Source organism: Benincasa hispida, chromosome 3, assembly GCF_009727055.1.
Source record: "Benincasa hispida cultivar B227 chromosome 3, ASM972705v1, whole genome shotgun sequence".
Classification (NCBI taxonomy): domain Eukaryota; kingdom Viridiplantae; phylum Streptophyta; class Magnoliopsida; order Cucurbitales; family Cucurbitaceae; genus Benincasa; species Benincasa hispida.
In genome coordinates this window covers 46294175-46366263 of record NC_052351.1, presented here as the reverse complement: position 1 = coordinate 46366263, position 72089 = coordinate 46294175, and the positions used below count along the sequence as shown (strand labels likewise).

General features: G+C 30.9%; 2 protein-coding genes, 1 long non-coding RNA gene and 1 other non-coding gene across 5 annotated transcripts; 2 read left to right on the top strand and 2 right to left on the bottom strand.

Moving 5' to 3' along the window:
* Nucleotides 1-484: 484 nt before the first annotated feature.
* On the bottom strand, nt 485-557 carry TRNAK-CUU. Its single transcript has one exon. It is a non-coding gene; the product is annotated as a tRNA-Lys (tRNA).
* A 111-nt stretch (nt 558-668) lies between these two features.
* LOC120072595 (protein N-terminal and lysine N-methyltransferase EFM7) lies at nt 669-4865 on the top strand. 2 transcript variants are annotated; one of them, XM_039024992.1, is made up of 7 exons: nt 669-926; nt 1015-1076; nt 1301-1434; nt 2363-2508; nt 3494-3565; nt 4362-4457; nt 4552-4865. In XM_039024992.1, the coding sequence occupies exons 1-7, from the start codon at nt 863-865 to the stop codon at nt 4701-4703; spliced, it is 726 nt and encodes a 241-aa protein (XP_038880920.1). In that variant the 5' UTR covers nt 669-862; the 3' UTR covers nt 4704-4865. The 2 variants fall into 2 exon arrangements, with proteins under 2 accessions (XP_038880920.1, XP_038880919.1); XM_039024991.1 differs by having other exon boundaries at nt 670-926; nt 4543-4865.
* A 37700-nt stretch (nt 4866-42565) lies between these two features.
* Nucleotides 42566-49316, top strand: LOC120073759 (vacuolar cation/proton exchanger 3-like). Its single transcript, XM_039026586.1, has 11 exons — nt 42566-42955; nt 43240-43307; nt 43475-43503; nt 44522-44718; nt 45732-45941; nt 46613-46738; nt 47008-47124; nt 47268-47321; nt 47435-47642; nt 48753-48816; nt 48934-49316. The coding sequence occupies exons 1-10, from the start codon at nt 42683-42685 to the stop codon at nt 48812-48814; spliced, it is 1344 nt and encodes a 447-aa protein (XP_038882514.1). The 5' UTR covers nt 42566-42682; the 3' UTR covers nt 48815-48816; nt 48934-49316.
* A 9265-nt stretch (nt 49317-58581) lies between these two features.
* LOC120074710 lies at nt 58582-70321 on the bottom strand. The gene is made up of 5 exons (XR_005481047.1): nt 70095-70321; nt 69803-69948; nt 66005-66224; nt 64715-65025; nt 58582-58774 (listed from the first exon to the last, which is right to left on the bottom strand). It is a non-coding gene; the product is annotated as an uncharacterized LOC120074710 (long non-coding RNA).
* Between the last annotated feature and the right edge of the window lie 1768 nt (nt 70322-72089).

The following is a 72089-nucleotide window of genomic DNA, read 5'->3' as shown; positions in this document are numbered from 1 at the left end:
TAATCATTTAAACACGAGTTTTGAATAAAATCGTTTTATTTGGTTGTAATTATTTCAAAAAATGGAGCATAGTTTTTTTTTTTTTGTAAGAACTCAATTCCTACGAAGTCTCAATGAAAAATTCGATAAAAATAATCAATGTATTTTATAGAAATGAAGATTAAAATGGAGGAACGGATGAGGACGAAAAAGCCATTCCTTAACTTCACGAACCTCCTTAAATTTATGTATTCTCTATTATTTTTCGAGGCTTATAATTATGGATTTTTAGAGAGTTATTCTAAGGTTATTTTGTGCATTAATTTTGGGTAGAACTTGATTTTATTAAACTCAGTGAATTTAGATAAAAATTGATACAACTCATTCAAACTATTTCTTTTTTCTTTTTTTTTTTTTTCCAAAAATCACTTTATATAAATAATTATACATTCGATTTGGCATGAAACTTTTATCCCTAAAAATAATAATAAAAAAAAACCATTTCCGCCCACCGTGGGGCTCGAACCCACGACCACAAGGTTAAGAGCCTTGCGCTCTACCGACTGAGCTAGACGGGCCCACGTTCAATGAAACCTCAACTATTTTGTACTGTTTTTAATAGTTAGCAAGCGACATGTCGTTTTCAGTTTTCAATACTCATAGTCAAGGATAGTCGTACTCGACTACTCGTAGCTCGTAGCTCGTTAGGCACGAACAACATGTCGTTTGAGAACTGGTGAGCAGTTGATTAGGTTTTCAATTTTCATCCAGGGAGAATCGTCCCGCCTCCCTCGTAAAATGGCAATTCGATTGAATTGACGGTACATTCAGCAGTAAGATTTCTCCGTAGTTCTTCATTTTCTGTGTCAATTGTGAGAAGAAAATGGACATAGCTCTGTTTTCGCCGTCGTCACTTTTCCCCGACGACGATGACGAATCTTCTATTGGTACTCACTTCTACTGCTCGTGCTTCTTGCTTTGATCTTATTTCTTTAGAATGTTTTGTTTCGATCTTCTACCTGTTTGTTTTCTCAGATGCGGGGACTTCAGACACGCTGCAGAGCTATGAGGAAAGGAAGCATCAATTTCCTGGAATGGTATTGTTTCTCTCTTTGAAGTTACTCCTTTCTTTAGAATATTGCAATGGAGGTTGTTCAGGTGTTTTGTTTTTTACTTGTAAACGAAATTTTCTGATATTTAGCTGATGCGTTTACTTAGAATGGTTCAAATTGTAATGCTATCGGCAGTTCTTGATGTTTTGTTTATGTTGAGGAGTTCGCTTTGGATTTTTGTTTTCTTACATGACGTCATTGGAACGCAGGAGTTGGTTATTCGAGAGTTTTCATTTCATCAGCTGAATGCGAATTTGCTCTGGCCGGGGACCTTTGCATTTGCAGAATGGTTGGTTCAAAACTCATCTTGGATCCAAGGACAAAGATGTATTGAATTGGGAAGGTATTATAGTTCACTTGTTTTGAACTTCTTTTATTCAACTGGGATCTTTTTTTGTAACTTTTGGTTGTGTTTCTCCGTTTTGTATGATTCGTATTATCAGTGAAATGGGTTCCAATCCAACATAATTTAGCAAAATTTTAATTGCTCAGCATCGAAATATTATATTTTAGTCTTAAAAATTTGAGGTCCATTTGATAAGGATTTCGTTTTTAGTTTTCTATTTTTGAAGTTTATGCTTATTTCCTCCCAATTTTCTAATTATAGTGTTCACCTTTGTTAAAAAAAAAAATACTTGAATACTTCTTAGTCAAATTCTAAAAATAAAAAAAAACTTTTTTTGGTTTTCAGGCTTTGTTTTCAAAAGCTTGAATAGAAAGTGGATAGGAAAATATAGAAACTTAAGTGTGGAAGTAGTGCTTATAATCTTAATTTTTAGAAAGCCAAAAATCAAATAGTTATCAAACAGGACCTAAATTCTTTGTCTTGGTTTCTAAACTTTGTATGATAAAAATTTCATCAATCATGTAAAAAAAGCACGTTTTCATCTTGAAATCTGGTACTTGACATATTGCATAACAAATTTTGCTTCAAAGCTTGGCCATATGGAGTATAGACAATTTACTTGTCAAGTAAAAAAAAAAAAATCACGTCAACTTCTCATTAAGTTTTAATTCAAACTTAAGAGGACTAAAGTAAAATGTTTGGAATTTTGAGGGACCAAATTTAGTAAGTTTCAAAGTGCAGGAACTATAATTCAAGTGAAACCATTTTCAAATTCCCCACTCTCTCTTTCTCTTCTTATATGTAGTCTCCTCAATCTTCTTTGTTTGCACCTTAATCTTCTTGTATGCATTATTCTCTTTTTATGCACAACCTCCTTATTCTTCTATATATGAACCTTCAGTTACTTCTGCACCTGTTTTTGCAGTGGCACTGGTTCATTGGCAATCTTTCTACGAAAATCATTTGATCTTGATATCACAACATCAGATTATGATGATCAGGAAATTGAAGAGAACATCGCCTATAATTGCAGGGTGAATGGAATCACACCTGCCCTTCCTCACGTTAAGCGTGCGTGAGTTCTCTCTGTCTCAGTTGACTAACTATATTATAGATTAGAAGGAGAAGACTTATGATATTAACTGCTAAGATAATATGGCTGCGGATCAAGTGAATCTTTCATGGGGAACTACCACCACGACTACTGAAACTTTTGAAAGAACAAAATTTTATGATAGGAAAATATCAATTTGTACCCCTAAACTTTGAGTGTTGTATCAATTAAAACTTCAAACTCATAGTTATATTAATTAAAATATTAAGCTTTCACAAATGAATCAATTTAGACTATTTGTTAGTGATTTATAGCTATTTTCAATTGATTCCATTTCAAATTAGCTTAAAAATTACCTAAATCAAATTCGTCTTCTCCAAAAATCCTACCAAAGTGCAAGAAAAATTATCATGTAATTAGTTCTACATAACTAGAGAAAAATAGAGGAAGACGAGTATATGAAAAACTGCTCACATTTATTGGAAGATCTTTGTGATTTATTTCACTCTTGTATTTCTCTCTAATTTACATTAACCCTTGCATTTAAAGAAGTCTTATACATGTAAAGTCTTGTATTAATGGTTTTAAAACACAATTCTAATGGAGAGTCTAAATTGGTTCAATTATAAAAATTTAGGATTTAAATTGATACAATTATTAGTCCGGGATTTTAATAGTTACAACTCCCAAACTTTAAGGGAACAAATTGATTTTCTTTCCCCTTTTATGAAGGGCAGTAAAACTGAATTGAAGTGATATCAGATATGTACCTTTGGACTCATTCTCTGGTAAAGCCTAAAGGGTACATCCCATTTGACTTTTAGAAGCAGTGAAGCACCCTTTGCTGGATTTACTGATTCAGCATTTAAGTCTTTCAGGAGCAGCAAATAAAATTGGTTTTATATAGTTATCATTTCCTGAGATTTTTCTTTAATATCTTTTTTCCGCACTTGTCTTCTTGAAGGGATCTAATATTTTTACATCATCTTTTATCCTTTTCAGATACATGGGGAGAGAACTTTCCAATTAGTGATCCTGACTGGGACCTTGTCATTGCCAGCGATATTTTACTGTGTAAGCTCCTAGCCTTTAGTTGTCTGTTTGACATATTTTTCCAGGATTTAATCAACTCAGTTTTGATGGGGAAAAAAGCGAAGTGTTTTTGTAGTAGTAATCTGATTAGTTCATGGACGACAGGAATTTGTTGTTTCCTGAATGTGAAGTCAATAAAAGTTCTTCCAAATGTTTTGAGGTACCGGGGCAGTTAAATGAATGTTGATATGCTTCTTTTTTCTTGTTTTCCCATCTTTTCTGTTTAGAATTGTTCAATGTTGTTCCATTGAAGTGTTTGAGTATGTTTGGGTCTACATAGAAACATTTTAAGAGACCATCATAGTGTTTCTTAAACATGTGGTCACATTATTTAGGACCATTGTGGAGACTATTACTACGAACACTTATATCAGTAGTCCACTTGTTGAGCTTGATGTTAACGTTTGGATCCACAAGTGAAAGAGAGTGTTTGAGAATATATTACTGTTAACTTTTTCCAAATCTACTGTAACACGTTGAGTTTGCAGTTCCTTTTTTTTCCTCCATTTTGAGCGTTCGTGCTAAATCTTAGAAATCCATGCAAAGTTATGCTAGTTAAACTAGTGAGAGTCATGCTCGACAATAGATGAATGATGTCATTATTAGAAGTATAGAGTAAACATCAAATTTTGTTATTATTGCCAAAGAGAGCATAGCTCAACTAGCACCTGTATGTGTTAGTGAACACAAAATCTATGGTCTCGAACCTCTAGTCCAATTGTGCTATTATCTCCCAACTTGATAATGATAAAGAATCCTTTCATTCCTCTCCTTTCAGATGTGAAACAATATCCAAACTTGATAAAAACGCTATCATATCTTCTCAAGCGAAAATACAACAAAACAGATTCTCTGTCTGCCATTGGAAGTGATGGTAATGCCAATCTTGCTAGTTTTATTATTTTACATGGCAAGGTAACAACTTTTTTACCTTTTGATGGCTCTTACTGTGCTTTCAGAGGCTGCAGGTGCAACCATGGCTCAGCCAATGTTTCTAATGAGCTGGAGGCGCAGAATTGGAAAGGAGGATGAATTGCTCTTCTTCACTGGGTGCGAAAATGCAGGCCTTGAAGTAAAACATTTGGGGTCCCGCGTCTATTGCATCAAATCAATGGAGTAAAATTTTTATACAAGTTAGTAAATTACATATGTTCGAAATACTTAAAAAGTGCTTTTCAGGTGTAAAAAGATGCCTTTTCTGAAAAGTTTAGGTCAGTTGTGTAACTGTTTTTTATTCTTATTTTTGAAAATTAAGTCTATAGACACTATTATTTCCTCTAAATATCTCTCCCATATCCACTTTTTACCAATGGTTTAAAATCCAAACCAAAATTTGAAAAAAAAAGTACTTTTTAAAAAGTTGCTTTTGTTTTTGGAATTTGGTTAAGAAACCATTGTACTTAAGAAAGATGCAACCCATTATAAGAAATGAGAAGAAAATAGCCTTAGTTTTTAAAAATCAAAATGATTACCGAATGGAGTCTTAGAAAATCTTTCCAAATAGGTATTACATTACCTTACATTTTTCTTTTCAGGTAGTTCAACATAGAAATGATGTAGGTACTTTGTTTTTTTTTTTTAAAAAAAAATTATTTATTATTATTTTTGCTTTGCTGTGGGTTTTACTTAATTTATAGCCAAGTTTATAGTCAATTAGAATTTATTGAATGCGACTGTCTTGCATGAAAGGTATGAAATAAATACTGCATTTATTGGTCATAAATATTTAGTTGTACAGAATTTTGAAATTTGTCCATTTAGTCTTTAACCTATTAAACAGTTCAATGGATTCTCTCATTTGTGTTCTTTAATAGGTGTCTGACAAATTCAGAACCTTTAAAAGTAAATTGGCTTCTTTCATATAACATTTGAATTTTATATTTAATATAATCTTAAACTTATAGTTTTATATCTACTCTGAATTAAAAAAAAAAAATTGAAAGTCTATATTTTTTAAAAAAAATTCAAGAATTTTTAATACACGCAAATCTCATAAATTAGAGACTAAATATGTAATTTAACCTAAATGTTAAAATTGCAAAAGTTTTCTACTTAATTTTTTTAAATGAAAATGAATATATACTAGTATCTTAAGTTTTACTGTTGACATCCAAATTAGGAATTAATTAGGAATTGATGAAAATATGGCATGGTTTATTTGATTATTGATTACTAATTAGACATAAAACTCAAATTTATGTTTAATAATTAATAAAGGAGACGCCACCCATCCAGCAATTTGGAGGGTGAACCACGACATGTATATTTTTTCTTATTTACACAATTTAAATTCAAAGGGATAGTGAGACAAATATTAACATTTAAAATACTAAATTTGTTATTTAGTTATTTATTTACTTTTGTTAATATACTATTTTCATTCTTGTACTCCAGATTTGATTTAACTTCACATATTTTTAATAAACCTTAAAAATAATTTGTTGTAAGGTTAATTTGTTTTATTAACATTTCTTTAAAAAAATTTAGAAACATATTTAACAAAATTTGATGATAAGTAATTTTGAAGAAATAAATTTCAAGATATGAATGTATATAAAAATGATTTATTTTACTTTTTTCTTTCCCACTTCAATTCGGTTTGTGATGTTGACAAACGAAATTTCGAAGAAATTGTGTTGGATGCACCTCACATGACGTGGACCCCAAAAGGAAGCCACGTGGCAATTCGTTGTGATGCTAATCTTGTACGGGCTTTCTGATCATTGTGGTAAAAGATCCAGATCTCCACGTAAGCAATTATTATCCAGTAACGACATGTAGTTGGGAGCCCCACATAGACGGTATGACAACCGACAAGTCGGCCAAGTTCATCACGGATTTGATTTTTTGCGGCAGAGAGCGACGCCAAAGATCATGTGTCGTCCTGTAGCCATTTGATGTCACGTACTAACGTGACCCAATTTTGCTTCTACGTTTCTTTTTGGGCAATAATTTTGCTGCTTTTTGAATTTATGTTTTGTGTTAAATCAGTCCATAATTTTAAAAATTAAACAATCAAGGCTCTTATATTAAGAAAATGATCGATTTTTGTCTCTCTACTATTGAAATTCATCCGATGCATTACGAACCATATTTATTTTTGTGTATCTCACTAATTTGTCCAATCATAATTTGTAATATAATAAATTTTTTCTATTTTTTTAAAAATATTTTATTTAATTTATTATGTATGTAATGACAATATTATACATAAAGATAGTGCATCTTGAAATGCACAAAATAATTCGTAATTAAAATATAGTTATATTTTTTTTTTTATCTCACTCGTCCTAATTTAATAATTTCAAACATGTCCTTAGTCTATTAAATATCTTTCCAAAATGTTTATAATAGTTAGTTATCTAATAAAAATGATTTTGGAAACTTTAGAATATTTAGAAAGAAAATCAAAGAATAAAAAGGCTGTCTATTATTGTCAAGAAAAAAAAGGCCTCTCTATGTTATGACAAAAAGAAAAAGAAAAAGAAAAAGAAAAAGCTCATTATGTATAAACAAAAACAACTATTGCACAAAATATTGCTTAATAAAACTTTGAACCAAAATTTTACCAGAAAAGTACAACAACTATTTTCAACTTAATCATTTTATTTGAATCACTTGCCGACTATGAAAATGAAAAAGAAAAGTATTTTGTTTCAACCAAAATTTAGAAGTCATTTTTGTCTCCACAAAGACATTATAAGGATGAGAAAATTCGAAATTTCGGCAACAACTAAACTTTGTCTTATAATTAAACCCAAAGTTTCATATTTTTTTTTTTTCTGTACAATTGTAATTTGTCTTTTCGAATAAAGACATTTTCTCCTGGATCCTTTATAATCTCTCAAATACTAATACTAATAATAATAATAATAATAATAACTACAAAATGGGTCCAACGCTCAAAATATGTCGATATCAATAGAAATTTTGAAATTTCAAATCTTTAAAAAATATTGTCTTGAAAAATATTATAAAAATAAAATGTTCAATAAAAAATATTTAAATGAATAAATAAATATTTTAAAAATATTTATTATTTATATCATACTCATCAACATTTTGTTGCTTATTTTTTAATTTTCCTCAATCTTTTTATGATATAATAGACATATCGATTCACTATTTATGTCCCGAAAAATTAAAATTATGGATGTGTTAGGTTCTTAAATCATTTTAGTAACCTCTTGTATCGTACAACCTAATGAATTAGAAAACTCGAGCAAGATTAATGAGAATTCATACTCTAAATTCTCCTTATTTAAATGTAAGAGATTGAGAGGGATGAAGAGAGGAAAAATGAGGTTTTTTCTTCAATCAAATTTAATGTATTAATATTCTCAGAGGATGGGATTGAAACTTAATGATACGATTGGTGGTTTATTTTGAGGAGAAAATAAGAAAAATGGGTAATGGCAGAAACCAAAACTTTTGGCAGTGTCGTCCTTTTAAAAGTACTTTGCAGTTTGGCCATGCCATTACCAACCAAAACCACTTTATGTTCCCTTTTGTACGGAAGCAAAAATTCATCACTGTTATCATTTTTTCAAATCGCCAAAATTTTCAGGACAATTTATTCTCACTCCTTTCATAGATATTTTCATTCAATTGAGTGGCCCTGAATTTATTCTTCCAATGATTTCAATCTTATCCGTACATTTGAAAAATATTTGATATTTGAAGAGTCGTGTTTTGTGGGGTGTTTGAGGTACTAAATTAAGTTATAAAACGCGAAGTTAATATGTTAAAATTTGAAAGTTTGTGTTTAAAATGCATAATTTTAAGATGAAATTTCTCGATAAATATACAAAATAGAGAAAGGAAGAAAGATGAAGTTTAATACTATTTACTATTGAAATTGAGTTATTTAACACTAATTTATAAAATTGATTGGCCAAACACCTCAAAATTTTGTATTAGTTTGTTGTGTTACGAAATGTGCAATTTTAGATCTATAAATGAAAATATTTTAAGATAAAAAAAGAAGAGGGAAAAAACAATTTCATTGTTGATGGTATTTGCAAGTAAAAAAAACCTATCGGAAGAAGGGAAAAGACGATAGGAGAAAAGGAGAATAAAAAGAGGAAATTATTTCAAATAGTAAAACTATTGAAAATATTTACAAGATATAACAAAATTTTTTAACTATCAATGATAGACATTGATACACCGATAGACTTCTATCAGTGTCTATCAATGTTACTAATAGATACTGATAGAAGTCTATCAATGTCTGTCAGTATCTATCATAGATAGTTATAAAATTTTGCTATATTTTGTATGGTTCATTTTTCTATATTTAGAAACAACCCAATAAAAGAAGGAAGAGAGGATAATTATCTAAGAATAAATTCTAAATTAAAATAAAACCGTTATCACATATAATTAAATTTTTGTCAACATGTCGATATTTTCATGTTTTCATGGGTTCTACATTGTCATGAAACACAAAAAAAATAAACATAAAAATGGCACTAATATAAATAATAGACATATTAACTTAGTTTTTAAATTCATAAAATGTTAATTTACTAATTAAATTAATTTTTTTGGTTTTTTATTTTTATAATTTTTTTAAAAATATCTATCGAAATTGATATTTTATTAATATTTTAATCAAAATTTTTGTAAAATCAAGACTTCAATATTTTCATCGATGTTAACATTTCAAACTTGACACATGAACTAAAATTCAAAATCAAATACACCATAATTTAAGTAAAAAGAACACAGTAAACTTGAGTGTTATTGTTTTGTTTTGTTTTATTTTCGCAATAATGTCAATAAAAAATGTGTAAAATGTTTTTGGGATGACAATGAAAATTTAAAGCATGGATGCGATACCCAAATAGAGAATGATGTGTTAGTGATTGGGAAAGGTAATTTTTTTTTACCATAAATGCTACCGATGATGATTAATAGTTTGAAATAAAACTGAAAAACTAATCTGGATAAAAGTAGGAGTGTTCAAAAAATCCGATCACTCGAAAAAATCGATCAACCCAATCCAATCCGTGCAGTTTGGATTGGGTTCAAATAAATAAAAATTTTATGGGTTAGATTGGTTCAGGGGTTTATCTAATATAACCAAAACAAACCCGAATCAACCCAAATTTATTATTAACTTAAAAATATATATTTTCGGTTACTTATAACACAATTATTTATACATAAATTGATTTTAATTTTATTTAATTTCAATATTTTTTGAATAATTTTTCTTCAACAATTCTTAAAAGTAATTTTTTTGCACTTTAGAAAGAAAATTTTCACTATATAAATTGAAATTAAGTAGTTAATTTTAATTCGATATATGAAAATAATTAAATTAGATTTTTACATATTTACGTTTTGTTTCTTTTTAGAACAAAAATAAATGATCCAATTAACCAGAACCAACCCAATCAAACATTTCATGGTTGGATTGGGTTGGGTTCATTTTTTAATAAAGGTTATTTGAGTTGAAGAAATTTACAATCCGAACCATTGGTTCAGGTCTAAAAAGTCTTTCAACCCAACCCATGAATACCTAGATAAAAGTAGTCACAAAGATAAAATAGAATTGGATAAAGTTTTTAACTGCTTAAAAATACATATTTTGTTCACTTAGATTGTAAGTCTAAACATACTCTTCATCTCATATTAATTTAGAGAACATATATAAGTATAGTAACATCATTATTGTATTAATAGTAACTAATTAACTATCCCACAAACTCAAATAACTATAGTTAAATAAATGCATCCATCAAAATTAAGTTACAACTAATGTAGGGGTCGTTACAACTGTCAACTAATACAATCAATTACAACTTAGAATAATAATCTAATAACTTTAACACCAACTACTAAATTAATTTGAACACCAACAGTTAAAATAGTTATTATCAGTCAAGACATCAAATATTTAAATCTCTCTATTTATTCAATGTTGAAATTAGAAGGAAAAAAGATGAAAATAATCCAACCACAAATTTTATATTAAATAATTATTGCATATGGATGGACATACTTAAAATCCTTAAATATGATTCAAAATTCCATTGTGATTTAATATTTGAACTCAAAACGAATTCAAACTTGGTTTCTCACATTTTCTTAGTCACATTTTTATATTTTTTTAAAGTAAACACTTCGATTGTTAACCAAATTTTAAAACATCCTGTTCAGTAATTATTTGACTTTTAGTTTTTGAAAAGTAAATCTATTTTCTCTCAATTTCGTATAACGGTTTGCATATTTCTTAAGTAAAAGAGTTGAATTCATAGCAAATTTCAAAAACAAGTTAAAAAAAAAAATTAACTTTTTAGTTTTTAAAATTTGGCTAGGAGTTCTATCTCAAATCAATTGACAATGAGAGAAGTAGCTCATATACCATATAAAGAGCTTGAGTTCCCTTGACTTTTTCAATTTATAATCCTCAATCATTTTTAAAAACATCGGTAAAAACTAAAAGTTGTTAACAAAATAATAATAATAATAATAAAGATGAAATAAACTTAATATTCAAAAACTAAAAACCAAACACTAAATCGTTATCAAATGGGGTCTTATTAATATTTTTCAAAAAATTTAACTAGGTTTATAAAAGACACTCTTAAAATGTAGAAAATGAATCAATAGATAGAGATAGTGTCTATAAATTTAATTTTCAGAAATTAAAAAAATTAAATAGTTATCAACAAGATTATATTATATTATATTATTTATTTATTATTATTACTATTTTGTAGTACACATTTGTATTTCAATTAAAAAAATAAAGGATTTGGTCAGAAATCAAATCCCATAAGAATGCCACACCACATAAAAAGGGAAATGTAGAGTTCATGGGACAAGTTTATTTTGTATGGTAGGGAAAACAAAAATGTGGCAAGTAACATGCAACCATTTTGTCTTCTTTCTAAATGCTTTCAACTTCTTCCAACTCTCTCTATGTATCCAAAATTATTGTTAGGAAGCTACCTAGAAGCTCAACTAGTTTTTTTTTTCTCTCTTTAAAAAAATATTACATATTTATTTATTATTTTCAGACAAAGAATATTAATTAATGGTCGTGTAGAATTGATCCAACGTATGTAATCACGATTATTGTGAATATGTGAACTTACTTCGAATAATAGGTTAATAAGATGAATTTAGAACTTTGAAAGTCACTTTGAAATCAATTCGTTTTAATTGCTATGTTACGTTGCGATCTATGTAATATTTGATTAATATATTCATTAACATGTAAGATAAAGTATTAAATTCACGACACTAATGATTGAGAGATTTATTATGAATACAAATTTGATAAATGAGAGACATAATTTAAATTTATATTTAAGTACTAAATAGACATAATCCTAGCAAGAAAATATCAAATTTTGATTTTTATGTTGAAGGTTAATATTTTAATTGGGCCAAAGTTTTTTTTTTTTTTTTTTCTAAAAAAAAAATTGTTGAATTTTACATTTAAAATTTTTATTTCTCCAAATCTTTGTTGATCAACTTTAGAATAAGTTTGTATTATCTCAAATCCTCCATTTTTTTTTCAAATGGTAATAGTAATATTATGTATAGAAAACTATCATGTTTAAAGTTAATATGAAGTTCCATTAAAGTTTAATGACTGGCACTATAAATTTGAAAATTTAAGAAACAACATACAAATCATATTTAAAAGATCGGAACTACGTTCCTTATAATTTTTGTTCTTTCAAGAATTTCATCTATTAATTACTCCGACTTTCTTAGATAATTTTTTTATTTTTAGGCTTTTTTATCTTTTAAAATGAAACTTATTAAAACTATTTTTATCTTAGTTTTTTTTTTTTTAAAAAAAAACTTTTCGTTGATGTTGGCAAAGTGAAGTATGAGAGACCGTTAAAAATAAAGAATAGGGAAGAGAAGAACAACAAGAGTACGTGGAAACCCTAGTACAGGAAGAAAAACCACGATCTAAAAACTTTTCTTATTCTTTTAATTTGATATACTAATACATAGGGACACACTGTATAAATAGACAGTAGAAAACCCTATGGGTCTACACAATTACATAAATGCCCCTAGGTTGATAACCCTATTTTCAACACTCCCCCTCAAGTTAGAGCATTAATATCAACAAGGCCCAACTTGCTTACACAACAATTAAAATTTTGTCTCAGTATCGCTTTTGTAAGTACATCAGCAACTTGTTGGTTTGAAGGAATATAAAGGATGCATATGTTTCCATTGTCCAACCTCTCCTTAATGTAGTATCTGTCTATCTCTATGTGTTTAGTTCTGTCATGTTGAACTGGATTGTTTGCAATACTGATGGCAACGTTATTATCACAAAATAATTTCATTGGAAGCTCATTATCTTGCTGGAGATCTGATAATACTTTCTTCATCCAGATTTCTTCACAAATCCTTAGACTCATTGTCCGATACTCAACCTTAATACTACTTATAGCAACAACTTCTTGTTTCTTACTTCTTCAGGTGACTAGATTTCCCCAGACAAACGTACAATACCCAAACATTGATCTTCTATCAACAACAGACCTTGCCCAGTCAGAATTAATGTAAGCTTCAACAGATCATTTATCGGTTTTCCTAAACATTAGGCCTTTACCAGGAGTTCCTTTCAGATACTGAAGAATACGTTCAATTGCTGTCATATGATCCTCACAAGGAGCTTGCATAAACTGACTCACAGCACTTAGTGCATAAGAATTATCCGATCTTGTGTGAGAAAAGTATATCAACTTCCCAACTAACCGCTGATACCTTTCTTTATTAACAGGAATTCTATCATTCTTATCACCGAGTTTCGCATTGTATTCTACTAGTGTGTCAACAGGTTTACACCCAGTCATACCTGTTTCTTTTAGTAAGTCCAGAGTATATTTTCGTTGAGAAACTGATATACCTTCTTTTGAGCTAGCCACTTCCATTCCCATAAAGTATTTTAGCTTCCCGAGGTCTTTAATTTCAAACTCTCTGACCATCTCTGTTTTTAGCCTCATGACCTCTACATCATCATCCCCGGATAAAACAATATCATCAACATAGACAATAAGAACATCTATCTTCCCTGATGTTGATCTTTTTATAAAACAATCCAGAGCTTGTACCGGTCAATCATCCCATCTGATTTGTACTTTATAGTAAACACCCATTTACATCCAACTTTCTTGTGCCCTTCAGGCAAAATTACCAGTTCCCAGGTTCTATTCTTTTCTAGAGCTCTTATTTCTTCCATAACAGTATACCATCATTCTGGTTTTTTCATTGCAATACTTATGTCATCTGGAACCACCTCAGTGTCCAAACTAGTAGTGAATGCTTTGAACTCGGATGCCAGATTACTATACGTCATGTAACTATGCATAGGACATTTAGTACATGAACGAGTACCTTTCCTCAGAGCTATAGGAAGATCAAGTGAAGCATCACGTTCTTTCACCTCTCCAGGCTCCTCACCATGATCGACTATCTGTGTGTCAGAAACTTCAGTAGTATCTTTCACATCATCATTAGCAAGAATCATTTCATTCTCTGCAGTTTCAATCATTTTATCTTCTGCAGTTTCCCCTTTTGTCACTCTTTTAGTATTACTGCTACCTTCACCCTTATCTTGTCTGCCTTCTTTAGTCTCCATACATATATTAACATCATTAGGAATATACGTACATGAACCTGATGACGGATCTAACTCCTGCACTGGAGTTGGCAGTTTTGGTTCAACAGGTGGCACTGCTTCCTTCCTGAGATTCTTCCTGTAGTAGGTTTTCTAAGGAACTTGATTGGTAGGAAGGACCAGACTATCATACTCAGAACTAAGATTAGACAAGGTTTGAATGGACGCTGACTCTAAAGGAATAGCATAAGATGACCAGTTAGTCTCTTCATTTATGTTCTTCCCCTAAAGATGACTAATAGAAAAAAACGACCGATCCTCGAGAAAGGTGACATCCATGGAGACATAGTATTTCCGAGACGATGGGTGATAACACTTATATTCATGTTGATGGAGTGGATATCCAAAAAAGACACACTTTTGAGCATGAGGAGAAAATTTCGTGTCGTTTGGACCATGGGAGTGAATAAAAGCAATACAACTAAAAACCCGAAGAGAAACATCAGAGATCAATCGAGTAGTTGGAAAGGACTCTTTAAACAATTCTAAAGGAGTATGAAGATTAAGGATATGAGAGGGCATCCAATTAATGAGGTGGGTAGCAGTGAGAACTGAATCTCTCCAGAGGTACGACGGAAGAGTAGCGGATAACATAAGAGATCGAGCTACTTCAACCAGATGCCGATTTTTACGCTCAGCTACTCCATTTTGTTGCGGAGTGTAAGCACATGAGCTCTGGTGGACAATACCTTTAGAAACAAGGAAATCCCTGAAGAAGACATTAAAAAATTCTCGCTCATTATCACTTCTTAAAATCCTAATCTTTGTTTTAAATTGAGTTTCGACAGTTGTATTAAACTATTGGAAAATTGAGGACACTTCAGATTTATTAGTAAGAAGGAAAATCCAGGTAAGGCGGGTGTGATCATCTATAAATGTGACAAACCACCGTTTTTCAGTGGAAGTAGTAACCGGTGAGGGACCCCATACATCATTATGAACAAGAGAAAATGGACTCGAGGGTTTGTAAGGCTGAGAACAGAAAGAAACACGATGTTGCTTGACACGAATACACACATCACAGTTAAAGGATGAAGTACTAACATTACTAAATAAATGAGGAAATAAATACTTCATATATTGAAAATTCGGATGTCCTAAGCGGAAATGTCATAACATAACATCATGTTCAAAAATAGAGAAATTTAAAGATATAAACCCAGTTTGGTGATCATTCCTAGAGGAAGCTTCGTTAGAAAGGAAGTATAGTCCTCTATCGTGCCGGGCAGTGCCAATCGTCATCCCCGATTTTAGATCCTGAAACAAAATGGAATCTGGTGAGAAAATTGCCTTACACTTCAAATCTTTTGTTATTTTACTGACAGATAATAAATTATATGATATTTTAGGTACATGTAAGGTATCACGTAGAATTAAACCATTAAACGGAGAGATATTGCCTTTTCCCGCAACAGGGGCAAAGACCCATCTGCAATTCGAATACGCTCATTACCAGCACTTGGGTTATATGACATAAATAACTCTGAGGAACTTATAAAATGATCGATGGCCCCTGAATCCACAATCCATGGTTTTTTACCATTTATACTAATTAGGCCAAAAGAAGGGAAATTACCTGACTGTACAATTGCACTCACCCCAACCGTACTCAAGTCTGCTTACTGTCATTGAAAGATTGCTTCTGAGTCTGTTCATCTACTGAGTCACTTACCAGGGCACGACTAGTATTAGATTTTCCATGAGACTATTGTCGCCTACTGTTTGGGGGCTTCCCGTGTAATTTCCAACACTGATCCTTTGTATACCAAAGTTTCTTACAATGTTCACAAATAAGTGGGGGTTTTTTTTTTTTTTTTATCACCATCAGCACGGATGGCTTGAGATGAAGGCGGCTGCGTTAGTAGTAGGAATGGGATTATTCATGGCACACGACTGGTCCTCTTCCAGCCGTATTTTAGAGTAGACTTCTCTGAGTGAAGGAGTCGGGCACTAACCCAATATCTGACTACGGACACCATCAAATTTAGGGTTTAATCCAGCCAAAAACATATAAACACAATCTGCCTCCTCATCTTCAAGTATTGGGTCCCATCCTGTAGACAGTTCCAGACAATTCTCTACACGAGTCCATCTCGCTGCCACAACATTAATAGTTTGTTATAAATAAGAAGTACATCCATGGACCCTTGTTTGCATTCATGAACCTGTTTGTGGAGTGTATATAGCCGAAAGGCATTCTGTTTTTTAGAGTATAGATCTTGCATTGCCTCCCAGATATCCTTGGCGTTGCAGCATATAGCAGTGGTCTTCCCATTTGGGGTTCCATACTATTTACAAAAACAGAACATAACAACGAATCTTCTCCTTTCTAAATTCGTTCTTGTGGATCACTTGGGGCCAACTTTGGAATTTTTTCTGTCAAATATTCAAACTTGTGACGCCCTTCCAAGCCATCCGGATTGATTGGGACCAGGAGAAATAGTTCTGGCCATTTAATTTTTCCCATACGATAAATCCTGGCAGATTTACCCATCAAACCAGATAAGTAGGAAACTTAGGCACAATAGGTAACAATTTACCGAATTTTCTGAATAAACCGGTTGAGGATTTGCACCGAACATTGTATCCAAATCAGAAATCTGTTGTTGTAGGTAAGCCAACCGTTGTCTCACATCGTCTGAGTAACGGGTTGAACTATAAGTGGCTGGAAACGGTGTTGGTTCGGCTGGGCTATTCAAGGCTTCGGGCGGTAAACATGGAAGGGTTGCCGACGCAACAACCACTGGATTGAAGGCTGTTCAAAACTCCGAGCGGTGAATGTGAAGGATTGGCGGTGAAAATAGATCTGCCCTTGTTCCTACTATCGGATCGGAGCGGAAACAATGTTCGAAAGATTGTGTCTGCCCATCACTGCTCTGCCCTGGTTCAACCCAGAATGACCCAATCTGCCCTTGTTCAACCCGGAATGGCCCGGTTTTCTCCAGACCGATTCCGATTCTGCTCAAATCGGACCGAGGAGCTTGTTCTTCGCGTCTAACGCTGCCGCTTCTGCTCAGATCGTGGTCGATTCTCCCACTGCAGGTTTTCTGTTCTTCGCGGCTAGCTTCGATCGTGACCGAACACTTTACTCGCTGATCGATTCTTCCCAGAATGTTATTCGTATGCTCTTCTCGGCCACCTTCGATCGCGACCGAATGATCCACCTGTGACTCCCGAGTTCAGCTCGTTTCTGCGTGGAGAAGCCCAATTGGCGCGATATGATGTGGTGGCTCCCACTGACGGCGACTCTCCGATGATTACAACTGGATAGCAGAAAGTAACTCCGGTAGGGCAGCCTGAAAACACTCTTTTACAGCTACTCAGATAGCCGTTTTCATGTCAAAACTCGAAGACCCATCAGCAGAAGAAGATTTGGGTTGATTTTCTTCCATAACAGCTAGGGTTTTGTAACCTGGCTCTGATACCATGTTAAAAATAAAGAATAGGGAAGAGAAGAACAATAAGATTACGTGGAAAACCTAGTACAAGGAGAAAAACCACGATCTAAAGATTTTTCTTATTCTTTTAATTTGATACACTGAATACACATGGACACACTGAATAAATAGACAGTAGAAAATCCTAGGGGTTTACACAATTACATAAATGTCCCTAGGTTAATAACCCTATTTTCAACAGAGACAAAAAATAATAATAATAATAATTCGAACATAAATTAGTGGATAAGATATTAAATCTTCCTTTGAAATTGTTGTAGTTTTAAAAATAATTGTTTGTGGTTTTAGAAAAATCAACTATAAATGAAGTAAAATAGTATCGGATAAATTTTAATTTTAAATTATAAGTTATGGTGTTTGATAAATTAATATTAAATTAGTGTAATTTATATGAACAAAAATAGATTTATTATTTCAATTACTTTCCTTTGATATTTAATTTATACTTTATTATAATATAATTATTTAAAATTTTATATGATTTAAATTGCAAATAATTTTGTTTAATATAATTCATTTGATAAAAGTTTTAAGGAAACTCCTTGATGTAAAGAAAAAGTTAATCAATTAAAATTTGAGCATAGTTATGACAAATTCTCAATTTAATATATTATTATGAAATGATAAATCTGAGATTAGGAAACGATTAGGGAAGGTAGCAATTTTTTTTTTTTTAAAAAAAACCTAAATTTAAAAGTCGGTATCTATCAACTTCACGTTAGAATAAATTAGAAAATAATTAAGAGTTAAATTAATATATAATTTGTTGGTTTAAATACTATTTTGGTATTTGTACTCCTTGGTTTTGGTTCTTTTTGGTCTATATGCTTTCAAATTTGGTTCATTTTGGGCCTTATATTGTAAAAATGTTCGTTTTTGTTTTTATACTTTTAACTTTAGTTCATTTTGGTTCCTATAATTTAAAAATGTTCAGTTTTATTCTTATATTTTCAGTTATAGTTCATTTTGGTTCCTATACTTTATAAATATTTTTTTTTGTCCTTATACTTTCAACTTTAGTTTATTTTGGTTCTTGAACTTTCAAAGAGTGACCATTTTTATTGAACCAAAATAGTCATTTTTTAAAGCATAAAAATAAAAACGAACTATTTGAAAGTATATGAATAAAAATGAACCAAAATAAAAAAATATATGGATTAAAATAGTATTTAAACCTAATTTGTCTTTATCAAACAACTTAGGTGGTTAAATTTTTTTCATGATCTCTACTTATACTTATAAATATAATTTAAAATAATGTTGAATTATCATTTCAAAAATAGATAGTTTGATTTGGATATTTGAAATGGTTGAAGTACATAAAAAGTATGAGAGAGAGAGAGAGAAAAGGGAACAAAAGCAAATGGGTGAAACGTGAAATTATGAGAGAAAGATGAACAAATGAATAAGAGAAGGATGGGGCCGTTTTTGTAGCCAAAGACAAACAACTTTTTGAACATTCCAATATACTCAAACCCATGTGATTCCCTATCTTTTATTTTATTATAAGCCAACAAACATTCTGCAAATCCCAATTATTGCTAACATATATATATATGAAAAATTACGTTTTCGGTACTTAAAAGAGATGTTTGTCTAGTTTTCATTTTGGTCCTACATTTTAAAATATTACGGTCTCATTTGATAATATTTTTTCAATTTTTTTTATTATCTATTTTTTATTAATGGTTTAAAAAATCAAGTCAAATTTTAAAAAACTAAAAAAAAAAGGTCTCATTTAGTAATTATTTTATTTTTTGTTTTTGAAAATTAAGCCTATATCATCCATATTTCTTATCATGCTCTGGATACTTCTTAAGTACAATGGTTCAATTCTCAGTCAAATTCCAAATTCTAAAAACAACTCTTTGAAAGCTATTTCTTTTTAGTTTTCAAAATTTGGTTTTGTTTCTTAGACCATTGGTGAAAGGTAGATAACAAAAAAAGAAATTTGGAGGTGAAAGTAGTGTTCATAGACTTAATTTTTAAAAACAAACAAAAAATAAAATGGTTACTGAACGGAGCCGTAACTTTTCGAAAGTTGTTTTTGTTTTTTGGAATTTGACTGACAATTCAACTATTGTACTTAAAAAAGATGCAAATCAATGTAACATTAAGAGAAAATCGACTTAATTTTCAAAAATAAAAAACGAAATGTTTACCAAACTTGGCCTACATTTTTAATTTTAAGTTTTGAATTGATTTCAATTTGGTCCATGAGATTTGTGTTTTGTTTCAATTTGTTTCCTAGATTTTAAGACTTACACTTTTAACTTTTTATCTTTTACTAAAAAAAATAAGTTTAGTCTTGGACATTAATGTCTACCACAATATAAAATAATTATGAAGTAAAATTCTAAAATTAATTTCAATAGCAAAATTTAAATGATTATAATTCTTTTAAATTGATCCTTATAGACATTAATATTAAAGATCAAGAGTAAGTATTTAGTGAGAAAAAAAAAAAGCAATAATTAGGTGCAACTTATGCTACTCCCATCAGTGTGTTCCCCACTTCTCTACCACACAAAAACATAGTTTTTTTTTTTAAACAAAATGAAAATGTCACGTGGCAGCATTTTATTGGACAATATTTGGGATGCATCCAAGGGAGCACCCAAGTTTTTCTCCCGAAAAAATGAAGGTAAAGGTATAAATCTTAAAACTTAGGGACTAAATTAAAACAAAACTCAAATTTTAAAAACAAATTTGTAATATTTTAAAATCTAACGACAAAATTAAAATCAAATCTAATATTTAGCATTAAAAATTATAACATTTCGAAATCTATTCAATAATTAAAAATTAGATATAAAATTTAGGAACAAAAAGTGAAAAAAGAGAATTTTCCCTCATGTCTAACATTTTAAGGTTTTTTATTGAAAAAAAAAGTATCAAATAATATTTTTATGATAAATCAAATATTGTTGTGAACTTGAGGAGCACAACAGAAACACGAATACTGATATAATATAATATAATAATAAAATAAATAAATATTAAAATCAATTAAACATAATATATAATTAAACAAAATAAAATAAATTAGCAAAACATAAAATAAGAAATTTCTAAATTCTCCACATTCTCCAATTTTCATGGAATTTTTCCAATGTGTGTGTTCCAAAACCCATGAAATGTCACTATTTATAAGCAATTTGGCAAGTAGAAGGTGATTACATAGACAATAATAAGGTGTAATGTTGAGACACATGGACAATACTTTGGGAAATGAGGGCATGACACATGGTTAATGGACACTATGGTATCTATTATCATAATATTTATACTACTCCCATTTAGATGCTTATTATATATATATGAAATATGTCTCGTTAAAACATTACTAGGAAAAAACCCATTGAGGAAAAAAAAATCATAGTAAAGGAAAAATGGTACATATTTCATATAATCTAGTACTCTTAAAAAGAATACAGTATATTCACTCCCTCTCATGGAAACATCACTTGAGATCTCTGAATCGCTGCATTCCAATATTGTGCACCAATTTCTCAAAGGTTGCGGTTAGCAATGATTTTGTAAATAAGTTTGCTAGGTTATCATTCGAACAGATTTATTGTATAGTGATGTCACAATTTTCTTGAAGATCATGAGTGTAGAAAAACTTTAGTGAAATATGTTTTGTTATATCTCCTTCAATATATCCTCGTTTGACTTGGTATATGCATGTTTGTTATCTTAGTATAATATCGTTGGAATATTTTTACTAGAACATAAACCACATGTTCCACGAATGTGCTTAGGGTTGGCAAAAATATCCGTGGGTCGGGTGCGCTCGGGTTGGGGAATCCTCGATTTGACCGGGGATAGGGTCAAATCGGAGAAAAATTTTGGATCCCCATTTGGGGACGAGGCAGAACGGGAACGGTATTCCCACCCCGATCCCGACCCCGATTTATTATATATATATATATATATATGGATATAATTTTCTTTTCTACCTAAACCCAAAAGCTAAAAATACAACTCCCAATTAATAATTCTACCCAAAAGCCCATAATCTAAACTCTAAGCCCAAACCTAATCCCAATCTTTAATTTTTAAACCTAAAAAGAAAAACCCTAACCTGAAATTTCAATCTTCTTCTTCCTTCCTCTCTCACCCTCATTGTCGTGCCTCACCTATCCCTAGTCACCCTCACTGTCACTCACTGCCTCACGGCTCATAGTCGCTGTGCCTCACCCTCACCTCATGGCCACGCTCTTACTCACAGCCACGCTCACGCGGGAAAACGAGGAATCGGTCCCTTCGGAGACCCCGTTTCCCCGACGGGGATGAGGTGAATGTCCTCCATGGGGTCGAGGACGGAGTACCCTCCCCCCCAGTCCCGAACCTATTTCTACCCTAAATGTGCCGAGACATTGATCTTAGCTATACACATTCTTGACTAGTCTCGTGAATTGCAAGAATTTCAGCATGATTTAAGGAAGTAGCCATTGTGGTCTGTTTCACTGATCGTCATGATATAAAATTTTTTCTCCACGTACTAAGTAACTTGTTTAAGATCTAGCTTATATGGATTAGATAACTAACCTGCATTTTCACAACCAACTGGATTATAATTAGATCTATTAGAATAAAATAAATCAATGTAAACTAATTCTAAAAAAAAACGTATCATCCATATTATTCTTTCTACCAGTCTTAATATGATAACTATTGCAACATATATCTTTAAAACTAAGTAGATTTCTCTTTGATTGACTAGAGAGCAATACGTCGTCAATAGTAAATTTTGGTCCTCTAAGCAAAATAATATTTGCTTTTCCAAAGCCTTCAATCAGATTTGCAGAACTTGATTTCGTAATGACTTTTGCTTCCGACATTGTCAGTTTGGAAAAATATTTTTTACTTGTAAGTATTATATGTGTAGATGCACTGTCTACCAGACAAAATATTCTTTACTCATTTTTTAGTCACACTACAAGAAATTTGTCATTTAGTGATGAAAAGCTAGCGACTAAAAATACATCATTACAATTCTAAGGACGAAATGCATTTTTCGTCGCAAAGGTTGCAACAAATACATAAAAATTTGCAAACTTGCGACTATAAATCATGTTTTTTGCATAGCTCATGCGACTAAAAAGTAACAGTTGCATAGTAAGGTGCGACTATTGCCATTTACGTTGCACTATGCGACGTAACGTGGGAAAAGTTGCTGGGCTAGATTATGATTAAACCTCAATTAGTCGCAAATTGCGACTCTTTCTGCCTTTGTCGCAAGCTCAATTAACTGGGCGGGACATAATGGCACTATAAGGTGTGCGACGAAACCACATTTAATTGCATGATGCGACGATTCAAGCCGTAGTCGCAAATCGTAAATCTTTTCCACAATTTCCTTTTCCTCTTCGTTTTGCCGCATCATTCTTTAGAGTTTGGTTTTCTTCTTCTTCCAACCCAAAAATTCACCGTCGTCCACTAGGATTTGTTTCTTCTCTCTCTCTTATGTTCACCGCCATTACCATCGACACGCCTCTGGTAGCCTTCCTTTCACCAGACATCACCGTCACTGATGGGTTTTCTTCCTCATCTCTCTCTATTTCGTTTCTAAATCCTCATTTTCTGCATCTCTCAGCCTCACTCTCGCAGGTCTTCATAGGCTACTGGAAGTCGTAGCTAACGAGCACCTTTGCCGCGGCCATCGGATTTGTACTTAAAACCCTTGAATTCGGAGTAGATTCCATCACTGTTAACGAGTATTTACGTTTATTATATCATTTGATGTTTTTCATATGTATTTGAGTTTATTTTGTATTTAAAATGTAATTGGACAATGGTTGAAAGTTTTATGTGTTTGAAGAATGGTTATGACTCCATTGTAAGCTTAATTATGTTCTTTTATGTGACCCCATTGTAAACTTGATTTTGTTCTTGGTTAAGCCCTTTGAACATAATTTGGAGAAGGTTGTATAGTTTGTTTGTGTTTGATATGAGTTTTGAAGGATATTTTGTCTGTTCAAAATGTGGATTAGAAGTTGTGGGATTGGGAATTGATGAGTTTATTGTGTGAGTTAGAAGTCATTGACATTTTGGCTAGTAACATATACTTGTGTTTATTTACTTTATTTATGTGACTCCATTGTAAGCTTGATTTTGTTCTTAACTAAGCTCCTTAAAAATTTTTAGGTCCTTTCATCATGTTGAAAGTAGTTGATTTTCTTATTATGATGGAACATGAAAGTTATACACATTTTTATTTATTTTAAATAAGTTTATGATAAGTTCTATATATCATTTAATTATTGTTCATAGAACAATTGTTAGTTGAATTGTATGTATTTGAACTAAATTTTGGATGATGCTTTGTGTGTTCAAACTGTGTTTTGGAAGTTATTGTTTGATTGTGGGTTGGAAGTCATTGTTTGAGTTGAAAATTATTGACATCTTGGCCAATTATCTACAATTGTGTCTATATGCTTATTTTTTGGGTTGGAAGTCATTGTGCGATTATGGAATTGGATGCATTTGATTATTCGTTAAGCTCCTAAATTAAAAGTTTGTAGATCCTGCCAATGTGTTGGAAGCATTTGATTATTCCTATTAGTATGGAATGTTGAGATTTATACATATATTTTCACCTATTTTTGTTTAATTAAAACAAGTTCATGATAAGTTTCCATATATATGATGTTTTCTTTCCTATGATAAATTATGGATAAAAGTTGGATAAAACTATGAAATAGGTCATGCAAAGAATATACCAATAAAATAAGATCATTTATTAGTTTGGCAGAGAAGCAAGTTGATAATAGAGGGTTTACACAGTGTCCATGTAAAAAGTGTCAAAATGTCATAATGAAACGACCCTGGGATGTAGAATGTTGATTTATACACACATAGAATGGCTATCACCTACAATAGGTGGAATCCATGGGAAAAACTCATATTTGTCTTTTCTAAAGCCTATTGAAACGGATAAAACACATAATGAACATGAATATGTAGGGACATTTCATCGATTAGGACTACAGATCAAGATTATACCGATATTATAAAAGATTGGATGATCCAGACTAACTTCGTCAATGTCCGTATGAAGGTGTTAGTCCTGGAGATTGGGAGTTTTTGTGTAATAGATGGGAGTCTCTTGAATGGAAGGTAAATGCAACTTAATTTGTAACACAAAAGTAAATATTTTTATTAATTATACATTATAATGTAGCAAAAGTCAGAAAAAACAAAAATTAGTAGAAGTAAACTCCCTTTCAATCATTGTATTGGAATGAAGTCATTTCTATCCCATCGTGAAGAAAATGTATTATAATATAGTTTATCTATACTCACATACATTAGATTTCTTACAAATATTGACTAATATTTTAAATAGATGAGGGAAAATGGTATATATTTAAGTCTGATCGATATCTTGTACCAGACTCATTGGTCTGTTGCAAAAGGTTGGACAAACGATTCAGCACAAAAAGCATATGTAAGTAATATTTATAATGGTTTAACAAATAATAGGTAACTATGTTTATGACATTCTTTTGTTTGTTTTGAATCGTATATAGGAAAAATGGTAGCTTTAAAGCTAGAGCAAGAAAACACAAGTAAGCCAATGAACGATGAAGAAATTATGAAGACTGTTTTAGGAAGCAGACCCTCATATGTTAAAGGCATGGGTTATGGATCAAAGCCACCACGATCTCAGAAAGAACCGTACTCACAAGAATATGCCCAATCACTAGTGGTACGCCTTGCAATAACACATGAACTTATGGAGAAAGAATGTCGTGAGAATGAAAGAAATAAAGTCGTTATGGAAAAAGAGTTACGAAGTCAACATGAAGAGTATGAGAGAAGATTCAAGGAAATGAAGGAAATCCTAAAAAGATTCACCGACGGAAGTTCATCTCTCAACAAGGTAATTTTATTAGTTTCAACTTATTTTCACATTAGTCAATTTAGTATTAACTTATCTATAGTGATTCTGGCTTGTGGCGTAGTTCTGAATAATTTTCTTTGTTGTTGGAAATGTGGGAAGGGGTGGGGGGTTGATAATGTGTATAGTTATGTTAGGATTTGATGAGTTTATGTTGATTAGGCCCTTTCATTATATGAGATTGAGTTTTTGTGTTACTTATGTTGTTACTTGATCATTTATTATTAGGTTTGTTATCTTGTTGTGGTAGCAATTGAAAGAGTTATGTAGTTATGTTATGATTGCAAAACACCACTGAAAGAGTTTTTATATATAGTTCTTCCTATATTTGTTTTTTTTTTACACTATCGTTTGTTCTCCTATTTGTCTTCTTGACTACCTCTTTTCATGGTCGTTTGTGATAATCATGTAACTTAATTATGTTTGAAAATAGTTTGATATGTATTTATGTTTGCAGAACTAAATTGGAATTTGGTGGTAAATATTCACAATCTCTAGAAGAATACATTTTGTTTTGTATATTTTGAACTAAATCATGAGCTTATTGGTACGTATCATGATTCAAACTTTGTTGGAAATTATTTCTTTTTGTTTTAGTAGATATTAAAGATTCTATAGACATGTAGTAGTATGATATAATGGAAGATGTTACACATTTTTAATCCCAACTGGTATGATATCAGGGACAATTTTGTGATTTAACTAATATTGCATTTGATGTTTGCAACTAAGATAATGTTTGAAATGAATAATATTTTTGAAAAGATTATTAAAATTTGCGACAAAAACCATAACATCGCAAGATTAATGCATTGAAAACGAATGAACAAACAAACAAGCGTCGCAATATGCAACAAATGAACAATTTCGTCGCACATTGCGACTAAAAAATAAACGTGTCCTGTGGCAAAATAAAAAGTCGCATATTGTGACTAAAAAAAATATCGCATCATGTGACGAAACAGAAACGTCGCATAATGCGACTATGACAGAAAGTCACATAATACGACTACAACAAAAGTCGCACAATGCGACGAATATGGTAAGTCACATGATGCGACTAACAAAGAAAGTCGCATATTGCAACTATTTAACTAAGTCACATTATGCGGTGATAATGTGTGATGTTTCTTTAATCGTTGCTTATTGCGACGTTTTGCAAATAAACAATGCAAAAACCTTTCACCAACCAACATTTAGCGACGATTAGTTACAACTAATATTTTTAGTCGCAAATAGGTTTTTGCAACAAATTCTTTTCGTCTCTAAATGACAGCTTTCTTGTAGTGATCACCTAACATATAAAAATGATTCAGGTTTATTCATTAAAAGAAAATAATTACAATAAAAAAAATAACATTTGGAATATACAAAGGTTACATCTACTAAGAGAAGAAAAAAACCATGGAGATGAATATATTAAATCTAGATATTTTCAAAGTCAAAGAAAACACTTGATGTTCTTGCCGATTTTCTCTTTAGGAGATTTAAAAAAATGTGTCACATCCAAATCTGTTATATTGAATGATTAAAATATCTCATTTTTACTTCCACATTTTTCCCTTCTTCCAAATCTATTATCCTGGTAAGCAAATTTTACTTCCACATTTTTCCCTTCTTCCTTTAGAAGGTTTGAGAGAGATCAACTAAGTGTTTTGATGTACGATAGGTAGGTGACCAATGCCCAGTCATTATGCATCGAAAGTATTCATTTTCAACAATTATTGAACTCTTATCTTATGAAGCTTTTCCTTTATGATCATCATTTTGTGTGGTTCTTTTGAAATTTGAATGATTAGAACAACTATCACGAAAATAATAATTATTTTTTCCTCTGCATGGTCAAGACCTCAGCCGCAACCTCGATCTCTACCATGATTATTAACATTTACATCATTCACTTCAGGGAATAGTGTTGTTCCAGTTGGTCGAGATTCATGATTTTTCATCAATAACTCGTTATTTTGTTCTGCCACGAGAAGACATAAAATTAGTTCAGAATACTGTTTAAAATATTTCTCTCGATATTGCTACTACAGAAGCATATCCAAAATATAGAAAAATGTTTCTTTAACATATCGATTTAAAATTTTGGAGCTTCAAATGCATCTATTTATGACGAGCTTCAGGAAGATTTTTTATTTTTTATTTTCTAATTATCATATCTTTATGACATCTAGGTGTGTTTTGGCATCAAACACTAATGACAAATAATTATTACTATTAATATCAAATGTTAAAAATTCTAATTTTATAACATTTTCATGGTAACACTATTACAAAATATTATATTTATATTAGAAATTTAATATATATCATATATGTAAAACTACCTTTAATTTATTAATTATAATGGAGAGAGAATAACCGACGTACCTTTAGGACCTACCTTTAGCGAGAAAAACGATAGGAGCTCGTGCTGATAACGTGTTATAAATTTGAGGAACACAATGACACACAAAGAAAATGCGGATACCAATAAAATATAATGTATTGAAATAAATATAATATAATATAATAATAAAATAAATAAAACGTAATATATAAATAATTAAATTAATTAACAAAAATATGAAATAATTTTTTTTTTCTAAAATCTCTACTTTCTCCAATTTTCATGTATTTTACCCAATGTATGTGTCTTTCGAAACCTACCAAATGCCACTATTTATAGATAATTTTGTAAAAGAGGTAAATTATATGTACAACTAATAATGTATAATATTAAGATACATAGACAATACTTTAAAAATAAGAACATGATACGTAATCGATAGATATTAAACATGAACATCTAATGGATATCTATTATCATAATATTTATAATAAATACGATAAAAGCTTTTGGACATCGCCAATGGTAAAAATACTCCAATCAATTTTACCTTTTTCTATTCTCTCTTTATACATCAAAAAGTGTGAACAGATCCTTTTGTATTAATTTATTGTCGTTTTTTTTAGAATAAAATAATTTATTGTAGATTATTGTATAGATAAGGATGGAATTCCATATTATTGTTTGATTATTTTGATTTTCGAATTATAATTTTTTTGTAACTTTCAATCATTCCGCCGACCAAACAAATTCAAACTTTATTTCTTAAACTATTTTCTAATCCATTTTGTTTTCAATTTATTATCATAACTTATATATATTTTATGACCGGGTTCGAATTTAATACGAATTCAATAGTACCAAACAAGGTGGGAGTATATGTTTTAGTTTAAATACTACGCCTGATCTTCATATTGTTAGTTTCTTTTATAATATTCATTTTAATCTTTAACTTTAATAGGTGAAACTCGGCAGCCTGCCCAGAGTTTGACCTTCTCCGGTCCTGAAGGAAAACCCACTGAACTTTCCTTCCCCAGCGGGCAACAACCATCTGGGGTGAAGACGATCAGGATCTCACGTTGGTCAGCTGTTGGAACAAACCATCAGAAACAGAGGTACCTAAAGAAAAGGAAACTCACCACTCACTGGTGAAAGAGGAGAAAAGACAATGAAGGCCCCGGGGCCGGAATGCGGTAGGGTCTTCAAGCCCCACGCTCGATTCTCGAGATGAATGGCCGTCTCGCGAAGATCTTCGATCTGAACCTTCGCATCGACTTTCTCTGCCTCAACGGACAGGGCTCAACCACGCCTTCGCTCTTTGGTCGAAACCTAACCAGATGGATAGACAGATTACTTAACCAAACCAGATCGGGAGAGAAAAAAAAGACGAAGATGTGCTCTAACCTGATGTCGAGTAGCAGCTGTTAATGGAATGTGGGATAAAGGGTCCAAAGCCTTTCTTCCAGAACCTTGATTACCCTAGTAAAGATATCCCATGCAAGCCCATTAATAGTAATGGAACTCGCGCAAAGTTTCCTCCGTAATATGAGTTACTACCCCTTGATCACTTACACTACCCCAAACATCTGACTACATTTTCCAACTGAAATGGAATATTACTACCGAAATGAATTGTACATCCAAAATAGCAGCCCTAAGAAGACATGATCCCAAGCGGTACCAATCGAAAGATTCGACGGGCTTGGAAGAGAAATCGCTCACTGGAGCAACAAACAAATCTTAAGGCTCTCTTTTGAGAAGACCTACTGCTACTCCGCATACGAGGGTTTTGGTGTGTCTTCTCCTCTTAGGGGTGGTTTCAACCACTGAAGACTCGTTAAACTCGTTCTTATGTTGGCTTTTCTGTCTATTGCCTTCAATGGCTTAGTATATCGTGTGTGCTCTTTACCTTATTTTTTCCTATAAACAATGATCAAATCTGCCATATTGACTGTACTCGTGATCAAGTGAGATGCTTAATTCCGAGAGTAAATATCAATAGTAGTTCCATATCTGAGTTTTTTCTTTTTTTTTGGAAGGTACAAGAAAGACATAAGTGGGGCCTCACCATTTCCGTGAGAGATCCGATCTCAGTTGTTTTAAACTTCATCTCCGGTAGGGCTCTTGGAGGAAATTGGATCTAGGTGTAGGAAGGCCGACCACTACATAAGCTAAAAGACAATGACTACAAGCCAAATAAAGAATTTGTGGAGTTTCGTTTCTTCTTCTTCACCCGGTATTAGATTAGTGTCTTCAAACTCCCCGTCTCGTCTCGCCTGGGTTCGTCATTTATTGTATTGACGGATTTTTCTTTCGGAAGAGAGAAAATCAAAATTTCTGATGATTGATAGCTCTCTTCTTTAAAGCTTATGCCGTAGAAGCTGACATCAGGCTATTGGCGTTTTATCTGCTCCTGACCAAGACCCAGAAAGAGTTCGCTTTGTTTGGGATGAACTCGCAAAGACTCGACCCCGGGACTTCCCTCGTAGAGTGGCGTCTTTTATAAGACTCGACTTTTCTTGAGAAGTGGAACTCAAAGGGAACTCAAAAAAAAGAGTTTTAGCTCTTTTGGCTGACTTTTAGCCCTTTCGATAGGGCGGCTATCCGCATGTGTCCCAAAGTGACGTCCATCTTAAAAATTAAAATGATATAATTAAGATAGTCAATTTTTAAAAATATAAAAATTAAAATCAACAAAAATTGAAAATATAAGAACCAAGATAATAAATATTGAAAGTATAGAGACTAGAATAAACTAAAACCAAAAGCACAAGAATCAAAGTAGTATTTAAATGAGAGGTCAAAAAATGAATGTTAATCACTCAAAATATCATCATTATTTTATTAGGAAAAAAAAACCCAAATAAATCAACCTTTAACTTATAAATAACTTATATTCTTTTAATAATGGTTTGGTTTCTAATTTTTTAAAATTAAACTTATAAACACTAATCTCATACATTGGTTTCTTTATTTTATTCTCTACATGTTAAGAGTGCTTTGAATAACAAAGTCAACATTTAAAAACTAAAAAAAGAAAGAAAAAAAAGTTTTCAAAGGTTTACTATTTCTTTTTACAAGGAAACCAAAGATCATTTTGAAAATCCAAATAGAAGTTTAATAATAAAGATGTCGAACCATTTTTTTTTACATCGAAGGCTCAAATCTCATTGGTTCAATTATATTTAATATACTATGTGAAGAAGTACTCTATATATTTAAATCATTCTACTTTAGTGTCATTATTATTAATTTTTTGTGGTCAATATTGATTATGTTAGATGCAATATTTAACAGTCTTGTAAGAAGAAAATCAATAATTAAGCGAATAATATTTGCATTATTAATAAAAAGAAAATTGTATTGTATGAAAAATATATTTTAAAAAACTAAAATCATGATTTCAAATTTTTTGTATTGCAAGTGTTACAGTCACATAGATATCAAATAATAATAAAAAAAAAATCATATAGTAATCAAATTTTTAGATAAATTTTTTTTTGACATATTTAGAAAAAAAGTAAAATCTAGAAACATACCTAATTTTTAATTTTTTTTTATTAAAATTGTAATTGTCCCTTAATAAAATATAAGGAGATAAAATTATCATAATTATACCAAATAATTTGACCCGAAAGGCCTTTTATATTTAAGTGGGGAGTATAGGAGCGGTGTCTCTTGGAATGAACAAGGGAAATGATTGAGGGATCGATATGAAAACCACAAAGAAACTTCCCCGAAATTTCCCTTATATTGTCCATTTGTGACGTGATAATCATAACATATGAAATGGTGTTAGTAAATTTTTGTATTTATGGTATAGAAGAGTTGTAAATAAAGTTTTTCCATAAGGAAAAAAAAAAAAAAAAAAAAAGTAAAGTTACTCGATAAATGTAAAAATTTTACTATTGTTTATTATTGAAGTTGAATAGTTTATACCAACTTAAAAATCTGACCAAATGGCTACTGAATTTTGAGTTTGTTAAACATTTTTATCAATATTTTTATATTTATATAAATTAAATAAGGTATAAATTGATATTTTTGTTACGCCACATGAAATAGAAAAATGAGTAATAAAAGATTTTTTATGCAAATATAAGGATTGTTTTCAAATATAAAAATGAACCAAAATATTTATAGATATAGTAAAATGTTACTATCAGACATTAATAAACTATTATCATCTATCAGGGATAGGTATTGATAAACACGGATAAATCATTGATAGACTATAATATTTTGCTATAGTTAAAAATATCGACAGTTTTTCCATTTAATAATTTCCTCAAATATAATATGAATAATAAATATGTTAATTTATTTAAAAGTATACAAATATTTATTTATTAATTTAAATATATTTTAAATTCCTTTTCTACAAGTATCCATATCTTGATCTTTTATCATGTGTTTATCACCATTCTCTTAAAATAGAGACCTTGACATTTGCATATATTTTAAATTTTGGATTATGTGGGTTGCTTTTCAATTTCTCAAGAGTATAGGGCCAAGTTTCTCAAATTCATTATTTATTTGGAGTTTAGATCTAGAATTTGACTTATTTTTGTCTATTTTGTCTTTGAATTTTTTAAATTGTAACGTTTAATCCATTAATTTTCCATTTTTTTAAAACTCACAATCTGCATATACAAAAAGATCATGGTTTAATCATATATAAAATTTTTATTTATATATTATAGATCAATTAATTTTTTAATATTTTAAATTTATCAAACATCTATAAAATTGAAAATTGAAAATTCAAAGATTTAGATTTTGTTTAATTGTATTTTGTTTTTGTTTTTGAAAATTAAGTCTATTTCATTCTCATTTCTTACCATGACTTGCATCTTTGTACAATAGTTGATTCTTAGCCAAAATCTAAAAACAAAACAACTTTTTGAAAATTATTTTTTCTAGTTCTCAAAATTTAGTTTTGTTTTTTTAAATCATTGGTGAAAAGTAGACAACAAAGGAAGAAATTTGGAAGTGGGAATAGAGTCTATAGACTTAATTTTTTTTAAAAAAATAAAAACAAAATGATTATTAAACTAGACCTATTAAATACAAAATTTAAGGTTTATAGACTGGTTTAGGGTTGTAAAGTTGTAATTTAACAGTAATTTTAAAGTATTTTGTAAAGCCTTGGACAACAGGAATTTCTGCTGCAATGCACGTGTTCTAGTTCAAAGAATTGGACACTTGTCCATTTAATTTTAAATGACAGTTTTCTATTAATTTTAATCAGGATCAATTCAAAATATATCTCCACATTTTTTTAAGTAAAAATATCTCTAATAATTGTGAAAATATTGTTGTTTTGGTTTATATATTTTTCCATCTTTCTATGAAAAATATCATCAATAATAATTGTATTCTTAAATTTATTTTTATAAAAATTAAATTCGAAAACTAACTCTTTACTAGTTAACTAACAAAGGAAAATTAAAATTAAAGGGGAAAAAGGAATATCTGTCCATTTTGTTGATAATTTGGATTTTTTTTGTGAGATTTTTAGTTAATATTTCTTTTCATTGAAATTAAAAAAAAAAAAAAAAAAGAACTGTCATACCAAAAAGTGAAAACTGTCCAAATGTATTGGAACAGCCGACAGGTGCTCGCTCCAAGGAGTGATTTTATTCTTGCAGCAGTCAATAAATCTTATTAAAACATTATTATTATTATCGTTATTATTTTTTTAAAAAAATATATTTTGTAACTCCTAATTATCATGTGACTGTTATTTTTTAAGAAAAAGTTATTAATTTTTTTTTATAGAGAAAGACGGAGTATGGACTTTGGTTCAATCTAAGCGTTGTTAAAAAAATTATAGGTTTAAATACTACTTCAATCACTATACTTTCGGTTTTGATTCATTTTGATCCTTATACTATTAAATTATTCATTTTGGTTCTTATACTTTCAAATTATTCATTTTGGTCTCTATATTTTCAATTTTCGTTCAATTTAGTCTTTATACTTTTTAAAAAGTTTTCATTTTGGTATCTTCATTTTCACTTTTAAAGAATAAAATTGTCATTTTTTTTAAGTTCAATGACCAAAATAAACTAAAATTGAAAGTACAAAAACTAAATTTAACACTTTTAAAATATAGGGACTAAAATGAACCAACGTTAAAAATATGAGGATGAAAGTGAACATTTTAAAAGCAGAGGATTAAAATGAACAAAAAAAAAAAAGTTAAAATAGTATTTAGATCATAAATTATGTTATAACAATAAAAAGGTTTGTGAGATGTTGAGTTGAGTAATAAAATCTATTTTTACGGTCTTAAAAGTTAATTTCTATAAAGTTAATTATTCTTTGTTTCGAGTACATAGGTTTTTTTAGTATAAATTTAGAAAATCTATGATCAGGGTATAAAGTTATTTAATTCAAAATTTTGAAATTTATATTCCGGTTTTTATTTTAATATGTCTACTCTACGATTAGAGTTTTATTTTAATCAAATATTTCAAAATAAAAAAGAGTTATTTCAAATATAGGTAAATAAATAAAAATAACAAAATTTCATTGTTTATCTGTGATAGATCATATCTATATCTATCTGTGTCATGATAGATACAGATAAGTCTATCATGGTCTATCGCAGATAAATTATGATATTTTGCTATTATTTATAAATATTTTCACCAGTTTTATCATTTAAAATAAATTTTCAATAATAAACGATTTAGAATTTTTCAATATAAAAAATAATACACTTGATTTTGATTTTTTAAAATATTATTTTCAATAGTACAAAGATGAATATTTGAGGGATCAAATAAAAAGTTAAGGTAATGGGCCAAGGCACCTTCAAGACAAAACATATACTTTTTTTATTTTATTTGTAGAATAATTTTTTAAAGCAAATTTGAGGAAAAAATCACAATTACAACTTGGATGATAAAGAGAATATTATCTGAAAAAAAAACTATCTTTCTAGATTAAAGAGCATCTCTCAAAAGATACCAAAATTGTTAAGATATTGGTGATTTTGTTCTCTCTCATATCCATAGAATCACTTTTTGAATGTCAGTAATGGTTTGTCCGAACAATATTTTTTACTAATGAACTTTTTGAATGTGGTTTGTATAAAATACTCATACTTACCATGTTCAAAATGAAATTTTGTGTAAAAGCTTACCAATGAAGAAAATAAGTTCGTACCTCTGTTTTGAATTTTATTTAATTTTATTTCACGTATTTTCAAATATTCTATTTTAGATAATCTCTGTATATATATTTTTTTAATTGTGAATCCACCATGCACGGGTTCAATTCCCTTCGTGTCTCTTTCCATTGTAATTGTAGGAAGGAAAGTAAAAAAAAAAAATCATTTAAAACAGTACTGAAAGACGTGAAGGAAAGTCAATAGACATACCATGCTTCAGTTAAAGACCTCAACCCCAACCACAACCAACATGGGGGGGATCTACAACGGTCCTCACGTCTCAACAGCAGCAACCTGGAGTGATACGTTACAGCAACAAAAATAAACGGCCAGTTTCCCTGTCGAAAGAATGGGGAAACAAATGCAAATCTTAAATTTCATCATACTTGTTTATTGTTGTTGTTTTTTTTTTAAAGGTTGTTATTTATTAGTATTTTCACTCTAAATTTTGAAAGCATGATATTATATTTTCTTGCATGAAAATTATTATTATTATTACGTAGTCAATATTGAAAATTTTACTTTAAGGAACTAAATTAAGATTTATTAAAACTATAGAGACTAAAATTAGACATTTGAAAGTATGTTGACTAAAAATTGAACAAAGTTCAAATTATAGTTACTAAAATGGTATTTTAACCATTAAAAGGTTATATTTTAGCTAAATAACTATATTTTGGTTGATACTATTCTAAAGATAAAATAAATGAAAAGTAAATATATTGAAGGATTTTTTAAAGTACAACATAGAATAGAAGAATTCTGACCTCAAGTTTTGTGGTCGCTAACATTTACATATATGCTAATTTTTTTCCTTTTTCTTTAAGAATGTATATACATATGACGGTTCAGTTATGTTCTCTTAACAAATATTTTAAGGAAGTTGATGGATCATATCATGGTTTTGTTTTTCCTTTTTCGAGTTCAGATCAAAATAAATTGTGACATTATTAAAAATTTCTTTTCTTGCATGGTTAAAATATTAAATTCATGTGTAAATACATATTTAATGCAATACGAAAATACATTAATGACATAATAAAACCTTAAATTCTATGTTTAACAAAAAAAAAAAAACTTAAAATTTTAATTTTATATTTAATAGTAATTCCGTAAAATTTTTCAAACCGAATAAGTCAAATGACATATCAGACACAAAAATTTAAATTAAACCTAGTAGACTCCCGATTAAAAATAGAAGATCCAATAGATATTTATTATAAATTTAGAGACTTATTAAACGTTCGTAAAATTGTTAAATGCCTTTGGAAATTCATAATTCAAATAGTTACAACTTTTAAACGTTTATAAACTAAATTTATAATTTAACTTTTTTATTTATATATGCCCATTTGAATTGAATTGGATGAAAACTAATAGATTTTTATTCACCAGTGTTTTTATTTGTAGACAGAATAATAATAAATTATATAGTTGTTGTGAATTTGAGTAGTACAACGGGAACATAGATATAGAGAAAATATAATATAATAATATATTTATATAATAATATTAAATATATAAAATATAATATAACACAAAATAATTAAAATTATAAAATTAGATAATATGAAAATTAGTGGAATTTTGAAGTGGAATTCTCACCAATATAGGTGTGATTTTAAGATCAACCAAATGCCATTATTTATAAGCAAAGTGGCAAGTAGGATGTGGACTTACATGACAACAAACATGAAAAGGCACATGGACAACATGAAGGGTGACACATGGCATCTGAGACACTAAACAATGGACATCTATTTATTATTATAATATTCATAATACTCCTCTTTAGATGATATATACTAAATATGTCTCGTTAAAACCTTACTAGGAAAAACCCAATGGGAAAAAACCCCAGAGAAAGAGTACGTATTTCATATAATACATACTCCTAAAAGACTACAATATATTTACTCTTCCTCATGAAAACATCACTTAAAATCTTCGAGTTGCCGCATTCCAATGTTGTGCACCAAATTTTCAAATTTTCGGTTGGTAATGTCTTTGTATATAAGTTTGCCAGGTTATCCTTTCGAACAAATTTGTTGTACAGTGATGTCGTCATTTTCTTCAAGAACATAAGTGTAAAAAAGTTTCGGTGAAATATGTTTTGTTCTATCTCCTTTAATATATCCTCCTTTGATTTGGGCTATGCAAGTTGTGTTGCATTCGTATAATTTTGTTGGAAGATTTTTATTAGAAGACAAGTCACACGTTTCACAAATGTGTTAGTCATTGACCTTAACCATACACATTCTCGACTAGCCTCGTGAAATGCAAGAATTTCAGCATAATTTAAGGAGGTGGTCGTTATAGTCTATTTCACTGATCACCATGATATAGCAGTTCCTCCACATGTGAACAGATAACCTGTTTGAGATCTAGCTTTGTGTGGATCAAATAAATATCCAGAATCTGCATGACTAATTAGATCAAAATTTGATTTATTTGAATAAAACAAATTCATATCAATTGTTTCTCGGAGATAATGAAGTATATGCTTAATTTCGTTCCAATGTCTTTTTGTAGGAGAATAATTATATCTATCTAATAAATTTACTGAAAATGTAATATTTGGTCTTGTATTATTAGCAAGATACATAAGTGCACTAATTGTACTAAGATATGGTCCTTAAGGACCAAGAAGTTCTTCATTATCTTCTCGAGGTCGAAATATATCTTTCTTTATATCCAATGAACAGACTTCCATTGGAATATTTAATGGATGTGTTTTGTCCATATAAAATCTTTTCAAACTTTTTCCTGTATAAGTTGACTAATGAATAAATATTCCATCTGCTAAATGCTCAATTTGCAAATCAAGACAAATTTTTTTTTTCGAGATCTTTCATCTCAAATTCTTTCTTAAGATATTCTATTGCATTTGAAAGTTCTTTATGAGTTCCAATTATATTCAAGTCATCAACAAATACAGTTATAATAGCAAATCCTGATTGTGATTTTTTTATAAAAACACACGGACATATCAGATTATTTTGATATCTTTCCTTCAATAAATATCCATTTAGGTGATTGTACTACATCCGTCCTGATTATTTTAATCTATATAGTGATCTCTGTAACTTTATTGAATACCATTCACGAGAATTTGATGTATATGTTTCAGGTACTTTAAATCCTTCTGGGATTCTCATATGAATATCATTATCAAGAGATCCAAATAAATATGTTATGACTACATCCATATGATGCATATCCATAATTTTATACACAGTTAAGCCAATTAAGTATCTTAATGTAATTGCATCCATCACTAGAGAATACGTTTCCTTAAAATCAATACCAGGTCTTTGTGAAAAATCTTGTGTAACTAGTCTTGCTTTATATCTTGTGACATCATTATTTTCATTTCTTTTCCTCACAAATACCCATTTGTATCCCATAGGTTTAACAGCTTCTGGTATTCAGACTACTGGTCCAAAAATCTGACGTTTTCAAAGTGAGTTTAATTCTGCTTCGATTGCTTATTTCCACTGAAGCCAATCTTTTCTATGTCGACGTTCTTCAACAGAGTTTGGTTCAGGATCCTCATTTTCAAATATAATATCAAGAGCAACATTATACGCAAAAATGTTGTTAATAATTACATTAGTTTTGTTGAAATATGTTAAATTAGCCCTAAGGGCATTTTTGTCTTTTTACTATATTTGCTAAATTAGGGTTTCACATTATTCTATTTATATCTAGGGTTGGGTCTATTGTAAAGTGACATAAAAATAATAAGTTCTTTTCTATCGTGGTTTTTCTTCCCTGAATTAGGGTTTTCCACGTAAACTCCTTGTGTTATCTTCTTTCTCTATTTCAATAAGTTTGATTCCATAGTTTTCCTGTCATGACATAGTTTATTGAAATTTCATTATTATCTTTAGGTATTTCACTTTCCTCACTAGTCATATTGAAGATTTCTTTATGGGTATTTACATCTTCAACCAAGTCTTTTTCATGATTAATCATTTTTCATTTTCAAGGATTTTTATCTTTGGAACCCACTAGTCTACCACACTTTTGGCGTATACCAGACTCATTAGTGACAACTTGTTGTATTGGGATATCAATTTTTGATGGAACATTTGTAGCTGGTATATATGACTTAGCTTTGTTTGCATCTATAAATGCATCTGGTAATTGATTTGCTATATTTTGCAAAGGAATTATTTTCTGAACTTCAAGTTCAAACTGATCTGTACGGGGATTTAATTGAGACAATAACAATTCATTCCATGTAATTTCTTTTTCCAATTTCTTAATTCCTCCCTTTAATGTTGGAAAATTTATCTCACTAAAATGACAAAACAAATCGTGCAATAAATACATTACCCGTCAGGGACTCAAGATAATTAATAATTGACAGGGAATCATATCTAACATATATTCCTAACCTCTTTTGAGGACCCATCTTAGTGCGTTGTGGTGGAGCAATTCGAACATATATTGCACATCCAAAGATTCTCAAACGGAAAATATTTGGCTCATGACTATAAGCTAATTGTAATGGCGAGTACTTATGATAAGCTATGGCCTAATGCGTACAAGTGGTGCTGGATGCAAAATATCATGTTCCCATACAAATGATAAGCTATGGCCTAATGCGTACAAGTGTCGCTGGATGCAAAATATCATGTTCCCATACAGATGAAGAAAGCTTAACTCTCATAAGTAATGGTCTTGCAATTAATTGCAAACGTTTTATAAATGATTATGCTAAACAATTTTGTGCATGAACATAAGCTATAGGATATTCAACACTTATCCCAATTGACATATAATAATTATAAAAAGTTTGGGATGAAAATTCACCATCATTATCAAGAAGAATGGTCTCAATTGTATAATTAGAAAATTATGTTTTTAACTTAATTATTTGAGCAAGTAATCTTGCAAATGCAAGATTTCGACTTGATAATAAGCACACGTGTGACCATCTACTGGATGCATCTATTAATACCATAAGATATCTAAATGGTCCACATGGTGGATTAATGGATCCATATATATTACCATGAATTCGTTCTAAAAATGCAGGTGATTCAGTCCCCACTGTAGCTGGTGATGGTCTAATTATCAATGTTCCTTGAGAGCAAGCATCACATGATCATTTATTAGATTGAAGAATTTTCTGATTCTTCAATGGATGTCCATTTGAATTCTCAATAATCCTCCTCATCATTATAGATCCTGGATGATCTAATTGGTCATGCCAAATTGTAAACATGTCTGGATTCAGGAACTTTAGATTATGTTTTAATTACTTATATATGAGTATAATATAATCCGGAAGATAAAGCAGACAACTCTTCCAATATACGTTTTTCATTTGAGATAGTGGATATGATATATAGATATTCCACATTATTCTTACTATCAGTCTCAACATGATAACCATTACAACGTATATCTTTAAAACTTAGAAGATTTCTCTTTGATTGACTAGAGAACAATGCATTGTCAATTGTAAATTTTGTCCCTCTAGGCAAAATAATATTTGCTTTTTCAAAACCTTCGATCAAGTTTGCAGAACTTAATATTATATTTACTTTTGCTTTTAGTATTGTCAATTTGGAAAAATATATTTTATTTGTAAGTATTATGTATGTAGTTGCACTGTCTGCTAGACATAAATCTTCTCTGCTCATTTTTGAAATACCCAACATATGAAAATGATTCATGTTTATTCATTAAAAGAAAATAATTACAATAAGAAAAACAACAATTAAAATATACAAAAATTACTAAAAAAAATGAAGGTAGATAACATTAAGTCTAGATATTCTCAAAATCAAAAGAAACATTTGATGCTCCATCAAATGCGCCAATCTTCTCTTAAGGAGATTCAAAGAAATCCGTCACATCCAAATTTGTCATATGGGATGGGTCAAATATGTCATTATCCTGGTACGCAAGGAATTCTCACCAATATATGTGTGATTTTAAGATCCACTATTTATAAGCAAAGTGACAAATAGGATGTGGACTTACATGTACACCGAACATGAATAATTACAAGATACATGGACAACATAAAGAATAATACGTGACTTTTGAGATGCTAAGCAATAGAATCTATTTATTATTATAATATTCATAATAATAATGAAAATTTCCCTTGTTTGGCCTTACCATCTTGGAAAGTTTAAGGGTAGTTGTTAACTTCCATTTTCGGTTTTACATTACTTTCTTAGCAAAAACTCTTCTAAATAAGACAATATTTTCGTGTCACCTTAACTAAATAAAATGCACTTAACTACTACATATAAATTTAAATTGCCATTTTGGGATTGTCGAATAAAATAAAATTGTAACTTTTAAACTTTTGTTTCATAAGAGCATTTTTTTCACTGAAAAAAAAAATATGAAAGTTACAAAGGTCACACAAAATCTCTCAATTAGTTGAGTTGTATAAAACTTATAACAATAATCCTTTAATCTGAGTTGATTTTTTTAAAAATCGATTTTCATCATTTTAATCTAGAATATGCATCACTCTTTTTTATTTTATATGGTATTTAAGTTATGTTTGAGAGTAATTTTAATATAGACTCAAAAATACTTTTTCTCTTACTTAAAATTTATTTTCAGCCTTTACAACGATGATGTTTGACTTGAAATAAAGTGATTTTAGAGAAATCTAAAATGATTTTAGATTGATTACTGAATAATTAGTATAACGTATCATATTTTTTTTAAGTGATTGATTGGGAATCATTCCCACAAACGGCTACATAGTTCGATTTGGTTAAAATATTGTAGATTAGCTATTCATAAAAACTATTTTTTTTATTTAAATCGCCGACTCAAAGATGATAGGTGTTATCGTGCTTGTCATTAACCACTTGCTTACAAACAATTAGATTGAATGCAAGTAATGTTTTGAATTTTCTTTCAATATTTATTATACACAATTTTATTACTCAACATATCAATCATACATATTTTTAAAAAATCACTTACATAAATATGATGGTAAAAAATCAATTATAAGACAAATTACAAAAATCACCTTTAAAATATAGTGGTAACTATAATTACACCTTCAAATTTTCAATCATCAAACTTACCTAAATGTTAAAATTAGACCTGAAATTTATAATAGTCGTAGAAATTGAGCTCTTAGATTTGATGACTCAATTTTTAGAATTAAAAATTTGAAGGTGCAATCGTAACTATTATCTTACTTTAAAGTTTTTTTTTTCCAACTTGTCGTATTTTTTCAATCTAAATTGCTACTTCAATCATCACTTCTAAACATGTACTTCCGACTTTCACATCGGTGCAAAACCCGATCCGTGGACACACTTGTTGTATGATAGAGGCCTAAATTAGTTGGTAGGAAGCTTCGTGGAAACTTCCTATTTTATAGAGTGGTTCACTCACGACCATCATTTCATCCTATAAAAATGCTGTCTTACCGCCATATCTCTCACAGAAAACATCTGAAACCAACAAAACGTTTGCCAAAATTCCCTTGAGTTTCTCTCCCCCTGTTTGGATTCCCGAATACCATATTCCAACCTCGATTAACAAACCATGGCTTCCCAGACAGAGCCTTGGCTAATGGAAAACGGAAGCCTCAAGCGTTTAACCAAAGAACATCGACATGGCCATGGTCGAACAGCTCACAACATGTCGTCCTCTTCCTTACGCAAAAAGTCCGATTTAACTCTTGTCTCCAAAATCCAATTAGGCTGTCTTCGCAAGTTCCTTATCAATCTTCAGGAGGTCATTTTGGGAACTAAACTTTCCATTCTCTTCCCTGCTATTCCGCTCGCTATTGTCGCTCAGAGTTTTGGCTTTGGAAGAGTAAGAAAACACATTAACCTTTATTTTTCCTTTTTTTTTCCCCCGTGAAAACTACATGTCGTTTTTTTTTTTTTTTTTTTTTTAATTATTATTATTGACATTTTATGGACAACAGTAATATCAACACCTAAATACTACGCACCCCTTTTTCTACCCACTAAAAAATAATTTTTCAATAAATTTTAAAAATAAATTATCACGTAATAATTTTTAATTAGGTGTAGAATACACTTAAATTTATTTCTAATAATAATATTGATGAATTTAATTTATGGTTTTTTTAGCCTTGGATTTTTGCATTGAGCTTGCTTGGCCTCACGCCATTGGCTGAACGTGTCAGTTTTCTGACCGAGTGAGTTTTTCTTCCTTTTCATTAATGTATTTTATTTTGTTTTGACTAATCATTAATGTACTTTAATTTGGTAATTAACATCAAATAATTATTATATTATGAGGCTTCTTCCAATATTGTACTAATTTTTATTTTCTTCTTCTTATTGTTTTGATTTGATTCTGAAGGCAAATCGCTTATTTCACTGGTCCAACAGGTAAATTTTTCGTTTTTTCTTATGAAATTATATATTTCATTTGTAACCGTAATCGAAAAATTAAAGAGTTGTTTTCAAATATAGAAAAATGAACTAAAATAGTTACAAAATAGTAAAATTTCACTGAAATTTTACTATATTTTGAAATTTAAATTTTCACATGCCTATGCCTTAATCTTTTTTCTTTCTTTCTTCTTTTTTTAGTTTTTCTGGCTAATACTTAAAAAAAAGTGGTAGGGTTAATTATCAATTTAAATATAATAACTTCGTTGATAAAATAAACTATCATCATAAAAAAAATGATGATTTGGTTTTTCTCATAAAGGATTTTCAAAACTAATTAGTGATTTAATAAAAAAAAAAGTAATATTATTTTTTAGTCAAAGAAAATTTGATCCTCTCATTTTTCTTTTATGGAATTTGAATTTTTGATCTATTGATCCTCTCAATTAGTGGTTTTTCTCATAAGATATTTCTAGTTAAACTTATGCTTAAAAAAAATATATGAGTATATTAGCATTGAAACAGTACAATATTCTGTTATGTAATTTTAAGGTACAGTAATGCAATATTATTATTATTATTATTTTGGAGGATGGAAATGGCCATCTCATCCACAACCACAAAATACCTGCAATGACGAATGTATGGTTTTTGCTGCTCAGGAAAAAGCCACCGTACAAAACAGTTTTCATTTTTTTATTTTTTAAAAAATGAAAAAAAAATTCTCAATTATTTTGAAAACGTAAAATTGATAGTGACCTAAGGGAGGCCCGTGAAGGAGAATTTTTCCATTTATTAGGGTATTAAGTTAAATAATGCATTTGTCTATGAATTTAAAATTTTGATTTTCTTGGCCGTTTTCAACTATATAAAAATAAATCAAAATATTTGTCAAGCAAAAATTTGATTTTCTTAGACCGTTTATCCGTATCTTATGATTGATATATTTTGAAATTTTGTTATATTTTGTAAATATTTTCAACAATTTTATTTAATTATTAAAAAATATGTACAGTTGGGGGGCTTTTGAATGCAACATGTGGAAATGCAACGGAGCTGATAATTGCAATTCTTGCATTGACACAAAGAAAGATAGACGTGGTGAAGTATTCTCTTTTGGGTTCTGTTCTTTCAAACCTTCTTCTTGTTCTTGGAACCTCTCTCTTCTGTGGTGGCATTGCAAATCTTAGAAGGGAACAGAATTATGACAGAGTAATACCCCTCTCTCTCTCGTCTCTAATTTCTTCTATTACTTTTTCTTGGTATCATAATTCAAATATCCATTTTTTTTAATACAATTGGGATCAAACGATTCAGATTACAAACTTCATAGTTACTGACATACGGTTCAAGTTTAAGAGATAATATTAGCATTTATTAACACTAATTGTAATGAGGGCACGTTTAAAAGTAATTTAAAAGAAAATGTTAAAATCATTTTTTTTTTCACGTTTAAAATAATTACCAAACATAATTTTAATTATTTAAAATTAAATTTGATGCTTAGAATCCGTGTTTAAAAATATAAAATCACTTTTGATATGTATTGGCGTGACTTTGAAGTACTGGACAAAAATTATTTTAACAATAATTTTAAAAGGCATTTCCAAACCTTCTTAAGTTTTTAAAGAATAATTTTATGACATTTTTTCAAAGTATATCCTACACCTCCTTGTTTTATTTAAATTGCACTTATTTGAAGTGAGATGTAAAAATTACTCGATAAAGGTAATTAAAATTGTTAGTTTTTGTTAGTATTTATATTGCTAATTATCAAGATGTATAGAAGAATATAAGCATGTATTTTTAAATATAGAAAAAAAAATAAAATTAGAAGTATGTATTTATTTTAATATAACAAAAAAATTTAAATCTTACATTAAAATAGCACAATTAATTAAAATCCAACTGTCTTTCAGAAAAAAAAAAAAAATACAACTTAGATTCAAGTACAATATTGAATAAAATACAACGGTCAAATTTATGCAAGATTGGAAGAAAATAAAAATTATGACGTTTTTTCCCCGAATACATATTTAAATTCGTACTATACAAAGAAATCTGTTTTTTTTTTTTTTTTTTTTTTTAAATATAATTTTAGAATACTACTCTAATTATTAGGTCAATGGTTATAAATACTATAAAAAAGTCAATGGTCATAGTTTTGACTTTAGAAATTTAAAATTAACCCTAAAATTAAAGAAGCAATTTTGTTATTTTAACAGAGGCAAGCTGATGTCAACTCCCTGATGCTGATGCTTTCGTTACTGTGCCACCTATTGCCGTTATTGTTTGGCTACGCCGCCTCCTCCACTGCCACGGCCGCCGCCTCCACCCTCCACCTATCCAGAGCCAGCAGCATTGTAATGCTCTCGGCTTACATTGCTTACTTGGTCTTCCAACTCTGGACTCATCGGCAACTATTTGAAGCCGAGGTATAGGCTTTTGTTATTAACTTTCAATTTTGTGTTTAATAGATCGTTGAACATTAATACCATTTTTTATATTTAAGTTCATAGAGCCTCCTTGATTTCTTTGGTTATGAATTGACTACCATGATCCATATGGTAAGTGAAGTTGATAGGATACAAACACCACCATGTGCCACTAACTATGGTTGTGATTCAACCACTAGAATAGCAATTTGTTTTTAAGATATAACTAGCCAAAGGTTGATGATTTTGACTAAAAATCAACCACACCCAATGACAAAAAGGTAGGACAAAAAAAAGTGAAAATATCATTTTCATCCTTTATTTTGTAGTTTTCTTTATACTTTAAATAGATTTTAAAATTAGTCTATATTTTTAGAATAATTTTTTTCAAAAAAAAAATTATCTTTAACTTTTCTTCTATAAATTTTGGAAATATATTCACGTCTCTTTTTTTATTAATGGAAATTATAATTATTATATATTTTATAAAGTGAAATAATAGAAAAATGAAAAAAAAACTTGGCTATATCTATCTATCAAGCAATTCAAACGTGAAGATCTCTCTGCTATGTGACTGTTTTTTTTAAAATATATATATTTTTAAAATTTTCTATTCTGTAAAATATTTGTGTGAAAATTAAATAATTTTAATTGTAATATTGGAAAATTAGGAAGTTGAAGACGACGACGTTCCTGGAGAAGAGGCAGTGATTGGATTCTGGAGTGCATTTGCATGGCTGGTAGGAATGACACTCCTTATTGCTTTGCTGTCCGAATACGTTGTCAACACAATTGAGGTAAAATTAGTATGAAGTTACCCTTTTCACCCTTGATTTGGTTATACATTTGAAATATAACCCTTTTTACTCATGAATTTTGAATTTAATTTTTATTTAAGTCTTTATATTTTAAAATATTATATATTTACGAGTTGTGAGTTAAGTTTTGTGTGTCAATTTTCACAAATTTATTTTCTTTCTTTTTAGCAAACTTAAAGATGACATATTACAATTGTTAATTTTTAGTTAACTAAGTTCAGAAGTTCAAAAATTACTTGTGTTTGCAGGAAGCATCTTCTACTTGGGGTTTGTCTGTGAGCTTCCTTAGCATAATCTTACTCCCTATAGTCGGAAATGCGGCCGAACATGCCGGGGCTATCATATTTGCCTTCAAGAATAAGTTGGTAAGCTCTAAAAAAATTCACGGGTCTATTAAATACAAAATTTAAAAATTCGTAATTTGTTTAAAATAAAAAAAAAATCAAAATTGTATATGATTGATTGCTTAGATTAAGCATTATATACATTTATTTTGTATTGTTTTCAGGACATATCTTTGGGGGTTGCTTTGGGATCTGCAACACAAATTGCATTATTTGTGGTAAGCATGTGTAATTAATGAAAACTTGAAAGGTCCCTATAATAAATACATTTGGGAGATGGGAAAAGTGGAAATAATTGCAATCTGACCCCTGAAGAATATGTAATTTGCAGATTCCACTGTGTGTGATAGTTGCTTGGACAATGGGAGTGGACATGGACCTGAATTTCAACCTGATGGAAACAGGGTCACTTGGATTGGCCATTATTGCCACAGCCTTTACTTTACAAGATGGAACCTCTCACTATATCAAAGGCCTTGTTCTTCTTCTTTGCTACATTATCATTGCTGCTTGCTTCTTTGTTTCCAAGACACAAGAAGGTGATTTTTGTTCTTTTTTTTCCCTCTCTTTTTTTAAGAAAATATTGCACACTTTGGGTGTGTTTAGATGACGGATTTGATTCATGTAGCTTTTGTTTGAACTACGAGGAAAAAAAATGGATTTCGAAGGTCTAAGTACATATTTGAGAGTGATTCTGAAAGAACTAAAATCACTTTTATCATTTTTAAAATCATTTAAAATATGCTTTAGTGCATGTTTAAGAGTGGTTTTAAAATTGTTAAAATCATTGTTGTCATGTTTTAAATTACTCTAAAATATATCTTTCATCACTCAAATTCTATTTCTTTTTAAAATTTTACACGTTTAAACACTTTTTTTTTTAATATTAAAATTGATTATGAAGAAATAAAAATATATTTTTTAGTAATTTTGAAAATGATAAAAATTATTTTGACCATTTTAAAATCACTCTCAAACACGCTCTTAGTTTAGTCATTTAAAATTATGTATTTAATATTAGATTAATATTTAGTGATTAAATTTTTACTTCATAGTGATTTTGAACCTAACAACAACTAACTATTTCAAAAATTACTCCTAAATCTACATTAAATTTAATTAATTGGTGCGTTTGAGGTCACATAAAGGATGATTAATGCGTGTTTAGAGTTTTTTTTGTTTAATTTTTTTAATTTTTTTTTTATTAATGAAAGTAGTTTAACTCTAAATAGCAAAAACAATACTTTGTAATTTTTTTTTTAAGTTATAAAAATTCAAATGATATCTTGTTTTAGAGTTTTAAGTGCTTTTTGGTCAAGTGGGTTATGTCTACCGAAATGCCTCTAGTATTTTTTTTTTTCACCTTTTCTAACGATATTTTTAAAATTAATCTTAAACCTAGTGAGTTCGAAAGGAAAATAATATTAACCATGGAAATCTTAATATATTTAAAAGAATAAGTTTAAAATTTTTGAGTTTTTAGAATTAGTTTGTGTTTAGTTAATGAATTTAGAATCAAATTGTACGAACAGTAATCAATTAATTTATAATAATCTTGAACTTAAAAAAAATGATATCTTTATTTAATAATGGAAATTATAAATTAACAATACTCTCTAAATTTACTTCTCTCTGTTTTTTTCCCACAGATGGTAAAAATGCCCCCAACTTGGAACTCCAATCTTCAAACCAAGCAATCTTCAAAGCTTAAAGGTAAAAAAAAAAAATATAAAAAATAAAAAACCTTTTCAATTAATTTATATAAACACTTTTAATTTCCATTTAAAATTAACATAACAAACTTTATATATTATAATTAATTGGATGCAGGTTCAGAAATATTCTCAAATCTTCAATTTCGAAATGAGAGGGACTCTCGTGAAATATCATTTGTGAAGAAGGACCAAAAAAAAAAAAAAAAAAAATCAAATGGGTTTGTTCTTAACTTCTTTGATTTCAAAATTGGCCTCGATCGGTTGCCTGCCTGCTGGAAAGCTTAGAAAATTTGAAGATGTTGGGAGTTTGATGAAGGCAGTTTGTGGGCTAAAAATCAAGCATGCAAAAGTCTGCGGCTTTATATATGCAATATTTGTATGATTTTATTATTATTATTTTATATGCATTATTTAAGTTTTTGTTTTGAATTTTCTTGTTCGTTCCTGCTCTTGTGCGTTAATTGTTGTAATGAAAAATCATGTCCTAATTTCTGCTTTCTTGTTAAATTTATAATTTTAGTGTCTCTCTCTTTTAATTTTAATTTCTTTTGCTATTGTTTTTTTCCAAAAAAAGTTTATCTATTATAATTTCAATTTATTTATAAAGATAACCTGTATCGAAAAGTTAATAATATATAATTTAGCGTACCAAGACAACATTGTTACGTTTTTAAATATATAATAATTAAGTACACAAATCAATAGATTCATGATAAATTCCTTTTACATTAAAAAAATGATTAATGATATAATCAACCAATGAATTATAATTTATTATTCCAACGCTACTACGATTTATATCAAATAGAAAATTCCAAATTGAAGTAATAATATTATTGAATTGTCCAAGGTGAACTACTTCAACATCTTTTTTTTAGTTCCTATATAATCATTGATGAAGTATTTGTGAATCCATATGACTCTTGTTCTCCCATTCCTCTTAATTTTTTTCTAAAGCATTTTTAAAATACTTCATTAATTCTTTTTTCTTGATTTAATCTCTCTATTTTCTACTTACATTATGACTCCTGTTGCTTATTGAACAAATCATGATGGTTATGTTATTGTGTAAAAAAATCAAAGAAAAAAAGTTTAGTAGAATAATCTAATCATTCAATCTATCAATAAAATATATCTTTCATTTTTTTGGTATAATATACGAGGTGAAGAGATCAAACTTAAAATTAAAAGTACAAATTCATGTCAGTTGGGTTATGCTCGTGTGGGAAAGAAAATATTCATTTGATCTTTTTACCAACTAACCAAGTTTTTTTTCCCCTTAATAAATAATGTAACATGGTGAGATTTTTTCATAAATTCGTTGGTTCTATATATACTTCATACTTCTTTTTTTATCACTTTAACATGCACGGGATTGAGGTAAATATTGCTCTAAAAAATAAAAAGATATTTTTCAATAACCAAATATAAAATAATGCTATAAAACTTACTCAACTTTACATTCCTTTTCCCTCACTAAAAAAAAAAAAAAAAAAAAGCTTTCAGTGACGAATAAAATGTGTTGCTAAAAGCGTAAAAATGCCACTAAAAGTATTATCAACGCGTAGAGACGCATCGCTGTGAATGTAGTTAAAAGTTTTAGTGATACATTTTAGTACGTGCCGCTAAAACATGACTTTTTCATACGCTAATGCGTTACTAAAAGTGTAATTTTAGCAACGCACGAGTTTTTGCTATTTGTTTTATATAGTGACGTGACAAGTTTGTCTTAGCAACATACTGCTGCTAAATGTGAATTTCTGGTCATCTCATTATAAACATCTTTTGCGACATTGACAAACGTCAGTAAAAAAACATCGATTTACTAACGTTATATAAAGCGTTGCTAAAAATATTTTATAGAATAAAAAAATAATGCTCAATTTGTTGGAATGTACCATTGTGTAGCGGAAATGACAAGGATACATAAGCACTCTAATTCATTAATTTTGGTAGAAATGAAAGCATGCTTCAACATAAATAAATGGATTTCGTGACATACCTTTGTTGAACCCAAAGCTTGATTCCAGTTGCAAATCTCCTCTAAATCTTGTTGTAGACTACATCAAGAACTTCCCAAGATCTTCCCTACTATCCTCTTGGTGCTCTAGATTGAGTAGTGAGACTCAAAATAAGTCTAGATTAAGGGAATTTGGAGACTAACTCATAGCAGCAACCCAACGTGAAGAACACCCTTCTTCTCATGAATTTTTCAGAAAAATTCTATCGGTTGTGATCACTTCAACACTCCAATCTCTTCAATATATTGCAGACTATCATGCAAAGAGATTTGCTGCATGAGATGTAGCTCATGCTTGGAGTTAATGAAGCTTGAAGAGTGGGTTGTTCGTGAGCTACTTCATGGAGACAATGGAAAATGCCAAACAAACAGAAGTTCATAGTTAGCTCAGGATTAAGGTCAAGTTACCTAGGTCATCGCTTTGAAATAGTCAGTCTTAAACAGTAAACAATGTTATAAAGTAAGAGTGATTGGTTTCGTGGTCTGATCTTGCACAAAACTCATTTGCACAGAACGCCCCCACTTCTCATGTCCCAACATGAATGAATTAGGATCACTTCGTTTGTAGCACTTTACAACTCTTTGTAACAACTACAGAGTAGGCCGCATCTAATAATGTTACCAGAATCAGGGCACCCAATCTTATTCATATATTATATATCATTTTGACTATTTACTCGAACATGATCCACTTATATTCTCCACATAAAGTTCAAGTACTCATATAATAGTCAAGGGACTTAGATTTATTGGATTTCTAAAAAACAATATATTCAATAACAATTTATTGATTTTTAAGAATAAGTTCTATTTTTTACAAACCACGAGTTTTAGGACATAAATCTTTAAATTTATTATACTTCGATCTTAGCCGTTAAATATCTGAATATTTGCAAATGATTTTTAACAGTTTGATTCTTAACAAAAGTTGCTATGAGATAGAACAAACATATTTTCTGAAAATGAACATTTCATTCAAAACAAAAATATGTGCTATTCATTACAAGTTTTGCAAAAGCAGGTAATATCATCATCAGCAACAACTTCTCCCACTGGTCAAGCTGAGTAAACGGTCCTCAGGAACTAGTTAGCCTGTTTACCTTTCTCTGCTCTCTTCTCAGCAAGATATTTAGGGCAATTTCTCTTCTAGCCCTCGTTGCACTGGAAACATTTCCTTTTCTCTACAGCGGTTTTCTTGGTTTTCTTGCTAGCAGGCTTCTTCTTCCCTTTCCCTTTGTCATTATTCGCTGGAATACTCTTACTCTACGAAGAAGAGGTAACATTAGGCTTGGAGGACGTTCCTCTCTTCTTAGCAGAAGCAACATTTACTTCAGATTCCAGACCCTTAGTTCTTAACATTGTCTGGAAAGTCTGCAGCTCATTCAATAGAGTAGTCAAGTTGTATTCAATTTTATTCATCAATGCATTCGTACAGAATTGCAGAAAACTCTTCGGAAGAGATTCTAGAATAAAACCAACTTGGCTTCTTACGTCCATCACAACATCGTTTACTTCAGCCACATTAAAGTGGACCATCATGCCCAGGACATGTTTACGAACTGAGGTCCCCTTTTTAATGCGGCTGTTATAAACGTATTTGATAGCATCATGCCTCAGGGTGAAGGATGGTTTTCCAAACATCCCTCTCAGAGATTTCACAATCTCTTTGGCAATACTCATATCCTTAAGTTTCTTCCCCAAAACGTCAGACAAACTAGCGAGAATATAAGCACGGGTTTTATCATTCACCCTGATCCATCTATCAAACGCTTCCCGAATAGTTCGTTTGGAATTAGAGCTAGTAATGGGAGGACATTCCTCTGTTAAGACAAATCTCAAATCGTCTATCGTAAGTATCGTGTTCAAATTTGATTTTCACGTCACATAGTTATCCCTAATCAGTTTATCCGATACCAACAATTGTATAATTGAACTCGTCATTCTGAATTATAAACAAATTCTATAAATGAATTGCTTTTAAATCCAATCAAGTTTTAGTAAAGTGATAATGTACCCATATTGTAACGATACTTAAGTGATTTAGAACAAGTGCTACCGAGGGGCAGTCAAGAATTCCTTCACAAAAGCAAGACAATACTATCTCCAGAATAACTCATATTCCAATAGTCATTTAGTTATCGTTTTTGGTCAAGATCTTTACTAACACTTAGTAATTCTTGTAAGTGTAGACCTGCCATTTTCAGATCTTACAAAATAGTATGAGTATGCCTCCGAAATAGAAGAGAAATACCCAAGATGGAACTATAAGACCCTATTCATTTTACTGAAGTCTGGGTTGTTCTGAATCCTATGTTATAACCCCCCGTGGGGATCACCGCAATTAACGACTAGCTAGTGCTGGCTAAAAACGATAGCAGGCGTAATATAAAAATCTCACAGTTAAAACTAATGGAGGAGACTGTAGGACAATGTTGACACATTTCCTTCACCCACTTACTATGAACGACTTCCCTCATTCACCTTGTTATTGACCCATACAAACACTTTCCAAATGGAGTAGTAGAGGTAAAATTGACACGAAGCTGAGCATGGATCTCAAGGTGTGAACTCTCGAGGACATGAAAGCTAATAACAGTTAATCTTCCACTGAAGTGTTCTAAATATTTGGGTAAATTTATGCTTATGTTCTTTTCGGCTAATAAAAACAACCCTTAGTCTAGATTGTTTATCCAAGTATAACATTTATAAATAAATTTTAAACCTACGATGTCTAGGTGATAAACCGTTTTTATTACTTCACACCGCTCAAGTATACTAATAAAATCGGTTACCAACGCTCAGTTAATTCAGCTATAATCCACAGGTAGGAGGTGTTCTGTAGACCGTCAACTTAAGTACCTCTAGCCTTCGACAGGATTATATACCGGTTGAGTTTGTAACCCTAGTTTTACAAGTTTAACGACCTATTTTAACTATTAAAATAAGTGGTTAACCTAAGTGAGCATGCAGCTGTTCTTTGTTATGGATTTTAAACGTCTAACCCAATTTTATAACAGCTTACAAAATTTTAGACATGCTAAACATCCACGAAAAACAACAAAGGCATTCAATATCTAATATAACTATTATATTAAATAAAAGAAACCCTAACAGCATACTATATATTATAACATTTTATAATATACTTTCAATGCATGTAACATGCTTTCTACGGTGGGATTTTAAATCTATATGGCATACTATATGCACATACAAAATTTATTTAATTATAATATACATCACAAGCATAAATAATTAAATACTAACTGATATGGCTTTAGTTTTGGCAAAAAAAAAAAAGCAAACAAAACCTAATTATTACAAAACAGCTTCTGAACCGCTTCCGGACCGCTCGAATCGCTCCAAAAAGAACTCAAATAGCTTGAACTGGACCCGAACCGTCTGAACCAGACCAGCCAAAAACCATTTGAGGCTGAACCGAACCAGACCACAAGAGAACTGATCGAACCGGCAGCTCTCGCCCTTGCTCAACATATCGCTAAGTCTCATCATTTAACAATGACGACCATCGTCATGCGTTTGCCTGATCATTTAGTGTTTACGTGATTGCTTAGTAACTATCGCATAGCTCCTGATCAAGCTACACGATTGTGTAGTGTCTTCCTTCTATCGCATAGTGTCATCGTCTAGTGCCGAAGGACGCTACACGATTGCTTAGTGTCCAACATTATTGTGTAGCTCCATCGTTTAGCGCGGAACATTACTACACGATTGCTTAGTGCTATCGTATAGTATTCAACGCATCGCCTAACTTCGCATATAGGTAAACGATCACGTAGTGCTATCGCTTAGCATCTCAATGCATCGCTTAGCTGGCTTATAGAGGTAAACGATCGTGGTAAGCGATTGTGAAACGCTATTGTATAGCTCTTCACCGCATTGCTTAGCTACCACCCGAAGCTACACGATCGAGTAGTGCCATCGTATAGTAATACAATGCATCGCTTAGTTCCCGCAGGTACACGATCGTCTAGCGCACAACACCTCAACGATCAACGCCCTATGCTACACGATCGTTTAGCTTTTCTTCACATCGTCTAACGCATGAAACTAAACGATCGTTTAGCTACTGAAGCTCAACGACGATATGAGCAGAGGCTGATTTTCTGGAATCTACAACTCGGTCTCTTCGCTTATTTCTTCAAATTACAACTTAATTTCAACTCTAATGACTCCAAATAAATTACAGACTCTTGGGAACACATATAAACTCATAAAGCAATAGTCAATGATAAATTTAAATGAGAAATCAAAGAGAAATTAAAAGCCAAAACTCAAAGAACCATATCAATACAGTAGTTTCATATAACTCATAGAAAACACCAACCAAACCAAAATTAAACTGTTGCGATCACTTCAAAACACTTCAATCTCTTCAATATATTGCAGACTATCATGCAAAGAGATTTGTTGCATGAGATGCAACTCATGCTTGGAGTTAATGAAGCTTGAAGAGTGGGTTGTTCGTGAGCTACTTCATGGAGACAATGGAAAATGCCAATTTTCCAACTTTGTGATTTTTCTTCTTTTTTAATTTTGATAAATTGATTTCATAAATCAATTTCATTTAATAAAATTGAAAATATTATTAATTTTACGAAATTAATTTCATAAATTAATTTTCTTAATAAAGTTAATAAATAAGTATTTAAACAATTTAAATAATTCTAATTAATTTAATATCAAATATTAAATTAATTTTACACAATTTCATCTTTAAATATTTAAAACATATTTAAATATTATTTCTCCAATTTCATTTAATTCTAATTTGAACACTTCAAATAAACTTATTACGCTACTCTAGAGCTAAACCATTTACGAGCTAGTAGGGGGACCTTGCGAACCTACAGATCATGGGCTCCAACAATTCGAGATTAATCAACTAAACTCATTAGACCGATATAACCCCCATTTGTTAACTAATGGGTGATTCCACTAAAGCTCATAGTTGAACTCCTCTCACAGGTTGTTCGTAATAACGGTTGGGACGAATCTCTGTTTTACCCCCGAAATTACCTCTTGTTCCTTAAGTTTCACTTATCCTCTAATGAACAATTGATTTGTGATCTAATCAACAAATCGAATCCCTCTCAGGCTAATGAGAGGGTGAGACCTCTTGTTCAAAACCCAGAATCAACACTTGAAGGGAACAACGTCTCTACTAACTCTAATTGGGTAGGAGTAAATTCCGTCTTACACCCTATGTCCCCAGCTATTCATCCGATCTTATCCCTAAAATGGAAGCTTATTGAGCAGAGACAATTGGTATACTCTCACCATTTGTAGATCAAAGGATAATCTCGAACAAACAGGAGTTCATAGTTAGCTGAGGATTAAAGTCAAGTCACCTAGGTCATTGCTTTGAAATAGTCAGTCTTAAACAGTAAACAACGTTATAAAGTAAGAGTGACTGGTTTTGTGGTCCAATCTTGCACAAAACTCATTTGCACAGGACGCCCCCACTCCTCATGTCCCAACATGAATGAATTAGGATCACTTCGTTTGTAGCACTTTACAACTCTTTATAACAACTACAGAGTAGGCCGCATCCAATAGTGTTACCAGAATAAGGCACCCAATCTTATTCATATACTATAGATCATTTTGACTATTTATTCGAACTTGATCCATTTTTATGTCTCCACATAAAGTTCAAGTACTCAAATACTAGTGAAGGGACTTGGGTTTATTGGATTTCTAAAAAAAAATATATTCAATAACAACTTATTGAATTTTAAGAATAAGTTCTATTGTTTACAAACCACGAGTTTTAGGACATAAAACACAACACAATTTAATATGTGAACCCGTTACAAGATCTAAAATGTAATAATCTTTTAAACATTTTAAGAATTGATTAGTCATTTTAAATTAAAACAAAAAATTATAAATGAAGATTGATAAAACAGGCAGAAATGCACGTTATTACAATGCAAAGACATAAAACAATGTAGGATTGCGATGGTAAAAAATATGTAAAATCGTGGCCAAAAGCATTAAGTTGAGAACATTTCGATCGCATGCGTCCATCGCATTTAACCAACTAATTTACGTATTTTGTGTAGGAAAATGCATTGGCGATGGGCAGAATTGTGATCCAAGGAATTCAGCATCCGAACACATTAAAAGATTGTGATCGCAAGGCTATGCGATCGTATACATTCGCGAAGATCTGCTCAAGAAGGTGGCCACATAGAGACGGAGCATCAAGGTGGACGCTTAATAAATCACGATGGTACAGAAAGCTGATGACGGTCGAATCCGAATTAAGTTGACAAGCCGTTAACGACACACTATAGCAAGTACACTCAACTTTTTGGTGACAATTAATTGGCGCATCAAACAGAGAATTAATGACATCCCATTAGCGCAATCATTTGAGAGAAAAAGCTCTCTTCACCCTGAAGCTCTATAAATACCGAAGGCCACCTTCGTTAAAGGAGTTCAGCTGTTCAGAATTTTTGAGTTCTTCTTCGCCATATACATAGTTAGCTGTAGTCTGTAACTTTTATACTTAGAAGGCGAAGGCGAGTGAAGAGAGAAGACGCTAGAGGATCGTTCCTGGTCAGCTCGAGAGAGTGCCGTGAAGTGTCGAGAATGGAGAGAGGGTCAACTCTTGCTAACGCAAGATTATCCTTTTGGGCAGAGTAGAGAAAAATGCAATGTAAAAGCCTTGGGAACCAAGACATTGCTACCAGAATCCCCATCCTTACTTCCCATTGTCATTCTGTATCCTGTTTCATTTATAAAATGACAATTGCATCTTTATATCTGTTCACTCTCTTTACATTACGAATGAGTGACTAAATTTCTGAATGGGTTGAGAAGCACTTAGCTAGCATGACCTAAGATCTTCATTGTATGCGATTATCTTGTCTTATGTATACATCCATCACCCCTTTAAAGTGCTCAAGAGAGAGTCTAAAGAAAGAACCTAGGCTTGAGGGAGCTAGGTTAAAATCTAGGCTTGAGAAAGTTAGATTAGAACTGCATAAGTAAGGGATAGAAACTTAGAGATAAGTTTTGTTTTCTAACATGCATCACATGCACCCTAGAAATAGGTTATGGTAGTATGCGGTCGCCTTGTGTATGTGTGTGTCATTCATCATCGCATAGACAAGAATATAGGCTTAGACGTAAGTCCTATAGACATCATTGCGTACATCACATGCATCCTAAAACTAGGAGCTGTAGCATTTGCATTGAGAGATGATTTGCTATTGTATGTGTGTAGCATGACCACATAATGTGAACGCAATCTTAGGAAGTGTTAGCTAAATCCCTTCTCAACCCGTTCCCCCGCATACTCATTGTAACTTTCGTTGTTATTAACTCTTTCTCAATTCTACCGCATAGAATCTATACCTTAAACAAACATACCAACCAATTCATTATTTATTTGTCACCGCAAAGAAATTTGAAATCACCGTCGCATACTGTCTCCATAGTTCCTGTGTTCGACCCTGGGCTTTTCAGGCAACCTAGTAGGATTTATACTTGGATTTTGCTAGGAAAATTTGCATGCACAACGCATACACCACCATTAAAATATACACCATTATTTCATTATATTCACAACGCATCAAAGATGCACACATTCCCAAACATCAAAACACTATCATTAAAACAAAATGAAATACTAACTTGATCACAAGTTTAGATGAGTAAAATCCCAATATAATATCAACTTACTTCAATCTTTTCCTAAATGAGCTCAAAGTTATATCAATCAAAATTAGTACCAACACGAGTTGTCACAAGTTTACATAACAAAAATCACAATGTAAGGTATTTGAAGCACAAAAGATCAGTTTGAAACAAAAATATAAAATACCTCCAAATTCTTTGCATTTTCATCTAGATTGAACTTTGTGAAATCTCGTATTAGCCCGTCATCATGAAGACATAAAATCTGGCATATAAAAATTCAAATATGTAAGCACATTAGAATAACAAATTGAAGTAGGGGACATAATTACATTAACAAAATCCAATTTCTTACAAACTATATGAAAACCATGCTCAACCTCATTAACATATAAATTATTATAAAAGGACCATCAAAATAACTATTGGGGGGGGCAGGGGGGCAGGGAGGACCATTTCTTATCAACATTAAAACATTTCCAAATTCTAATATCAAAAGAAAGAGAAAAAGAGAACACATGAATCCTATCAGAAATCAAAGCAAATATAAGGACTGTCACACCCCCTTCTAAGTTTACCTCTAAAACCCGAAAGGAGGTGGGAAGACAATAGATATCACTTTTTCATGATACCTACTGCCTATCTGAACCTTTTGCACTCATTAAACTTTAAGCCAAGGATATAAACAACTGGCTAAACTCACTTTATTACAAATAATATAACGTTTATACAATTCCCAGACTTAACTACAAAGTTTACAACAACGATTCAAAAATTGGTAGCGTGGTTGTGGCGTGACAGACCTTGATCTTAGCAGCACCCTGGAACTCATCATCTTTCATTACTATTGGGGTTGATGCCCTAAAGTCTCGTGTCCTGTAGTTTGTAAACAGTACATACGAACACCTGTGATTGTTAATATATGATATTTGCTTCACATCTTGTTGTTTTGCTCATTTACTTGTTTTAGTTGCTTTACCACAAACCAATAAACAATCCTTGATTATCTGTATGTGACTCAAGTATGTATGTGATGACAAACAAGTGGATCATGTCCTTAGTGATAACCAGAATGGTCTATAGTATATGGATATAGAAGGGAAACCTTATCCTGGTAATGCTACGGACGTGGCCCACTTTGTGGAATGGTCACAAGTGTTGTGGCTTGCCACAAATGATCTGATCCTGATCATTTATGTTGGGGATATGCGAGCAAGGGCGTCCTATACAAAGAGTTTGTATAAAACCTGACCACGAAGTGTTAATGTCTCATTATATAACACCGTTCATGACAGAGACTTCACTTCACTAGGATGACCATAGGTAACATGACCTCAATCCTGAGTGAGTTGAGAACTCCTGCCATTGAGGGCGGTCTTTTGATTTGTATGGGTGCGAGTGGCCAAGTCGCCGATTCAAACCTACCATTTTAGGGATACGTCTGATTTGAGAGCTAGGAACTCAGCTACACAATAAGGAATTCACTCCTTTCCTGACGCAGGGGTAAGTAGATAAATGACTCCCTTAAGGGCTGATTCTAGGGCTTGAACGATGTGGCGCCACACACCTTCTCTTGGCCCAAGAGGTGTTTGCACATAGCTGGACTATGTTGTATTGTTCATTAGAGGAATCAGTGGTACTTAAGGAGTGAGATGTAACTACAGGGGAAAAATGGCCCAGCTGTACTTACGAGCATCTGTGAAGGGTCATCGTACTCATGATTGGTTATATCCAATGGACACAGAAATATATCTGTGGTAAGAAGGGTTCAACTGTTGGTCTTTAGTGGAATCACTGACAGTTAATGGATGGTAAATCTCGTGGCTAAAGAGTTTAGTCAACTATTCATGTACCGTTGAAGCTTCGAGCCACTTGTCCATTAGGTCACCTAGGTAGCTTGGATAAAGTCGAGAACTAGTTTGGGTTAATTTAAAATGTTTAAATTTACAAGAGAAAGTACAATTATATATGATATAATTGACTAAATGTATGAGATACATTATTTTGGAGGAAATTAGATATAAATATGATTTATATCAAATATAGGAAAAATACTATAGTAGATATATGATATCAAATTATAGGATATAAATATAATATGATTATATTTATTAAATTAATTGATTAATTATTTTTAATTAACCAATTTTTTCACGTTTAGTAAATGGGATCGTGGGCACCAAAGGTTATGTAACCGGTGGGATATAAGTTGAAAATCGTTTTCAATTTGTGTGAGTTTTTTGAGTCGTGCAAAAGAAACCCCGTGCGCAAAAAAGAAAATGTGAAAAAATGATCGTCAAGAGCCTATACGATATCTTCTCAGTCGTCTAAACGATCATCTAACTCACACGTCCCTTAAACGATCGTCTAGTTTTTCCTAAACGATTGTGTAATTTTACTATACGATAGGCATCCCCGCTATACGATAGTGAAGTTCTTCTCGTGCACGCTTATCGTCTACAAGATTTGTTTTCCTCCGTCTTCTACCAAACTCACTAGAGCCCACTCTCTGGGTTTTTGACGCTGAGGATACCCGGGTCTCCCTATTGGTGGTGTTGTACCCATCTTCTTGATCGTGTACGTTTGGATCGTGCAGTTTTCGACGAGAGATTCGCTAGGGTGCTGGTAAATCGGTGGAATTCTTCTGCTGTCGTGGGTTCATACATTTGAAGATTGTCTTCCTCTGGTAATGAAACTCTTCTCTATGCTTTATTGTATACTGAGCATGTTGTTGTTGAATTGTATTATGCATAACTGTTATTTAGAATGTATATCGTTTGTATTCCGGTCACTATGAAAATCGGACCGATCTAAACCCGCTCATGGAATTCTCGTTTTTGAGTTCCTTCAATTACCTAGGAAGAAAAACATGAAAGAAAAGAATGAGCTTCAAGAAGCTCAGTGAGTGACTTATAACATAACATAAAACTTTTGCACAAACTGGAAGCTAATAATTGAACTGAGTACTAGACAAGCACATCATATCTGTATAACTTAAACTTGTCTTTGCGGAAGGCATAACCTTGACATCTGGAAGGCATAACTGTTCTGATCCTTAGTTAAGAAAGAACCTTTTTGTTCGTCTCCCTGCGTTTCCCTAGCTTTCATACAACATATCATATCTAAACATATTATTAGCTAAGAGGGAGACCTTTTTACTCAACTCCCAATCATAATCTATACTAAGGTGTGGACCCTTTTGCCATCACCTTTTAACTAATCTATATTTGAGGGAGAGGCCCTTTTGAACAGCCCTTCGCCTTATTTTTCTTTTAAGGGTGAGTCCCTTTTGTTCAACCCTTTAATCTAGCCTTTAAACTTGTCCTATGTGTATATAAAACTATATTGGATCCTATCATCAAGAATCACAATTAAAACTTTCGTAACCTAAGTGGGCATGCAACTGTTCTTTGTTATAGATTTTAAACGTCCAACCCAATTTTATAACAGCTTACAAAATTTTAGACATGCTAAACATCCACGACAAACAACAAAGGTATTCAATATCTAATATAAATATTATATTAAATAAAAGAAACCCTAATATGCATACTATATATTATAACATTTTATAACATACTTTCAATGCATGTAACATGCTTCCTATGGTGGGATTTTAAATCTACATGGCATACTATATGCACATACAATATTTATTTAATTATAACATATATCACATGTATAAATAATTAAACACTAACTGATATGACTTTAGCTTTGGCAAAAACCAAGCAAACCAAACATAATTATTACAAAACCTAGTTGTTCATAGCTTCTGGACCGCTTGAACCGCTTTAAAAAGAACTCAAATAGCTTGAATTGGACCCGAACCGTCTGAACCGACCAGCCAAAACCCATTTGAGGCTACACCGGACCGGACCACAAGAGAATCGGTCAAACCGGTAGCTCTCGCGCTTGCTCAACATATACATTCAAACATACTAATAAGCATTTGTAATGCTAAAGAGATCAAGAGATCACACCAGTTGAAGATTTCTTCTTCTAGCAAGTCTAAAACCCAACCGTCTACCTCGAACAATCACCACTCAAACAGAAGAAAACGAAGATGACACCACCACTCAGAGCCCTCAATATTCTTAGAGTTAGAATCCAAAGTGTGGGCTTTGTACAGATTTTGTAGAGGGAAAGAGGAAGAGAGACCGTACATAACGATCAAGCAAGTGGGAGATGAGGTCGTCTATTTCATAGACAAAATGCTTGATCGTTTAGGTGAAGTATATGATCGTGTAGGAAAAAGTAAGCGATCATCTAAACGATCGTGTAGGAAAAGGGTGAGCAATCGTCTAAACGATCGTGTAGGAAAAACTAAGTGATCGTCTATACGATTTTTTAGTAAATATCGGGAGCTAAACGATCGCTTAGGAAAAGGTAAATGATCGTTTAGTAAATAGCACGCGAAGGTGCAATCGATAAGCGATCGCTTAGCAATATCGTATATGTAAGCGATCGTGTAGGCACTATTGTATAGGCACCTATTTTCTAAGCGATGACACACTTTTTAACACAATGTCTGCGCATCTCATGCGTAGCACATTGTCAGCTATTTATGCATCTCAAAGTGATCTTTCAATACGTTCATCCGTTATTAGAACAGAAGAGACGCCGTTCCACTTCCCTTTTAACCGTCCAATGAATATGATCTCATCATATTCATAACACATAAATTAATATCATATATTAATTATAATATTTTTCTCCACTAGATATAAATCATATTTATACCCAATTTCCTCAAAATTAATGTATCTCATACATAAAATTAATTATATCGTATTGAATTAACTCGTTCAATTATATCATATATAATCTCCTTCTTGTCAATTTGAACATTTCAAACTGACCCAAAAACTTACTCTCAACTTGTATCCAAACTACCAAGAGGATCTTATGAACCTATGGCTCAAAACTCCAACGGTACGTGAATAGCTGACTAAACTCTTTAGTCACGATATCCACCATCCGTTAACTGCCAGGCATTCCACTAAAGACTGACAGTTGAACTTGCCATAGATATATTTCTATGTCTATTGGATATAACCAATCATCAATACGATGACCCTTCACAGATGCTCGTAATTATAGCAGACCAATTTACCGTTTTGCCCTTGTAATTATATCTTCCTCCTTAAGTACCACTGATCCTTCTAATGAACAATACAACATAGTCCTACCATGTGTGAACACCTCTTGGGCCATGAGAAGGTGCGTGACGCCACATCATTCAAGCCCTAGGATCAGCCCTTAAGAAAGCAATCTATCTACTTACCTCTGCTTTGGGAAATAAGTGAACTTCATCTTGTGAAGCTGAGTTCCCAGCTCCCAAATCAGACGAGTCCCCAAAATGGTAGGTTTGAATCGGCGCTCTGGCCACTTGCATCCATGCAAATCAAAGGACCGCCCTCAATGGTAGGAATTCCCAACTCACTCAGGATTGAGATCATGTTACCTATGATCATCCTAGTGATGTGAAGTCTCAGTCATGATCGAAGTTATATGGCAAGACATTAACATTTCGTAGTCAAGTCTTATACAAACTCTTTGTATAGGATGCCCCCACTTGCATGTCTACTACACGAATGATCAGGATCAGACTATCTGTGACAAGTCACAACATTTGTAACAATTCCACAATTCCACATAGCAGACCGCGTCCGTAGTGTTACCAGAATAAGGTTTCCCTCCTATATTCATATACTACAAACTATTTTGGTTGTCACTTAAGACATGATCTACTTGTATGTCACTACATATATGCTTAAGTTACATAAAGACAACCAGGGATATTATGTTTATTGGTTTGTGGTAAAATAAAAAACGTTTAAATGTGCAAAGTCAATAAGTGAAGTAAATATCATATATATTATACATCACATGTGTTCGTACAAAGTTGTTTACAAACTACAGGACACGAGACTTTAGGGTACAAACCCCAATACTTCTATCAACAAAATAGCTCATTTTCATAGAAATCGTGATCACTATATCAACAAAAGCAAACAAACCCCATTAATATAGAAAGAACCATACAAAGACCAATAAAATAACTATATTAAAGGGAGAGGTGATCACATTTAAACATAAAGACTACCATAACTGCAGGATAGTCGAAAAACTTCAATACACTTAATCTAATCCAACACTTTAACAAACTAATATTGTAAGAAGAATGTCTTATGAATATTACCTTTTAACTATCGTTCGATTTTTCCAAACTCCTTTCTGTGTTAGATATCTCTTCTTGAGTTGCCAACCTTCTTAAGATATCTTCAGTAACGACTTGTTGTGATTCAATTACACTTTGCAAATGTGCAACTTGAGCATTTGTTTCATTAGCATGTTGAAAACTTGCATTATTCCTAGCATTTCTTGGTCTTAGTCCCCAACCTTTGCCCTTCACATGCCCCGACCGTTACTCAACACTCGTTCACAGATTTCTCTATCTTCAATAGGTACATTTACTTCTTCTGAAGTTGTTTTTAATGTCGTCATCTCATCCTATAAATAAATATGTTATAGCATTATTATGGTGTAAAATAAGAAAAAAAAATATATAAACGCAAAAGTTTACTTATTTCTTTTTTGCCTTATCATTTGCCCATCCCTTCTTTGATTCCCATCTTCATATCATTTCCTTACATAGCTACCTAACAAATATGACATTTCTCATAATTAAAACCACCAAATTCATTGTCTTTCCTTCTTCTCTCTCATTTTGGTTTTTTCTCCATGGTTTTCCTATGCTACTCTTCAACAAAGCTTTCTCCAATGTCTAATCTGTTGGAATGCCTTGAATTTGTTTGTTGGCACTTTGAACAACCAAGTACGGGAGTCTCGCTTCCAATATAGTTTAGAGAACTTAGTCCAATAATCTTGATTAAACTACAATAATGATCAAGGAAGATGTTCTTACTTTAATCATAACCTTACAAATTAATTCAAACAATGAACTAGCTAGCCTTGAACTACAAAAAGAGTTTCCGGAGATTATATACCAATATATAAATCCAAACAAGTAAGTCTATCAAACTAAGAGAAAAGACTAATAGCAACCATTTTCATTTAGAAAAATACATAAACATAGACAAAAATACTTACAAACTTACAAACACAAATGAACTCAATAGAAACCGACTTATCAACTAACGCAAGTTACAAGATTATCAAAACTAAGAGGAAAGAATAATAAAATTTTAAACCAATAATTAGGAATTTTGAATCAAAATTTCAACATTTTAAACCATTCCAAAGAGTTCCAAACTTACAATACTCACCAACCACGTGCCAAAATTTCCAAAATCGATCCTTAAATTTGTTAGACAATGGTTCTTAACATCCTGAAACCTCCGTCTAACTTCAAAACATAGTGAGTATTAATAAGTTAAAACCAAAATCAAATGGGTATCAAAGATTTTTCAATAAGGCCCACAAACTCTAAGATCTTACCCCAAACCCCAAATCCAGCGAGAAAACTTACAGAGACGGCGGTAGAACCAGAAGGCACGGCAATGCAGAAGGTAGGTGTGTCTGGCGTTGTCTACTAGTGTCGTCTTCTTCCGACAGCTAGGTGCAGCCGGTTACGTACAACTGGTGAAGGATAATAGGAGCGATGTGTGTGGAGAGGAGGTGTGGAGGACCGCTATAATATAATGGGCTTTCTTCACCCGTGCTTTCTTTCCATCTTTGTTGTCTTCGAACTGAAGATAAGGATTTTTTTTTCTTTTACTTTTAACCTAACCCAAAAAGAAAATATATAAACATCTATATAATTTTCAAAATTCTTTCCTTTTCCCTCTCCAATTCCACATACCAAAATCTTCTTGAATTTTAAATCCCAATCCCTTTTGCCAACAAATTTAAACCAATTATCTATAAAAATTAAATTTTATTTTCTTTGCCTAATTATAAACATTTTCTAAGTTTCCTAATTAAAATTCAATTTCCCAAATTAATTAAAATTTAAATTAAAACCAAATTCTCCTTAAATTAAATTTAAATTTTCAAATCCTTCATTCCCAACAAATTAAACCGAATTATCTTCAAATCGATTAATCCACTTCAAATATATCCAAAATTTCAAATCTTCTTTGAATTGAAATAAATTCCCACCAAGAATTTAAATTGAATTATCTTAACCTAAACAATTCAATTTTGCCTCAAAAATTAAAATGAACCCCAAATAATTTAAGATAATTAAATTAAAAATTACCCCAAAATTTGTGTTGTTACAGAAACAGTGCAAAGCATATTAAGAATTATAGAACCTTAACTAAATATTCTAAAATTGACCCAAACATGTTCAATTTAGAAAATGTGCAACAATTTTTTCTCTTGTAGTAGTAAGTTCAATGCCAAAAATAGAGATGAAAAATAGTAAAAAAGAAAGGCTACCTCACTAATGAAGATGGAGTGAATGGGACAAAAGGAGGGAAATGAAAAAACTAAAGATGAGTGAGAGCGAAAAAGGAAAATATAGATGTTTTTACTTTTGTAATTATATTTCATTTTTAAGAAAAAACAAATCTTTTAGTGATGCAGTAATATGTTGCTAAAAACGATGAACTTTCTGTGACGCATGTTAATATGTCACATAAACTTTTAGTGACATCGATTTAGACTATGTCGTTAATATTGATTTTTTGTGGCATGTTTTCTGACGTGTCGCTATAAATTAGCATTTTGCAATAAGTTTTGGCTACGTCACTAAAGAATTGTCACTAAAAATGAATTTTATTGTAGTACCTTTTAAGTTTCATTTTAAAATTATACAGTAGGAATCATTCAATAATGTTCATCTTTAAACTAATATAGCAGGAAAAACTAGATATGTAATGAAGGTTCAGACTTTTCTTGATTCTATTTGTAATTTGCAACATTTTGGTTCTATTTAAGGCTTCATTTTTGTCAATCACAAGTGTAACTCTATCGGTCATGATGACTTAGCTTTCCATACACGAAAACTCAAATATTTGGCGATCTATCTTTAAGACCATCTTCCATGGATGAATATTCTTTCTAATTTGATTATTCCCTTAAGTTCTCTCGTGTTCTTGTTATACTCTCATAATAATAATAATAATAATAATAATATATTAGGGTGTGTTTGATAAGTTGAGTTGAATTTTGGTAATAATAGTACGTGGATAATAATTATCTATGTTATTAATAATTGTCTGTGCTTAGGGTGTAGAGATCAATTGAATTGAAAATAATTATTGTATGTCTTTTGGGTATAGACTTTGATTAAGTTAACTTTAAAATTCTTTGTTCTTAAGTACAAAGTTGAATTGGGTTGAATTATGATTATTTGGCACAATTTTTTATAACCTAAAAAGCATGAATTTTTTTATATATTTTTTCTGTTTCTAAACTTTTTGTTCTACCATTCAACTACACAAATACTGTACCAATTTTTTAGCACTAATTTGAGATGTGAACTCAAAAACTTCAAATATATTTTATAATTTACAGTGTTACTATTGCACTTGATGTAGACAAAATAGTACCTTTTATAAAATCAACAACCTTACACCATATTTTTATGGAAATTTATTAAATAATAATCATCTCCGTATAAGAAAAAAAAAACAAAATGTGAAGATATTTCTAAAATTTATCAAGTAATACTTATAGATACTTTTGTTTTTTTCCTCTCTAAAGTCAACAATAATAAATAATAGTCACATTTTTTTAATTTTATTGAAATTTGAAAGTATATGAACTGCAATAAGAATGAAACTCAAAGGAGAAGGATATTTTAACCTCAATTGTTTTTTTTAAGTAATACATTTGCTAGTTTTAGGACTAAAATTTGAAATTTCTCTTTTAATTTAATTTTAGGTCAAGACTATATACCATTGTCAATTATGTTCATGTGAGGTTTTCTAAACTTTAAGGGGTCTAAAGTTTTTTAGTTCAACAAATTACCAAGCTTCAACATAAATGTTTAGCATATTTTTCAATTGATTTTTAATTTTTATCTTATAAAGCAATTGATTTTTATTTTTTACTCCAATCATTTTCACTCTACTCTTATTAGTGTGTGCACGCATAAGACGCTATAACAAATAATGGATATGGTAGTTAACGAGAAAAACTATAATAGATCTTTTATAGCATTTTGTGAAGATCTTGACAATCTATTTATTAAAAAAATCTAGAACTTTTGACCGTATTTTTTATTAGTTATATTGAATGCTATTAAAAACTTTTAAAACATATAACATATTTACCTTATTATTGAAAAATATTACAACGCTACTTATTAAAACTAGAATAATTTTCTATAGCTCATAAAAAAGCTATTATAACTTTATAATAACATTTTTTTAATGCTATTCCAAGTGTTTATAAGCCTTTTTTATGCACTATTAATATACTTTATAGCTCGTTCTTTACGTTATTAAAAGTTTTTGTAGCCTTTCTTGTCAATTATATATTACCCATTGTCATAATAGTCATTTTTTGAGTTTTTTTTATTACTTCTAATGGTGAAATAAACCATTTCACTAATTTTCATCATATATAATGTAAAACAATACAATTATTTTTTTATATCATGATACTTAAAATATCCCAAGTCTCGTCTCATAATTGAAATTTTGTAATTCATTTAATTAATGTCTAATATAATGAAAGAAAGTCATAAAGTAATTTCAATAAAGTGAATAGACAAAATACAAGATTCACCAAACTTTAAATATTAAAATAATGAGTTTAAAATTCAAGACTAAGTAAGTTGCCATCTTCATCTATATGCAAAACCTCAATATTCCATCCATCTACAAAAATAAGTACAAAATAAATTATACGTTTAACCAAATTTTATTTCGAACTCTTCTAAACTTATAAATTATTAATTTCACATTGCAATAGAATTGTTTTTCTTTGGATGTGCAATAAAAAAAACAAATCTAAAGGGAGATTAAGATTTTAGAGAGCATAAATTAAGGAACATGTGAAGCAATTAATACCCACAAAGGAAAAACATAAGCTTCCAGCCTTTTATACAAATCATATAGCAAAATTAAGCAACTAGTTTAAAGCACTTCATTATGAACTTGTTATCCAATGGAAAATGACTCATACTATTCTTTCATGATATCTACTAAGATATACAAATATTCTAATTTAGGATCTAAGATAATCAAAGAGAAACATGATTTTACAATCATTGATATATCCAACCAAATTTCTAAACTTTTCAAAAAGGTAAATTTTGAATATGAAACTTCTATATCATATTTTATAAATTTAACAATTATCAAACACTAACCTGTCTAGAAGGGATAGCATAGCAGTTCTGGCTTCAATCTCCTTGACACCCACATCAAAACGATGACTAATAACCCCACACTTGTTCAGTCTGTCGTTCAGTTCAACAACAAAATTTTCAAATCTATGGAAAAAGATTTGAATTCCCTGAAGCGGAAACAATTGAATGCCTTGTGTCTTGAAATTGTTTTACAGAACTTAAATTCAGAGACGATGGAAACAGGAAGATAAACAAAAATTCTAAGCATGCTTCTACTGTAAAAATAGATAGGAAAGGGGAAAACGAAACTAACCCTTGTAGTGTCACTTCCTCATGATTCCACTCTATGGTAAGAACTCGACTTCTCTTGAACTCGGCAACACCACGAACACAGCAACCCAAAAGACAACAACTCCAAAACAAATACTACCACAAGTGTTTTGAGTTATTCTCAAGGTGAGAATTACAACGAAGTTTAAGGGGACCGCTTAGATAAATTTTGGTGAAAAGGAAGTGTTTTTTGGCTGAGAGAGTTTTTCCACAGAGATGGAGGAAGATGAAGAATAGAGGGATTTCTATAAAAACTCAATTTCACATTCAATCTCCCTCTCCTCAAAAATTCCCTTCTTTTAATGGATACAAGAGCAGTTTAAAAGTCTCTATTATATCACATGTAACATATAATCTATAGTTTATATTATATCCCACATAATATAACCTATAGTTTTTATTTCTTTCACATAATTTATAACATTAATATGAATCATATTCATATTAATTTTTAACCTATAGTTTTTATATGAATCATATTCATATTATTAATATTTAAATCATATTCAAATATTTATTTCTCTCACTAAAACTTTAAATTATAATGTATCACATGAAGGAACCTGTGAATGTCCTTGAGCGGAAGCGTGGAGATTGGTCCAAGTTTTATTTTCACATAATCAAAATTATAGAATACAAACATTATGCATATAGTCACAAATTTACAACATGCAATCATAAATTGAAAAGAGGGAATTAGGGTGAGAAAAGACTTACCCTTGAAGAACCTTTCTTCTTGAAAACCAATTCCCTTCAACGGTTTTGTCACGAACAATCACGAACCGAAAAGTGATCCAAATGAACACCACCACAATGGGAACCTCTTGTATTCTCTTTTAGGATGAGAATCACTAAGGAGTTGTGGACTCCTAGATTTTTGGAAAAGAGGAAGAGATTGAGAGGAAGATTGTATTTTTCCAGAGAAAAAAATTCTTTTTTTTGGGAATTGGAAGAGTACTACTTCCACACACATTAATAGAGAGAACTAGGGGGAGAGAGTTACAACTCCCTCCCAAAAATATTTTCAAAAATAAATTAAAAATTATTTCAAAAACTATTTGATATATATTTACATGATAATTATCTTATCATATAATATATGTTAAACTATATGTTATATCAAATATAACACATAATCTATAGTTTAATATTGTATCAAATATAATATAACCTATAGTTTTCATTCTCCCAACAATGCATGATATTTGATATAAATCCTATTTATACTAAACTTAATTATATGAATCTAATTTACATAATTAATATTTGAATCAAATTCAAATATTTATTTCCTCTCAAATAATGTATCAAATACATTATAGTAATTATATTGTATATAATTAAGTAAAAAATTAATTATATCACATATAATTAATTTCCTCAATTAATTTGTATAATTCAAATTAATCCAAAACTGATTCTCACTAAATCTCTATTGAGCTACAAAAGGGACCTCATGGACCTGCAGATTGAAGCTCCAATGATACTTGAATAATTAATTAAACTCTTTTAATTAAGTTATTCAACATTCATTAACTGTCGGGCATTCCACTAAAGATCGGCAGCTGCACTCTTCGCACTACAAATATATTTTTGTGTCCATTGGATATAACCAGTCACACAGTATGATGACCCTTCACAACCTGTAGATTGAAGCTCCAATGATATACTTGAATAATTAATTAAACTCTTTTAGTTAAATTATTCAACATCCATTAATTGTCGGGCACTCCACTAAAAACCGACAACTGCAGTCTTCGCACTACAGATATATTCCTGTGTCCATTGGATATAACCAGTCACACAATGTGATGACCCTTCACAAATTATTCATAAGTACAGTTGGGCCAAAATTACCATTTTGCCCCTGTAGTTACATTTAACTCTTTAGGTACCATTGATTCCTCTAATGAACAATAAGTCATAGTCCAACTATGACCAAACCCCTCTCGGACCAAGAGAGGGTGTGGCGCTACAT

Excerpts from the sequence above, each read along its gene's own strand:
- LOC120072595 (XM_039024991.1), top strand. The coding sequence starts at position 863 with ATGGACATAGCTCTGTTTTCGCCGTCGTCACTTTTCCCCGACGACGAT. Across the intron at positions 1,077-1,300 it reads AGCATCAATTTCCTGGAATG|GAGTTGGTTATTCGAGAGTT; the intron begins GTATTGTTTCTC and ends ATTGGAACGCAG. Across the intron at positions 2,509-3,493 it reads TGCCCTTCCTCACGTTAAGC|ATACATGGGGAGAGAACTTT; the intron begins GTGCGTGAGTTC and ends TATCCTTTTCAG.
- LOC120073759 (XM_039026586.1), top strand. The coding sequence starts at position 42,683 with ATGGCTTCCCAGACAGAGCCTTGGCTAATGGAAAACGGAAGCCTCAAG. Across the intron at positions 43,308-43,474 it reads CGTGTCAGTTTTCTGACCGA|GCAAATCGCTTATTTCACTG; the intron begins GTGAGTTTTTCT and ends TTGATTCTGAAG. Across the intron at positions 43,504-44,521 it reads TTATTTCACTGGTCCAACAG|TTGGGGGGCTTTTGAATGCA; the intron begins GTAAATTTTTCG and ends AAATATGTACAG.